Source organism: Coptis chinensis, chromosome 8 (genome assembly GCF_015680905.1).
Source record: "Coptis chinensis isolate HL-2020 chromosome 8, ASM1568090v1, whole genome shotgun sequence".
Lineage (NCBI taxonomy): Eukaryota > Viridiplantae > Streptophyta > Magnoliopsida > Ranunculales > Ranunculaceae > Coptis > Coptis chinensis.
In genome coordinates, this window is record NC_141463.1 from 75,839,184 (window position 1) to 75,911,272 (window position 72,089).

Genomic DNA, 72,089 nt, shown 5'->3' on the forward strand with positions numbered 1-72,089 from the left:
GTCAGTGCTATTTCTCCTTCAATATGATCGTGACCAATTTGGAATACAAGTCTCATTTGGTTTCCCCAACAGGTGGTTTTATTGTACGGGAAAATGAGGCTATCACGCCGAACCACGTAATCTCTTGTGTGTTTATTACAATTATTGTATATATTTGTATGTGAGTGCGTTATCGTTTCTTCCTTGCTGCTATTCATTGTGAATTTGTGATCCCGTTTAGATCAAAGACAATTTTTTTTTTTTCGCTAATCATCAAAGACAATATTTAGATCAACAAAGACGATAATAATAATAATACTAATAATAATAATAAACTTTATATAATAAATTGAAAGCTACACTAACATTGATGAAAAAACTCTTAAATAAATTTTATCATAATTTTTGAAGAAATGTAAATACAATTATAATTGACAATAATAGCTAATTCAAAATAAAATTGAGAAATTGGCAATGTAATTGAATGAAAGAGAAGAAAAATCTACAACACAAAATTAAAATTTATTTGCAAATTGTTAAATTTTAATTTTAGTTAATAATTTATTTATTTATTTATTTTATGGAAACACAAAAAAAATGAAAGATTTGTGAAAAAAAAATATAGAATGATTTGGAGTGAGAATCAAATAAATATTTGTTTAGATTTGAATTAACTAGAGTTAATCACTAGTTAAAAGAGATGGTGGATATGTATGGTGGATGGGTACTAGTTAAAAGAGATGGTGGGTATGTATGGTGGATGGGTCCTTAGGAGCGCCTAGGAGCGAATTTTTTCTAATGACCCACATTGATCAAAATTAACAATTATCTAAAACCTTCCTTAACAGATTTGGAAAGAAGAATTTGTTATTTTAGTCCTTACATCCATTGTTTGAGGTCGTTTTTCTATTCAAGTTTCATTCGGAGTCTCAAATTTCAATGTCATGCACCACGTGCATGACAATAACATCATCTCAAGTCTGTTTTAAAACATCAGTATCACGAAGCAAGAGAGTTTAATGCTGTGGTAGTGTTGTTTTGTCATATGTTTATATATAGAGACAGAAATTAAATCTGTTCTTGCAGGTATGAAGTATTTAAGATTTATCATGTTCTTGCATTGTCTTGACACTTTCTCTACAGTTTAAACTCTCAATTCAATTGAGTTTTCAAGTTTACACCATATTATGATGGAGATCTCTTTCATGGTTGTAGATATAGTAGGTTTCTCACTATTTCTGTTATGGGCATTGGTAGAAGTTATAAGAGAAAGGAGATATGCAGAAGATTATGAGTTCAAACAATCAAACAGTGATGAAGACAGAAAATCTGAAGTTTTTACAAAAATAACTGTTGTTTCTAACTTTCTAATATGTGTTTCGTACTTGGGGTTTTGCTGTTATGAGTTTTGGAAACTCAAAGCCATCTCTTTGGATTCTGGTTTTAATGCAGTAACGGGGATATTGGTTTTGGTGTTTGCATTGTACTTCAAGAGAAGAGTTAGTAAAGGACAGAGAAAGTGGCCTTTGGTTCTTATTTTCTGGTGGCTCTTCTCAAGCATTATCAGTACAGTGACTGTCTCTATTTATCTTCTTGCTGCTTTGAAGTCGAAACGGTTTGTGAATTATGTTCTACAGGCTAATTTCTCCGAGTTTGTTTCGGTTCCCCTGTATATACTTCTCTGTTATGGTGCTCTTTGTTTTAACTTTACCCAAGAAGTCCAAGATATTGAACAACCATTGCTTCATAAGGAGGATGAAGATGCCGAAGAAGTTGTTGATGAATATTCCAGTGCTGGAATTTCGAGCCAACTTATCTTCCGGTGGCTTAACCCACTGTTTGAACATTGTCGAGCTCGAAAACTTGAGTTATCTCATATTCCTCCAGTTCCTAAACCTGAAACAGCAGATAATTCGTTCTCCTTGTTGCAAGAATCACTTGCAAGGCAGAAACCAAAAGCCTGCTCTTTGCCAAAAGCTTTATTTGGTGCTCTATGGAGACCCCTCGCCGTGAATGCAGTTTTTGCAGGTGCAACTTCGTATTCAATCTGTTCTCTAGCACTTCCATTCACTAGTTTATCTGTGTTTGCGTCCTTATTTGTAAATGCTTAGTGCTTACATATTGTTATGAATTTTTCAGGTATAAACACATTTGCTTCCTATATGGGACCATTCTTAATCACAAGCTTTGTCGATTTCTTGTCAAGAAAACAGGATGGTTCAAGCCACAGATATGGATTTACTCTTGCATTCTACTTCTTTTTTGCTCAGTTAGTTGACTCTTTGTCACAGCGGCAATGGTACTTTGGGGCTCAACGAATTGGTTTTAGAGCTCGAGCAGCTGTTATGGTCTTAATTTACAGCAAGGCCCTTAAAATGAAGAATTATGGTTCAAGCACTGGTAAAATTGTGAATTTTATTAATGTGGATGTCGAGAGGATCAAAAACTTTAGCTCGCATGTTCATGGGATTTGGTTGCTTCCAGTCCAGGTCTCTCTAGCTCTGCTCATCTTGTACAGGAGCCTCAGCTGCGCTCCTTCTATAGCTGCACTGTTTGCCACTGTATTGGTGATGGTGAGCAACAGCCCACTTGCCAGGATACAAGAAAAGCTTGAGTCTAAGATCATGGAAGCTAAGGATTCCAGAATGAAAGCTACTTCAGAGACTCTGAAGAGCATGCGAGTCTTGAAGCTGCATTCTTGGGAGACAACTTTCTTGAAAAAGATATTAGAGCTTAGACAGACTGAGAGAAGTTGGCTGAAGAGGTATCTCTATTTGCGTGCAGCTGTTGTGGTTCTCTTTTGGATTTCACCAATATTAGTATCAGTCATAACTTTTGGTGTCTGCGTTTTAGTGAAAACACCATTAACATCTGGGACTGTTTTGTCAGCTCTAGCGACTTTTCGGATATTACAAGAGCCCATATATAATCTCCCAGAGTTAATTTCGGCCATTGCACAAATGAAAGTCTCAGTTGACAGGATCAACAATTTCATAAGAGAAGAAAATCAAGAGTACTTAACTCTAGATTATGCTCCCAACACATCCAGTGTATCCATAGAGATCGCAAGTGGGGAATTCTCGTGGGAAACAGGTAATGCTAAGGGAAATAAACCCACAATCAAAATTGCAAAGGACTTGAAAATCATGAAAGGCAGCAAGATTGCAGTATGCGGAATGGTTGGGTCAGGTAAATCAAGCTTTCTGTGTAGCATCCTGGGTGAGATTCCGTGGATTTCAGGGATGGGGGTTAAGGTGTATGGTTCTAAAGCTTATGTCCCACAAAGTGCATGGATTCAGACAGGTACTGTTAGAGAGAATGTTTTGTTTGGTAAGGAAATGAAGAAATGTTATTACAAGGATGTTCTGAAAGCATGTGCATTGAATAGGGATATTGATATGTGGGCTAATGGAGACTTGAGCGTGGTCGGAGAGAGGGGGACCAATCTAAGTGGGGGACAGCAGCAGAGGATTCAGCTTGCAAGGGCTATCTATAGTGATTCAGATGTGTATTTGCTAGACGATCCTTTCAGTGCTGTTGATGCACATACTAAAGCACATCTTTTTCAGGTAGAAAAGATATATTAGCTCAGCTCTCTTAGCATATATATACTTTTATTATACAAAAGAACTGGAGTAGTTAGTATGTTCAAGCATCTTGAGACCCCCCACCCCGGTAAAAAAAACTCTCTATTAACAGCTGAGTCTTTTTGCAGGAATGCGTAATGCAGTTTTTGGCGCAAAAGACCGTCATTTACGTCACTCATCAATTGGAGTTCTTGGATGCTTCAGACCTTGTTCTGGTATGTCATTAGCATTAATTAGATACCATATATTTCTATAACTTGCCTCAATTTTGAGTGGCACACAATGGTGCCAATACTAACAATATGTAATAGATGTTGTCGTACCAGCATGACTTTAAGAGAAATTGAAGCACCCTTTACACCGACATTAAGTCACACTTCTTTTTTTTGCCTATCCCCCGATCCCAGGTAATAAAAGATGGGAGCATTGTTCAGTCAGGAAAGTATAAAGATCTGATTGCAGACCCCTATGGTGAGCTGGTCAGACAAATGGCTGCCCACAGACAATCCCTAAGCCAAGTTACTCCACACGAAGATAACATATCGTTTACCTATGGAACCAATTCGATCAATCAAACTAATCACACAGAAGAAAAATGGGCGAATCTGATATTAGATAACAATAAAGAGGAAGTAACAGAAACTAGCAGAGTGAAGTGGCAAGTTTATTCAACCTTTATGTCTTCAGCATATAAAGGATCACTTATACCTGTTATTCTTCTCTGTCAAGTACTTTTCCAATTGCTACAGATAGAAAGCAATTATTGGGTTGCTTCGGCGACCAAGGAGGAAAGTGTAGTAAGCAAAAAAAAGCTCATAGGAGTGTTTGTCCTTTTATCTGGTGGGAGCTCTATATTTGTCTTGGGAAGGGCTGTTTTGCTTGCAACCATTTCCATTGAGACTGCTCAGAGGCTCTTCCTTGGCATGATCAACTCTGTTTTCCGAGCACCTGTTTTATTTTTCGATTCCACACCCTCGAGTCAAATACTTAACAGGGCAAGTTATTTATTTATTCCTTTTTTCTTCTGTGTAAAAATCCCATTTCTTAGAAACCTGTTTTATGAAAAATAATGTCCTATTTCCTTTTCCAATGTTTCTCCCAGTCTTCCACAGATCAGAGCACAGTGGATACAGATATTCCCTACAGACTGGCGGGATTGGTGTTTGCGCTTGTTCAACTATTTAGCATCATGCTTCTTATGTCTTACATTGCCTGGCAAATATTCCTCATATTCCTTGCCATTCTAGCGATATCCGTCTGGTATCAGGTAGGAAAACTGACTTCTACTTTTTCGTCTTTGAATAGACCAAACACTACTTTTATACCACATACAGGCAAAGAAAACACAGAAGGTACCACCTACATTTTTTATTTTTTTGATTGGTAAGCCTGTTTTAAATGAGATCAGTAACTTTTTGATGCTGGTGGGGTTCGAGCCCCAGACCTCTGGTATCATCACCGAAAGGTTTTACCGACTTTGCTAGTCGGTACTACCTACATTGATATAGGAAAACTCACGGTTGTCTTGTGTACTAGTCATGAATAGTATCTGATGTCCCTCTTAAGAGGTTTAAATCTATTGGAACTATCTGGTAGACTAAACTTTCAACATGTCGAAATATTTTGTAGGCTTACTACATAAACGCAGCCAGAGAACTAGCCAGGATGGCAGGAACTAGTAAATCTCCAATTGTTCACCACTTTTCAGAGTCGATTACTGGGGCTGCAACAATTCGCTGCTTTAATCAAGAAGCTCGATTCTTTGCAAAGATTCAAATGTTGATAGATGATTACTCTCGCCTGACATTTTACAGCTCTGCAACAATGGAGTGGCTTTCTGTTCGAATCAACTTCCTCTTCAACCTTGTTTTCCTATCTGCGCTTCTTATCTTGGTAACCCTACCAAGGGAAGCTGTTGACCCTAGTAAGCTCTTCTATACTCTCATTTAACATCCTTTACACTCGTTAATTAAGTTAATAGTAACTACTAAAGTCTTACTAATTTACACCCTGGACAGCCTGCAATGCTCAAAATGGTAATTACAAATTCAAGCAAAGAATACATCACCAGCCTATATATATATAGCCCGTTTTTTTATCACACAATAAGAAAAGTAAGAATTTTAAGCGAAGGGAGATAAATCTGTTGCCCTGGGGACCGATCTAAGGGTGGATATCACTATCTCAGTGCTGCGTAATGGGCCCTTAGGGCGTGGAGCATGTTTATGATCTTGTTGTGTGTGTGGAGTTAATTCTGCCACATATATATGGTATCTATCCTCTTAAAAAATTAGAGAATAACATGACAATGAGCTAACATGATTTTGGAATGTAACTCCAGGCATGGCAGGACTTATAGCCACCTATGGCCTGAGCCTAAATGTTCTACAAGGTTGGGTGATATGGAACATCTGCAATGTTGATAACAAGATGATCTCAGTAGAGAGGATTCTTCAATTTTCAAGCATTCAAAGTGAAGCTCCACTAACTATCGTTGGATGTACACCAGATCCAGATTGGCCAATGAGTGGAACAATTGATATTGACAATCTCCATGTCCAATACAGCCCTTCGCTCCCCATGATTCTCAAGGGAATCACTTGCACATTCCCAGGAACAAAAAAGGTAGGAGTTGTTGGAAGAACAGGAAGTGGTAAATCCACCCTCATCCAAACTCTTTTCAGGGTAGTGGAACCCTCAAGTGGAAAAATCCTGATCGACGGAGTAGATATTGGTAAACTGGGTTTGCAGGATTTGAGGGCTAGATTGAGTATAATTCCTCAGAACCCAACTTTATTTGAAGGAACCATGAGAACTAATCTTGATCCTCTAAAAGAACATAGAGATACAGAAATATGGGAGGTAACATCATACAATACTTTTTTTTTTTATACAATACTTATCTTGTCTTTGGTATAAAAAACTTTTCAACTAACGCCATGTAGTGTGAAACCTCAGGTACTTAATAAATGTAATCTTCGGGAGATTGTGAGACAAGATGAGAGACTTCTTGATGCACCAGGTACTTATAATATTAATTAAGAAATTATCATTGAACTATATAGTGCCGCAGCAATGGTTTATGTTATGCACATTTACTGTCCATGTTCTAACAAGTGGAAATTTCTGCAGTTGCTACTGATGGAGAAAATTGGAGTGTGGGACAAAGGCAGTTGATTTGCTTGGCAAGAGTGTTGCTGAGTGAGAGAAAAATTTTGGTGTTGGATGAGGCTACGGCTTCGGTTGATACTGCAACAGATAATCAAATACAGAAGGCTATAAGAGAAGCAACCCGTAGCTGCACTGTTATAACTGTGGCCCATCGAATACCAACAGTGATTGATAATGACCTTGTGTTGTTGCTTGAAGAAGGTATGGGAAAAAAATTTAAGCGAAAAAACAGAGGAACTTCCATGTTCCTTAAAAATAAAAAAAATAAAGTAAAAATAAAAATAAAAGGACTACCTAGAATCTTGATATTCAAAGTGCAGACAGAAAACACAACTCCACTAGAGAGGCACAATACAGTTGAACAGTACAGCGAACTCGTAGTCATGTTAATTAAAATATTACACTTCCAGTAGCTAATTGCACGCATGCAATCAACGGAGATGCTAGATATATACTTCCTAGAGGCCTCTACTTTCTGTTTTTTTTTTTTTTTTTTCTGACTCTTTCCTTTTGTGATTTGTATACTTTGCAGGAAAAATTGTGGAGTATGACTCTCCTGATGTATTACTCAGAGATCACTCGTCTGCTTTCTTGAAGCTAGTGAGGGAGTTCGTAAAGGCATAATCCACAAGTAATCACTGCATGTCATCAAACTTGTAGCAGGTGCCGACTAGCAAAGTCGGTAAAACCTTTGGGTGATGATACCAGAGGTCTGGGGCTCGAACCCCGCCAGCATCAAAGAGTTACTGATTTCATTTAAAACAGGCTTACCAATCAAAAAAAAAAAAAAAAAAAAAATCAAACTTGTACTGTAAGGCAAAGGAAAAATCATATCTCAACATTTTCAAGTTATTGGTAATTGGAATGTAATTACGAAAATCTCGAATGTTTTGTTCTCGGGAAAAATTTGTGCAGCAGAAGTAGCAAATGTAGGAATGACCATAGCAAGCACTGCAAATGAATTTATCAACAGAGATAACACTGACAACAGAATTGTCGCATTGATCACAGCTGCAGTAGAATGAAATTAGAGGTTGGATTTTGATCAACTTATAGGAAACCTTTAATGTAATCATTTCAACTTGCGGTTTCAAATGCTAGTCCTTGGCAGCTTTCACAACAATCAGATATTCATTTTTGTCCTTTCAGTTTTCTCTGTTTTGCTGAAGATGGAAATGTAATAACATATTCACATGTAGTAACATCAGAATTGAAAGAGCATTCCTCAACCACTAAAACAAAGGATCCATTTACGGCAGTAGTGATCACTATGAAGATTAATCTCAAATAAGAGATGCATCTCTAATTTCGAGTTTGAATGGAAGACATCTCACGACACTGGAAGATATCTAAGATAATATCTCGCAATATATCGAGGCATTTTGTAGTATGGAAGTTCTAATTGATTGTCCACATGTCCTCAACCCTTTCGTATTCTGCCTTTTTGAATATGGAAAGGAAAGGAATGCTTTGCAGCTGCAAGTTCGCTACATATATATATATATAGGCTTCTTTGACCCACGCCACACGAGCTCTCAAGTTTTTGAGTTTCGCCTGAACATCTCAGAATCTTTTACGCAACAAGTGAGTGACTTAATTCTTGAAACACCATTTTTATGTTCCATTTTCACTGCAAGAAGCTAGTAGTTCTGACAAAGAATTCGTTATTCCATGGAAATTCATTATTCATAATTAAGAAGTGTTTTGTTGAAACCCCATCCATTTCTAGTAACCCCACACATCGCAACTCATTCACAGTCTTTTACCTCGTCAATTCATGTGGTTTGTCTCATGAGAAAGCTGTTTCTGCATCCAAAAAAGTCCAATTTGAGACCTCCACCAAACCAGATTTAGTCCTCACCTTGTTTAGAGAGCATGATTTCCCCAAATCTCCAAAATCATCCAAAAGTACCCCTCACTGCTCCTAGCCAAGGTCGACAAAACCCTTCAACCCAAACTCCATTTTTTCAAGTCTATTGGTCTTTCTGGCCCTGACCTTGCCAATGTCATTTCAAAAAACCCAAATATATTGCATCTAAGTTTAGAGAAGAGGATCATACCATCCATTTCTTTCCTTAAAGGTATCATTCGTACAGACACTGATGTCATAACCGTGATTAAACGCACACGATGTTTTTTTAATGAAGATCCAAAAAAAAGGATTGCACCCTACATCGAGGTCTTGCGAGCTCATGGTGTACCCGATTCCAATATTGTGAAGCTATTACTATTAAGCACTGCCACAGTTTTGAAGACTAAACGACTCAGAGAGATTGTCAAGGAAGCTAAGAAAATGGAGTTGAATCCTTCACTTAGTATATTTGCTAGAGCGGTTTCTGTATTGTCATGCTTGAGCAAATCATCGTGGAATGCAAAATGTGAGATTTATAAAAGGTGGGGTTGGTCTAAGAAGGAGATACTCATGGCATTCAGACAGCATCCTGGCTGTCTGATGATTAATGAGCACTATGGAGTATTTTGTGAACAAGTTGGGTTTTGATCCATTACGAATTTCCAAGTACCCACGGTTTCTGAGCTTAAGTTTGGAGAAGAGGATTATTCCGAGGACCTCAGTTATCAAAGTTTTAGTCTCAAATGGTGATGTTAAGAAAACTCACAGCATACATAGAGTGTTAAGAGTGACTGATAAAGTCTTCTTGGATGGGTTTGTGATGAAATATGAAGAAAAAATTCCGGAACTGCGCAATGTTCTGTTCTGTAACTACCATTTTTATTATGAACAAAGGGCGTGATGAAGTTTTTTGTAAAACTCTGACTGCCAAGGAGGCAAGAAGCTATACTTGTTCGGTTGTTCCTATTTGTTGTTTTATATTTCTTTAGATTACCTACTATATTCATTTTCCTGGTTTTCTTGGAGAAGATTCTTCACTGATGGACAAGTGTATATCCACTCTTTTACATCTTAGAGCTGTGAAAACGAGCGAGGAAATGCAGTTTATTGGATTTTTTCATTCTAGCAGTTAGCCCACTGCCCAGACTTTATCTTTCTGGTAGGATTTGCGCTTGCTTGAGGATATGATTATTCACAGTCACAGTCATGCATGACTAGAAGAATCTATCTTTGGAAATCTTAAGCATATACTGTTAAGATAGCAGCAAAGAACTAAAGAAAACACACAAGTATTAGAACTATCTTCTTATTCTCTGTAATTGAAACCAACTAGCCTTTTATAGGCATTTTACAAACAAGATAAACATAAAGACTCCACGATGCAACCAACTCCTAATCCGTGGGTATTGAGGCCTATTACCAAGTAGAAATGTTCAAACTTTAACTACATTAGTTGCACTCCCTTTAAACCAGGAAGACCAAGTCAGCTACAAACAACTGCAACGCCAACAACTCCTCCCTTAAACTGCATTGCACTGATGCAATCAATTTACTTCTTCCTTGAACAGACCCCCATCTCATCCTTGAGTTTCAAAAATGCTTCCAGTTTAAGTGGCTTCATCATAATATCAGAAACTTGTTCTTGAGTAGGACAGTACACAAGTTCTACAGTTCCTTCATTTGAAAGCTCACGCAAGAAGTGATGTCTAACATGAATATGTTTGCTCCTCCCATGGAAAACTGGATTCTTTGATAACTTAATAGTAGAACAGTTATCACAGTAAATTATAGTGCATTTTTCTTGAACATGTCCAATTTTCTCAAGGACTCTCCTCAGCCACACACCTTGGCAAGCACAATAAGCTGCTGCAATGAATTCTGCCTTAGTTGTCGATAGAGTTACCATTGTGTTGCTTCTTGGATGCCCAAGACACGGCTTCTCCTCCCAAAGAAATAGATAAAGCCCGAAGTGCTTTTTCTATCATCCACATCACCGCGTAATCACCGCCCGCATATCCCACTAGCTCTTCATCTCCTCCCTTCTTATATGCAATTCCAAACTCCAAAGTTCCCTTCACATACCTTAAAATTCTTTTTGTTGCCAGAAGATGAGTGGCAGTTGGTTGTTCCATGTATCTACTGACCAAATTCACCGAGAACATCAAGTCTGGCCTTGTGGCTATCAAATATCGAAGGCTTCCCACCAACTGCTTGAAATTAGTAGCATCAACAGCACCACTTCCATCATTTTTCGATAGTCTGCAGCCTGGAACAATTGGATTTTTCACAACATTGCAATCATACATTTCAAACCTACCCAGTACCTCATTAGCATACTTGGTTTGATTAAAAATATATGCCCTTCTCTCCTTGCACAACTTCCACCCCAAGAAAGTACTTCATTTTTCCAAGATCAGTCATGGCAAACTCATTCATCATCGATTTCTTAAACTGATCAATCATAACTTCACTATTTCCAGTAAATATAAGATCATCAATGTAGAGACTTACAATAAGAAGGCAGCCTCCATTTCCTCTCTTCACGAACAAGGTGTGCTCACAGTAGCACTTTTCAAAGCCTTCCTTTGCAAAATACTTCTCAATCCTGCTATACCATGCCCGAGGGGCTTGTTTGAGCCCATATAGCGCTCTTCGAAGCCTGTATACCTTGTCCTCTGCTCTTTTCTGCTCAAAACCCCTTGGTTGATCTACATATACGTCTTCAAGCAGCTCACCGTGCAAAAATGCACTCTTGACGTCCAGCTGAAACACATTCCAACCCTTTTGAGTAGCTAGTGCCAATATGACACGAATAGTATCTCATCTAGCCACTGGTGCAAACACTTCATTGAAATCGACTCCTTGCTTCTGTGAATAACCTTTTGCCCACGATCGTGCCTTAAACTTGTCCACCTCTCCTTTTTTCATTGAGTTTTTTAAAAACCCACTTCACACCGATTTTCTTAGCTCCCGCAGAGGTAAGGTTGTAAGCTCCCAAGCGTCGTTTTCTTCTATGGCCTCTATTTCCTTCTTCATAGCTTCTCTCCGCTTGGAACTCTTCACTGCCTCCTCAAAGGACTCAGGATCTTCAGAGGCTGTGAACATTACAAAGCTCTGCTCCTCGTGCTCTTCTTCGGACAAACCAGCCCCTGACTCATAATCTTGCATCCATATCGGTTGAAGCCTGATCCTCCCTGGAAACGAGCTCTCGTTCTCTTCATGGTTTGCTCCATTTAAAAGTGGAGTGACCTCTGCTTGTTCTTCTTCGTCTACACCTGCTTCTTCATCATTTGCTTGAATTTGTTGGACTAAGTCTTCTCCCCATTCAAAAACATCTTGTTCCATCTTGCCCTTGTTCTGCTTCCAATCCCACCGCTTGCCTCCCTCCGCAAAACCGCACACATCCTTGCTAATCAAAATCTTTTTCTGTTTTTGGGTTAAAAAGTCGATACGCCTTTGATTCTCCGCTTACTCCCAACATAATGCATTTGATGCTCTTGTCATCCAACTTTGTTCTTTTTACGTCCGATACATGAACATAGCTATATGCTTAAAAAACTCGATGTGGTCTACCGAAGGTTTGTTTGCCACTCCATGCTTCTTTTTCGGAGTTACATCCTTCACGCGGCAGCTGATGGACTTCGTTAAGAATGTGAATGGCATAATTTGTCGCTTCCGCCGAACTCCTTGGGAATGGACTTCCCTATCAGCATACATCTCACCATCTCCATGACCATACGATTCTTCCTCTCGGCCACGCCGTTCTGCTGAGGTGTGTAGGCAGCAGTCAGCTGTCTTGCTATTCCATTCTCATTGCAATACTCTTGAAACTCCTTGGAAGTGTACTCACCACCCCTATCTGTGCGCAAACAAGTGATTGCTTCACCACTTTCTTTTTCTACTGATGCACGAAACCTTTTGAATATGTTAAGAGCTTCTGACTTTTCTTGTAAGAAATATGACCATGTCTTCCGGCTATAATCATCAATAAAATTGATTATGTACCTTTTTCCACCATGTGAGATTGGCGTGATAGGTCCACAAATGTCACTGTGAACCAGCTGCAGCCCCTTTGTTGCTCTCCACAAACTCTTTCTCGGAATAGCCTCTCTGTGTTGCCTCCCTTTCATACAAACTTCACATACTTTAGAAGGAGCATTGGGTCTCGGCATGCCATTCACCATTTTCTTGTAGCCCAAAGTCCTCATACCTTTTGAACTTAGATGATCGAGCCTTGAATGCCACAGCTGCACCTCTTTTTCTGTAACAGCTTGAAGGCAAGAATGTAGTGCACCTGAAACGTCATCTTTCACAGAGGCCAACACAACAAACATTTTATTTTCAGACATATCTAACTTCATAATAAGCCCTTTCATAGGATGGTAAATCTTACACGTATCATCCTTGATCATGATAGTTAACCCCCTTTGTTGTAATTGCCCCACACTAAGCAAATTATTATTCAATTCCGGCACAAAATAAACAGAGGTGAGTACCTGCACCACGCCATAAATTACGAGCTTTATGTTCCCCTTTCCTTTTACCATCATCCTCAAGTTGTCTCCCAACCTCACAGATTGCCGGAATTCACCATCAAACTTAGAAAACCATTCCTTAGTGCCACACATATGGTTGCTGCAACCTAAATCGAGAAACCAAACATACTCCATGCTTGCTTTGTTCAAGGCAACATAGGACATCATCAACATCTCCTCACTTTCATCCAACTCTGCATAGTTAGCACTTTTCTCCCAACTAGGACATTCATTCTTGAAGTGTCCTAGTTGATGACACTTATAAAACTCCACAAGAGTCTTATCGAATCCTCTACCACGACCTCTGCCTTGAAATCCTCCACGGCCCCGTCCTCTATCACTTCTACCTCTTCCAGCTCCAACAGCTGCTATTAATGCTTGCTCCTCCCCAATGCGTTTCTGGAGCTTTTGATCGTGTACTAGAAGAGAACTTTGCAGAGCATCGACCGAAAGAGTATTAATATCTTGCGACTCTTCAATGGAACACACAATATAGTTGTATTTTTCATGAAGAGTACGCAAAATCTTCTCAACTACCTTGGAATCAGCCATCTCGTCTCCAAGATTGCGCATTTCATTTGCCACTAGCATCACCTTCGAAAAATACTCCGTGACTGACTCTCCCTCCTTCATTTCCAGTACTTCAAAGTCTCTTCTCAACCTCTGCAAGTGAGCACGTTGTACACGCTCATTTCCTTGGTACTTACGTTTCATTGAATCCCACAGCTCCTTTGCAGTTTTCTTCTGAAGAATGGTCTTCAGAATTAGCTTCTCTATCGATGCAAACATGTAGTTCTTCACCTTGAGGTCCTTCAGCCTCAAATCAGCTAACTCTTCTTGTTGCACCCCATTCAACACCTCTTCTTGCGCTGGTTCTTTGAAGCCAACTTCCACCAGGCTCCACCACTCCTTGGAACGCAGCAAATTCTCCATGAGCATTGCCCAATGCTCATAATCTCTATCAAACTTGGGAATGCACAGCTTGCTATCCTTGTCACTCGACATCTTCCTATTCTAACAACTGTTCCACTTGTAGTTTACTTTTAAGCACTTAGGGTTGGCTCTGATACCACTTGTTAAGATAGCAGCAAAGAACTAAAGAAAACACACAAGTATTGGAACTATCTTCTTATTCTCTGTAATTGAAACCAACTAGCTTTTTATAGGCATTTTACAAACAAGATAAACATAAAGACTCCACGATGCAACCAACTCCTAATCGTGGGTATTGAGGCCTATTACCAAGTAGAAATGTTCAAACTCTAACTACATTAGCTGCACTCCCTTTAAACCAGGAAGACCAAGTCAGCTACAAACAACTGCAACGCCAACATATACAACGCAACGTATTGTCTAACTGGTAGCATAATTTTCTTTTATGTATTGGAATCAATCGGGTGCTGTGGGGGTATTTTTAGTTTGCTAAAGCAAACAATAAGACAATTAGTAACAAAGCATTGTTGCAATTGAGAGGAATAAAATGAAGAATGGCACTGCTTTTTTAACATGCCATCTTTGGTTCCATAATGAAAAATCATTAATGGTAATGTCCTTGCAGGAAATTTTGCCAGAAATTCAACCATTTGAAACTACCTTTGGGGGAAGGCAGCCCTTTTGACACCGTCATCAACAGCAGTGTTTACCTCTCTCCAATAACTAGAAAAGTTTGTCGGTCAGCAAGGATTTAAAGCTGTCTATTGGAACTAGTTAGTTTAAAAGCTCTTCCTGCATTCTTAGCGTCGGCGACTAGTAGCATTAGCAATCTTTGGTTTGTAAAGGTTGTTACATACCTTTTGTTATATGAGGTTTTTTTGACCAATCATAGCATAGTCACTCTTTAGATGTTTAGTTGTATTGTCATGCTTGAGCAAATCATTGTCAGATGCAAAATGTGAGATATATAAAAGGTGGGGTTGGTCTAAGGAGATACTCGTGGCATTTAGACATCATCCTGGTTGTCTGATGATATGAGATGAATCAAAGACCATCAAAGACCATTAATCCTGAGTAGTGGAAAAGGCTCCCAGGCACCCACGTCAGCCCCTCTTTAGCCCCCTTTTTTCTCTTAGTATGACACTTCAGTTTTTCCAATAATTCGGCATAAAAAAAATAAATACACGCCCTTTTTTGCAGATTTTAATTGTTCGTACCTTAAAAAAGATAAAAACCAAAACCTCTCTTTCCATACTCTCAAAACACCCCCAACTCTGCCAAAAAAAAATTCTTTTCAAACCGTCTCTCTTATTCTTCTTCCAAGTATCTCTCTCTCTCGCTCCCACTAACCCCATTTCATTCTCTAATCGAGTAAGAAGACGAACTCTGAAGATCTGGAGAAAAAGAACGAACTTTGAAGAAATTCTGTTCCTAAATCAGGTACTCTCTCTCTACAAATAAAATTATCTCCCTCAAATTCTCTGTTATCAGTTCTAGGTGTTCAAATTTTTAATCATCTCTCTCTCTCTCTCTCTAATTCCGTTTTCTTCAGTAGCTAGAGGTTGTTATTGGCCGGAACAAGCTTCAATTTCACAAGTTTGTATCTTCCGTAAAAAAAAAGATGCTTCTTTCATTTAATTAGTACATTGGTTAATGCATTTTTCGTATGAAATTTATTGGCGATGCTAAGTGTTTGTTTTCTTCTTTTTTATATAATTTTATTAAGTTTCTTTATTCTCAACTGCACGTTTGCTTATTTTCCTGATATATTCTTTTTGAAGGCTGGCGTGTTTCATAATGCGGGAGTTGTAGCATCGTCTAGAGTGAATGCAGAGGAAGGAGAAGAGGAGATTACTGGAGGAGGAGGTGGGTGTGGGGGTCGAGAAGGGACGGTGGAGATTAGTAGCGAGAACACGGGTACTGGAAGATCGGACGAGGACGTGGATGAGGAGGGAGTTCAAGAAGATGATAATGATGAGGATAAGCATAAGAAAAAGAAGAGAAAGAAGTATCATAGACACACAGCTGAGCAAATTAAAGAGATGGAAGCGTGAGTCATGTTTAGCATCTTTATTGCAATTTTTCTTTGTTTTTGTTAATCTTAGCTCTTTATATTGTTTGTGTCGGTCATCATTATGCTAATTGTTGTTGTTCATTGTAATTACAATGGTATATACTGCATTAGTCTCACTCATGTTTCATTATTCTATGTTGATTCTTTATTAAACCAAAAGTGAGTGAGGTGGAAAATTGGATATAGCCATATAGGAAGTTTGAAAGTTATTCAACTCATCTAATTATCTAAACCTGAATATTTCATTAACAGACCACCAAATTAAAAATATTCTCAACTCTGTGTAAAGTAAGGGACTTCCCATCATTCACCTTCACACAATGTTGCTTGATTGTGCCTAATGAGACTGCTAGGTTTGCCAAAGAAACAAATAGAAGGGTATATTATTAGCAGGACAAAAATATTAAGACCTGAAGAACATGTTCAAAAGTTTGAATTGGTTGGCGACGAAGAATCAAGTAAAAATATTTAGGAACTGATGGGAGTCAAAAACCAAAATGGTGATATTGCTGCTTATCACTTTCAGTAAACTGAACCTTATCATCAACATATAGAGCTCGAACACTTTGTTTATGATTGTCTGGTAATAACCTGAGTCACAAGACAGTTCCTTTCTTCCAAGTAATCGTGGACATGGAACTATGGAAGTAGTAAAAAAGATGCATGCAGGTCTCAGATGCATAAGATAGCGTCATAGTGGAACTGTGGAAGTAGTATAAAAATGTAGTACAAGTGGGAAATGACAAAGAAGAGAAGAAACACAGCCATTGTTGTAGGCAGGGATTGTTTTATTCAACTTCGCCAACTGCAGATCTATAATTAACAAACTAAAACTATATATAGTTTAATTTTCGTGAGCCTTTGAGTCCCTTATATCCTGATTATGAGGACTTTACAGTTTTGAAATTTGTCGTCAAGTTCTTTCGGTTAAAGGTTACACATGGGTGGACATACAAGAGTTTTACGGGACTTCTCGAATTACTTTGTGTGGCTTTTCCACGTGACAACAAGACTCCGGAGAATAATTATGAGGAGTTTTAGTTTGTTCAGTTGATTGGATTTATAAGGGATGAATGATTCATTTTTTTTTATCAATATGTGTTACTATGATTGTTAAAGGGCCCATTGAAACATCTCATAAACGAGTGGAAGGGAAGAATTTAGATGTAGTGGTGATGGGGACTGAAGAATTTGATGTCAAACCAAGGATTTCTACTTCTCCACAACTCAAAATTGTGAGTATACACATACTTTATATTTCTATATGTATGAATTTGCTATTTGTTTTACTGCTTAATTCTCAACTTGGATTGGATAGAATTGCATGACTTTGTGATTTTAAGCCCTGTAACAAGGGCTTACAATCACATTTCATGTAATGGTGATGAGGTCCCCATTTGGTGTTGCTATAATTTTGTAGTTTTTTTTCCTTTCAATGGTGGCTCACTCCAAAAAAATAAAACCTGTGATCCGTATAACAGGTTAAGTTATGGGCACTCATAACTTACTTTTCTTTTAATATTAACTACTTAAAAAAAATGGTTTAGTTATAGGTGTTGTGGTTTACTCAACTTACCCATATAACAGTATATGTGGTAGTTAGGGTGTGATCTCTATTAATTCATAAAAAAGAGTTAAAAAATTAATTGAAACTATGAACACATCTCTAATCATCAATGTTGGCATGAAAAATGTAGCCTTTTAAGTGTTTTTTTGAGTGAAGTTGTCGGCTTGGTTGCAGAAGCCCCCGAGATTTGTCTTTACGGGGAGGATAGTAGGACGGACCTAGGATGAGATCACTCACTTTCTTTGATCGCTACCCATTGGAAGGAGATTGGATAGGTGCATTTACTAATAGATTTATTAATTTCTTAATACCACCGTCATTTTTTCTCTAGGTTTGTTTTTACATATTTGATTCACAGCTGATGCAATGGTGTCTACTAGCCCGCTCTCAGTCTTTGGTTATGACTACATAAACCTAGGTATCATTTTTTGCTTATCAAAAGTTGTTAGGTACTAATATGTCCTTGGTCTTATTATTCTTGACAACTCATTGGGGTTTAACTAGATGATTGCTGGGTAGAACTGGATATAGACTCCAAGGTACAAGTAGACAACAGGTTTTTCCAAACTCATTTTCTCAATTTGACTTTAGAACCTCCACTACTAATTGTTTGTGTCAATAAGGTAATATTGGTAATTATATAACAACAGGTGTTAGTTTATGCATAACCTACATGATATTTCCATTTCATTTGGACATGGACATGTAAATTTCATGAATGAAGCAAAGACACCATATTATCCACTAATAGCTATAGCCCCCTCCAGTGATTTTTCTTAGAATAACTTTAACTTTTTTACCATGGAAGGGAGTTTAAACATCAAATCTGCTAATATGCACGATGGACAACTTAACTTTCTATCATTGATCCGTGGATGTTAGTGTTAAGGTTAGCAATGTGCCATTATTAGGATAAACCAAAGGTACTTTTGTGGATTATTTTTACAAGCATGTGTTGATTATTAATAGGGTGATTATTAACAAATGTATAAGGTCTAAATAGTAAGGCAATCAAGTGTTACTTTGTGTTTAACTTAGGTAAATTTCATGAATGAAGCAAAGACACCATATTATCCACTAATAGCTATAGCCCCCTCCAGTGATTTTTCGTAGAATAACTTTAACTTTTTTTACCATGGAAGGGAGTTTAAACATCAAATCCGCTAATATGCACGATGGACAACTTAACTTTCTATCATTGATCCGTGGATGTTAGTGTTAAGGTTAGCAATGTACCATTATTAGGATAAACCAAAGGTACTTTTGTAGATTATTTTTACAAGCATGTGTTGATTATTAATAGGGTGATTATTAACAAATGTATAAGGTCTAAATAGTAAGGCAATCAAGTGTTACTTTGTGTTTAACTTAGCTAGGTAAGATATATAACGTCTTATTAGCTAGATAAGTTATACTAATAAGGGATGAGTAGAGCAAAAAGAGTCATGAAACTTATATATTGAATATGAAAAAGATTTCTTGGGTGTGTGCTACGAACAGAAACCCCACTGCTTATTATTTGGAGTAGAATAACGCTTAGAAAAGTTTCCTGGAATGCTTATTATTTATGGCTAGAACGACATTGAAATATTTTGGTTGTGCATGTGGGCTACCTCAAATGTTTTAACCAACATAAATTCTGCTTGGGTTTTGGTGTTCAAATGTTTAGATGTTTTTTCGATACACACTCTTGAACTGAGATTGTATGTGTGTGAGTGGGAATTGAAGCCTTATGTAATTTGATTACCTTTTCTTGGCTTTTTATATCCAGTAAATTTCCATGCTTCACGTTGGAGTCTGCATACTCATGACCAAGGGTGGGGAGGCATCATACAACTAAATAATTTCTCAGAACTCAACACCAGTGGGAAACATGAACTAGATTCTAAGAGCTATTATTTAGGTCAGCACTCAAACATTGGTAAGTTTTTGTTTTCACTGAACTTCTATTTTCGTATAAGCTATCTGAACGTGAAACCTTAGGAAGGAGTAGGGATCTGTAATAGCACTGCCAAGTCTTTTTCCATCTTAAATAGACCACACACTTGAATACAAAATTCAGTAGTTGGGTTGGAGGTGATAATCTGTGTAATCATCGTACGCTCGATGACACTGTTCCCCTTTTTTTCATTCATTTTTTCTGCTGCCTTCCAGAACTTCAATATTTAGCTATGTTGTTTCGCAAGTATCTCATTTGCAAATCGCCATAAGAAACTTTTCTTTTCACACAGTTTTTAGTATTTTCCAGGAGGTTTATAAACTCACCTAAAAGCCATTGCTTGGTCTGACAATGCCACAATCTAGCAATAATTATTCATCCCACAATATTATTTAGAAACTTTGTTCAGTTCTTTGGTTTGCTTTATAAGTAGAGTAAGCATATGCTTTTAGTTGATATTTGACGAGTAAGCATATTGTTTTGCGTACTGGATTTGATCTATATACAGCGATAACAACAGTATGTATTCGTTTATTTATGTTGTTCCTCTCGAGTTTTAAAATTTAATTGTCTCATATATGTATATTGCAGGCAACTTATCGGTGTGTGAAGTGGTCAAGGGCTGAACTCTGTGAAGTGGGTGAAATACTGAAATGTATTAATTATGAACCTCAGATCAGGTTGCAGGCAAGCTTCCTATGAATCCCAACCATGTTTTTCAAGAAATTTCAATGTACATAGATTTTTATATATCTTAAGTTAAGTTTTCAGACTTTTAGTCTTGCATTATAATCTTGGATGTCCTAAAGCTAAGTGCTGCCTAAGATAGAGTAAACAGAAAGGTGCGTTACTAGCCCTTTGCACTCCTGCCTCCCAAAGCAGAGACCTAACATAGGTTTCTTACATATTTTCTTTACAAGCTTTTTAGGCTTTCTTGATTTCAATTGTGTGCTACATCTATGTATTTATGCATTCACTGTACCATCTCACTTGATGAATGGGTAGCCTCTTTGCTAACCAGGTTAGTATATATAGCTTTTCAAACAATGATTTATGATTTCAATATCTAAAATGTAAACACCAGTAAAAGAAAAGGGTTTTTTTTCCTCAACAAATAAAGGTCCTTAAGTAATTTTTCTGTTTCTCTTAACGTTACCCCACACGTTCACATTAAATGTGTAAAACAATTTGTGTAGTGTGTTTTCCACATTACTGAGTTTGTGTATTTCATTAATTCACTTTCGCTCTGCTAGGTATCTTGTTAAGATTTTGCTCTTTGTCTATAAATTGTAACAACACTTCTATATACAACAACCCATTCCATTTGCTAGCTAGCATGACCATGAGAAGCCTTTTTGTACTTGGGCAAACTTGCTTACAAGTGACAACCATGTTCATTCATGCCTCTTATGTTCTTTTTCAATTTTTCATAAATTATATTGTTTGAAACAGTAATTGAACAATTGTTTGGCACGTTCTTTATGGAGAAAGTTCGTATAGCATACCATACATTACCATAGATAGAGTTCTTTATGCTAATGATTATTTCCAGCTTCAGTTTGACTCCCATGAGCGTTACCACACATGCTCACATTAAACGTGTTTCCACAATATTTCTTTGTATTGTGTTTTGCACATTATTGGAATTACGAGAAAACCATTGACAAAATCAAATGGTTTCCTATATGTCTTAGCAAAGAAGACATATTCCTAAAACCCTTCATTGTCTCCATTAAAACCTTAATCACTCTCCAAGTTCACAATAGCAATGTTCTCTAAAATTAAGTCAATTTGATCTCCAAGTTCACAATAGCAATGTTCACTTTGATCTCTAAGTTCAGGATCGTTCTCACTGTCCTCCAACAATTAATTAGAGTTTGTCTGCTCAGGTTAATAGTCAGTATGCACTGTTTTGGAAATTGTCTATGGGGAGTTTTGATTTAGTACGCATAGGTCAGTTTACATATTCTCTTAATAATTGATAATTACTGCAATGAGTTTGATGTTATGTTTCAATAATAATCATTTTTCTCTTTAATATCTATGCAGGTTTTCCTGTTTGAAATGCTGTTTTAATAGATAGGATTACAGATTATTCTCTCTATTTTGCAATCTTACCAAACAATTTGTTGTTCATGTTTTAGGCTATGCACTTCTAAGAGGAATAATGTTCACCAGAACCAGTCATCCATGCATGCTGAATTGTCCATGGAATGTGCCCACTAAATGCGTTTCAAGAAAGTTCTCAAAGATTATTGGGGGCAGCCCACTACATTACTATTCTAATCTTGCTAATAGTAGAGGTACCTTATCTGTTCATTGAACACATTCACTTCTTTTGCTATGACATCTGTTTTTCCGTTTTTGTCTTTTTCATTTTTTTCATTATTAATTATCATGTTTGTTACTAAACATAAACGGGGGAATCTTTATGTTCATGTTGCCTAACATTAATTCTTTTGTGTCAATCATGTACTAGGTACTTACAAAGTGAGTTAGATGTTAACATTGAGACCGTGAGTGGCGACTCTATAAATATGGAATATGTCATCAAGTAAATCAAACTAACCCCTGTTAGTGAGGTTAGTAATTTCCTTTACTCCTGTCTTCGATCTTTGTCAGTCCATGAGTTATATTTTGTGAATTATATTGGTTTGTTTGGTCGTAAGAGATCAAAGTTGTTTAATTGAAAAGTTCTTCATATGGATTACTAATCCATTACTTTTTGGGGTGAACTATATGTTGAACACAACACTATTGTTCGGTTTATCCTCATTGGTCAAGGTTAGTGGGAATTCCTTGGATATATAGTATTCCAAATACACGATATTGACTTCCAATAGGTTTGTTTGAGTGTTCTATTGGGTATATATAGTGATCATTTTGAGTTTTTGGACATTTCAAGTTTATATTCGTCATTAGTCTAAGATTTTGTCAAGGGTATTTATAAGTGTACTCTTTCCCAACTTATTTGGACGGTATTACTGGGTTGTAAAAGTAGTGGTTGTGAGTTGAGAAATCATTTGAAGGGCTAGGAGCACCATAGAAGCACCACAGAGACCAAAACACAATTTCCCACCAAGCCAAAATTTATTTTGTGCTTTCATGGTTCGAGTGATATTCTGATCAGATTGATTTGAAGTAATACTTCCAACAAATCTGCGAAGAAATAAGTCCATTTTTATTTTATTATTAATGAAGTTCAATATTAAAAACGCAACATGGATTTGCACATTGTCCGTCATCACCATCCTCATTATCACGAATTACATGATCATCAGATCACCACTAAATGCAATTTTAATTCTAACCACCTGTCTCCTTTCCAAGACAAACTCCATACCTTATAGTGTAGAGGTGAATAAAGTGTTAATGGGCTATGACATCCTTTGTGCACTTACTAGAGAGTGTGTCAATGGTCCATAGTTCACACAAATACTGGACATAGTGGTTGTTGATAGTTTTGTCTTATTTATCATTTGCCTATATTTATAGGATTGATTTTGATTATTCATTGAGTAGATAACAATAGTTGGTTGTCATCACGTTAGATACAAAGGCATATATGTGACTGATTTTCTATGTTTATTGAGTAGATAACAGCAGTTGGTTGCCATTGGCAAAGCAACGGAAGACACGTTAAAACCAATAGACATACATCTACTCTAAGGTCAGCTTATAGGTATGGACAACATTATAAATGCGTATGTGTTAGGTTTTGTCAAACATTTTATTTTTTCCATGTTTATTATTGCTATATGTTTTTTTTCTTCTTTAGTTGGGTTGTTAGGTCACTTAACTATACCTTTAACAATACATTTCGATCTTTAAATGTAAAAGTTACATTTATAGATAAACAACCACCCTGTCTTGGTGTTTTATATTAGTAGGAGGTTGTAAAGATGTCTTAATTTTAGATTCACGTGAGTTAACTCTATATTTGATTTTTAGTCATGATCTCTTTATCTCTCACATATTGAGTTACGGTCGGTCCCATAAAATATAAAATGTGGGTTGACGTGCCACTGAAGGTTCCTTCTTAGAGACGCTTTCCCTTTTCGCAAATACTTTCCCCGCTCACTCTTAACTGTTTATCAAACCCCTCACATTATTCCAAAAGAAACATATTATTATTTTAAAAAGGAGGTTCTGATTCATTCTTCGCTTCCTTTTGTTTTGGTTTTCAAGTTTATTCCTCAAAGTTTGAAAATGGCGGAGAAAAGAAAAAGACCGGCCAAGTGCAGAATACTTGGGTGAGAATGAAGACAGTTTGCAAGGTGAAAGTGGAGATGCCTAATGGAAGTGTGGTTATTATAACTTCACCTGTTTCTGGACAAGGAGTGCACTTTGAGGTATTCTTCTTCTTCTTCTTCTTTTTACTAATTATAAAGTTCATGAACGGGCATAAAAAAGGAGTAAGCTTCTCCTTTTCTTTTCGTTTTTCAATTGTTTCTAGGTTGTTATAGTTTGAGCTTTGGTTTAGTTTACTTTATAGTTAGGAGCATGCTTGGTTATTGAAAATTGGATAGTAATTGGTAAGTTTAGATATAAGAAATATTAAAAATATTGTTTAACAATGGAAAGCTCTCTATGTTGGGGTTTTTTTCCCGTTAGCTAAGATTTTACATCAGGGGAAAAACAACGATTTAATAATGTGTTTATGGTACTGACCTTGGACAAGGGGGAATTAAGTATTCATCTGTGGAAGGGCAAAAAAAATAAAAATAAAAATAAAAGGCTCAGACCATAAAATTGTCACCCAAATATATCTTTACTGATTAATCCTTGATGAAGTGGTTTAGATTTTTAAATTTGCACGCAAAAAGGGGGTCTACATCCCTTAGTCATGTGACATTTTCCATTTGTATGCCAATCTATTCTACAACCACTTATTACTTTTTTTTTGTTGAAAGATGTGGATTTCTTGAAGTTAATGAAGTTAATTTGTGGTGGTTTTGACTTGGTCATCTGTCAAAATCCATTTACCAATATTCCTGAAAGTTCCAAAGTAGCTCTTGATGGTGGAAACCCAACAGGTTTTGACTTCACTTCTTTCTTTGAATGTGTCCGTGTTCTGCAAAATGTAAGGAGCACAATGGGATGCAGGTGACACAACTTCCATATCTTAACCACCATCCTTGCGATGGTTTATATAAAATGTCAATGTTTAAACATGGGGTATCCTTTGCGGCGACTTTCTAATTTATCAAATGGATGTATGTTGATCTCATTATAGTAGTTACACTAACACTTAGAATCTGTTTTCAGAGTATTTCCAAGGATCGGTATCTAATAGATTCAATGGCTACTCCGCGTTGTAGTCTTAAATGTTTGAAGTTTGATATCCCACGAAGCAAAAACGAACTTGCAATCTCTGCACATTCGTATACAGGTACCACTATAGCATAACAACTTATTCGTGAGTCGAACACATGTGTGCCTATAGATAATTATCTAACTCATGAACTGTTGATAGGGACGATATCTGACACACAAAGTGCATAACATTGAAGGACATGGGCAACCGGAAGAACTTTATGATGAAGATATATTGGAGCACCTCACGGAAGTCGAAATGGATATATACAAACGAAGTGAGATTGAACTAGACGTTGTTACATACTTGCTAGAGAATGCAGGCTTTTTGTCGAAAATGAATATCGATTGCAAATGCTGCCGTGGAAGAGATTATGATATAAAAGACCATATGCAATTTAGAAAGAAGTTGATGAGATTGTCCAAAGGTTTTGCCTGTTTAGTCACTGTTCCCAGATTAATATGACTCGATCCTGTTTTTTAACACCCAGTTGCTTGGGTTGTTCTTTAATTTTCACTGAAGTCAGTTTAGTCAGCCAAATAAGGATATGAAGGTCCACGAGATAGGAATGTTATTTGGGCATAAAACAATATGGATAACTCACAGTTATGTTTTATTAATGAAATTCTATAGTTTTGGAGCACCTCAAAGACTCAAAAACAGTTCAATCAAATGTCTTCTAGAAAGTGAGCTAACTAAGCCTATTGTGATATTGTTCGACTTCTTTAAGCAATAGAATTCTTGGTTCATGAAGTTCACAGTTTGGGGAGGTGTACAGTTTGGGCGTTCTGCTTCTCAGCTTCTGCAGGTGGCAAAGATTAAGATTCTTTTTCTTGCTTAATGCGTTCTGCAGGAACAACTTCTCTGTTTCAGTTGGTGGATGTAACATATCCTAATGTATGCCGATGGTGTTTGTAATTCAGTGTAGACACTTCTATTCTGTCAATGTCATCCTAGCTTATGTTGTTGGTGCTAATGAGAAGTTTTAGTATGAACTTAACTTCAGCAATTAATTAAATGTAGGGGAATCAACGTTTTGCATCTAGATTGTTGGTTATTTCTTCTAAATGTCATTGTAAGCTGTGATTGCAGCATTGCAATATGCTTCAATTTTTTTTTTTTTGATTGGTAAGCCTCTTTTATTGCTTAAATTGTTATAACCACTGCTGCAGAGAAATAAAATCTAACAGAAAACCCACCACACCTCTTTCCAAAACCCAAACAACACTTAATCTTCCTCTCCCTTCCAATCCCATCTCATCCCGTGAAGATTAATTCGCTGGATGACAATAAAAAACAGTTCAAAGTAAGCGCCCACTTCCATTGTGGTGCAGGGCAACCATTATTATACCCTAATTTAATTTTCCAGTACTCCAATATGTTTATTTTTGTTGATCAGCAAAGCAATACATTGACAGAAAAACAGAAGCTTGATGCAAAAGAATTGAATCAATCTCAAAACACCCACCAAATGGGAGTTTCAATAGTACTTACAATGTCTAAAGTTCAAGCTTATTCTATCCAACCAACCAAGAAGGCCCAATGCAACAAAATATCAAGTCTTTTTCATACACATTGTTCGTATGAAGTTTTGGAGCAAACTAAACCACTAATACATTTGTTTTCTCATGATTTTACTATGTTTCTTGAAGAACATTATTGTTTGAATTGTACACCCATAAGGTGCTAATTATAGCTAGCACAAATTCCAATTGTATCATGACTTTCTTCTAATGGCAGATGTCTCTAAAAAAAAAATATAAAGATAGAATTTCAAACGGGATTCATTACCAAAAGTCCGACATAGATAGTCTTATTTACTAAAGAGAACAAATAATCCAAACTCACTCTCTCTCTCCCTCTCTCTTTAAAAAGTCTGAAAGTTGTACTGATAGATAGACGATTATGACAATAAGCAGGATTAATGCGCCATAAGTATGCAAAAACTGTAAATGCGCGCTGTCGTGTGTAGCAGTTCAAATTAATCTTGAAAGATGAAAGACTTCTAATTTATATTTTAAAATAATATTATTGGTGGCAACATCTCTCAAATCCCTCTATACCGAATTTCATTTTTGTTTTATGATATTAGAACTCAGACTTCAAATTTATCTTCTTCTTATTCGGTGGCGTCATCATCTTCTTGGATTCATTTGAGATCGGTGTTATTTGTTGTTACTTCTGTTTCAACATAGAATATGGATATGGATATGGAGCAGAGCAATCAAACTGGATGTTGTGCATGTTTTCGACCATGAGGCATGTTCTTTTAAATTGAGAATTGCATGTAGTGATAATATCTACACATTGAGAATTGCACGTGGATAGAGTCTAAACATCTCTAAGGCATTCTGGATTTCATCAGGTTTGGAAATGATTGTTTGTGTGAGAATGGGACCAGAGAAGTGGCTGGATCAATTGTTGTTTGAGCAAATACAATCAAATAACATAGAACACATCAGTGAGTCGCCGATCATTGCTACTTAGTTTTGTCAAATTAACCTCAAGGATTGTACACGGTAGTCACTACTCACAATTGGGACCTGAACATCTCGACTTCCTCCAACATCTAGAGAGGGAATGAAGTACCTTGATTCAACTAGCTCCTACACTTTTACCAGCGCACCAGGGACATCTGAATATATCGAGTGGTGCAATTAGGCTAAGCAGCATTAGAAGGTGAATTTGGCATGCTATCAATTCGCCAGAAGATGTTGCTAGGTCCCATACTCTTTCATCGGCAACCTGACAACTTATTGCAACATGAACAATAATAACAAACCTTTCAAAAAAAAATTAGAAAAGTATAAACCCTTCAAACAAAGTATACATATATTATTATAAGCTATCAAATGAATTATTCAAGTAGACTTTAGGTTTTATCAATATACATATATTATTTATTCAAGTTAGACTTTAGGTTTTTGAGTCATTAGCTATCGGCATAAAAAAAAATGTAGCGATTTCAATTGTTAAAATTCGAAAATAGATAAAAAACAAAACCCCTTTTCCGGTGTTTGAAAACCGGACCGGAACCGGTAACCGGTAAATTTTCGATTTTGTAATAATTTCATAAAAAAAAGTAAGTTTACCGGATCCGCCAAATAACCCAAAAATAGATAAAAAACAAAAACCTTTTTCCCAGTGTTTAGAAAACCGGAGTTGAACCGGGGTCCGAGAATTTTTAAATTTTCGGTTCGGTTCAGTTAAAACTTGAGTTTATGGACCCGGTCTAAACTTAAACCGTGGTTTTGAACGGCGAACCGGTTCAGTTCTAAACCGGTTTTTTATATAATTTTTTTTTTTTTTTTTTTTTTTTTGAAAAAATTTAATAATGGGGAGTTGAACCTAACACCTAAACAAGATCATGTATTTTTTGTATAAGAAATTTATTTTAATATATAATACTAATTAATAAAAAAAAAATGTATTTATTCATTTTATTATTATAATTATTAAAAAACTAAATTCGAACCATGATTGAACCTGGTTGAACCATTTTAACAAAAAATCGGTTCAATTACCGGTTCGGTTTTCAAAACCCCTTTTTCCATACTCTATTTTCAATTGTTAACAATTCTAAAAAAAAAAAATTCATCTTTTCAAACCCTCTCTCTTGTTCTTCTTCCAAAATTAAACTAAGTCATCCCTTCAAGCCCTCCATTCATCATCATCAAGTAAATCAAACTATTGCAATAATTTATCTTATACCCAAAAAAAATACACTTTCTTCAAACCAAAACGGAAACCTCAAAACTCTCCATTCTTCTCTTCCTTGGGTGGGGGTCAAGATGAGTGTGGCAATATGAATCTATTAGTCTACAGCACGTAGTGATGTCGGATTATCGATTTCCTTTTTACGGAAGTAGGGGCTTTTCCTTCATTGAGCTCCTTGGTATCTAGCAACGATAGAAGCTGAACCTATGGTCAGATCGTAAGATAGTCTTCTTGCCTTTTGGTTGTGGTAAGACCAGTAAGCAAGTTTCTAAAGAAAATACCGAAAGCAATAGAGGTAAACCAGCTTGCGATAAGAATTAGTTCAACTTTCAAGGATTTTCGTCCATCTTTCGCTCATCTATCTCTGGATACAAGGATTGATCATGAATGGTGCAGTTATCGCGCGCATCTCGCCTTCGAAGAGAGGGAACTTGCGGCAACCTTTTCTGCTTGATCTGCAACTGCTTCTTTATGATTGATTACTAGCAGTAATAGAAGAGAAAGGAATAGGAAGAGGAGATCCCATTGAATCAGCTCCCTTCTGACTCCCCGTCTTCATTTCCATTTCTTTCGTCCAATCGAAGGCAGGCTTTTTCTTCCAGTGACCAGATTAGATCCAGTATCACCAGAGGGATGGCATGCAAGGAGGAGAGCAACAAAATTTCAATCCTCCTATGGGACAAATGAGGAATGACCAAGTATGATTTTGCTTTTTAATTCTTGCTATGTACATCGTGTTACACATGTTTTACCTATTTTCTGTTGATTGATAATAGCATTGTTGACCTTTTCTCTGTGACGTAGTTCTTCTTGATACTTCCAAGGTCAGTATTTTTATTTTTATTTTTTTATTGAGTCGCCAAGTAGGTCATATAAGGATTTTATGTAGCTCTAATATTGATTATGTGGCCTAAGGATTATGGTTTTCACACAATTAGATGTAATACCTGTTAGAAGGCGTCATTAGTTTCCATCTTTTTTCAGAAGAAAATACAAACCGATGGTCATATTCCAATTGTACATATTTTACTTATGATCAATAGATTTTGTCATCAGAAGCTTAGAGTCAGGAAAAGGATTAATCATTTAGGCTGTCTCCGTTTTAAGAGCATTAATTGTCTTAGAGTATACTCAGAGCTTTACCCTGAGCCTTCCAGTTGTGTCCTTCCTTTTCGGTGTATTTCTGTGCAGAATGGAGAGGACCTTGAGGGAGACAATGTTATCAACTGTGGTTAGGCTTTTGCAGCATAGATTGAACTGTTACCTATAGTATTATATAGTTGCTGCTAGGAGATCGTTCAAGTGTATTTAATTAAGATGGTGGAGGATTTTAGTAGGAATGGTTTTCTTGCTTATACCCTAAATAATACGAAATAAATTGATGCTTAGTATCATGAAATTTGCACGTTTTATCACTTTGGCATGAACTTTTATTTCTATCAATTCTGGCCATCAACATTCTTGGACGTTTTGCCTTCGGCCCGGTGTGTTTCTGTTACAAGATATGTTTGTGGACATATATAGGTTTCCTAACATAAGCTTATGTGGTGCTGAAGTGTAAAATGTAGTCATATAGCATATCAACCCTTAGCGTATAATCGTTGCCTTCATTCAAACTACATATAGGTGTATAACACATTTTTACACAATACATGAAGTTGACCGAGTAATATTACTGTTAACTTCATCAATGTTTTAAGTGTGGAAGTTTTAAAGAATTTTTTTACATGTTCTGAATAATAATGTAATCCCCATTGTTGAGGAACTTAGAAGGCAATCTCCATCTGTTAATTCCTTCCAATCGTGGGTGATAACACTAATTATTTATTCTAATTAATTATGATTTCCCGCACAATATAAGCAGTCACCCACGGTTGAAATGCACCAAATATTGATAGTTTGGTATAGGAGAAAAGTGTACTTTAGCTATTCGTCCTAATTTTTTTTGTCTTCATTTTGGACATGTTCCTACCTTGGAGTTGATGTACAACGACGAAAGGGGTATGCATTTAATTTGAGTGGTTGCTTTGGATCACGCCATTCAGGTATGTGTTTTATAAAACTTATTTAGCCGTACATGAGCCTATAATTAATTTGTCTATAGGATGCCCACGAATGGAAAGTAGCTTAGACTGTTATTATTTACCAAAATAAAATATTCCATACTTCCATTGTTTTCTTATTTTTCTTCGTATAGTATGTACGCCATGTATCTTATAATATTAGTTGGAAGTGGAAAGTAGGAATCAAATGGGTTATAGTGTTTTTTGATTCACTATTTAGTTGTACTATCTCTCTTTTTCGTTCTTCCCTTACCTTTCTCTGTTCTTATTTTGATTCTTGTAGGGGTTACAATGTTACATCTGAAACAAGCAGTCTTTTAAGCTTTAATTTAGTGATGGGTATTTGCAAATGTTACTTTTAGTATTACACACAATTATTATCTAGATTAAGTATGAAGTTGGTTTTCCTACCCCAATTCCACTTCCTTGCAACTTGGTGATTATGCTAGGAAACGAGGCAAATCCACTAAAGGCTTTCTGGAATGAAAAAAAAAAAAGGAATTTTGTAAATCACCAAATAAAATAATAATAAATTTTCGTTTATAACTTGAGCTAAAACAAAGTAGTTTTGAACTGAAAAAAAGAGTGTTACAATGAGTTAGTTCCTGTTCCAAGTACTAAGTTATAAATTTTTTTAAAAGAAAGCACAACTAAAACGAAATATTATTATTATAGTTAAAATAAAATTTCTACTATTAAATGCATATAACTTATTTTTAGTGCAAATGCCACAAAGTAGGGACCTGTCCATTATGCATCTACAGTAAATGATTATGTGGACTTGAAATGGCATTATGGCATTCATGTCAGAATGAGATGGATCCATTTAAAAGAAAAACAAAATTAGATTGGGCCAAGTCATCGTATGAGCCCTTAATTAACAAGAATCCAGGAGTACACCTTAAAAAACGAGTAGTGATCTAATCAAAGACCATTAATACTGAACAGTGGAGAATGCTCCCAGTGAAATACGTCAACCCCCTTTTTTCTTTTATATGAACACCTCAGCTTTTACAAAGATTCGGCAAAAAAAAAACAAACTCACGCCCAATTTTGGGAACTGTTCGCGTAACAATCCGAAATAAAAGAAAAAGAGAAATAAACCTTGCTTCAAAACTCAAAACCCCACCCAAAAAACCTTTAAAAAAAAAAAAAAAAACTAGCTTGATAAACAATAAAAAGGTGGAAATTTTAACAAAACAACCTTTTGTCAATTCACTAACAAAACAGAAATGGTTACTAGCCACTGCTAGCTAAGAGAAAAACGAGAAACAAAAAACCCTTTCACCACAATTCTTCTTTCCCTCTCATGTCTCCTTCTGAATCCTTTCTATCCAAATCGAATCGGCTACATTACCTGTATCTTGCGATCTCGAATAGCACATGTGTTGTAAGGAAATTGTTATATAGCTAGCGGTGTTATCGTTATATTTTGGAATAAGGTTTAAAAGGAAGGTTCTTTGCTGATCTAAGAAACAAAAAACATTGGTTCATAGGTAAAATCCTCTCCCTCTCTAATCTCTTTATTTTAAATAAAGTTATAATATCCGTTTTCTCTTTTGGTTTAAACATCACAAAAATTGTTGGTATAATAATTCTTAAATATCCTATTTTTTTTTTGCTCTGTTTTGGTCTAAATATTTGTAAATTGCAATATTTGTTGGTGTTAACAAGTCATTACTTTGCACAAAATGAAACATATATAAGACCAGATTGATTGGTTTAATCGATATACGCATAAGAAAAGTCATGTGCTACATTAAACCAATATATGATTCATGAAGCATAATTTCTGTTTTGACCTTTGGTTCAATTGATTAACTAGCTCATATATAACTAAATTATATAGATGCATACATTGAAAGAATTCTAAGTGTGACCATTTGTCAAACTCAAGAGTCACTTTAATTAGAGTTTTCTATATTGCCTTGATATAGCATTGGTACGTAGTTAATAAGGTAACCATTGGCGATCAAGTTCATGTAATTCTTACCAAGAGAACCTTTAAAGTTTATTTATTTAGCGCACTCGATTTAGTATTAAATACTTTGTTTTGGGTACTCATTGAGTTCATGCATGCCTCTTTTCATCCATTCCGTTAAACCAGGTGTGGGTTTGGTTGTAGTAAGTATGTCTAGCGCCAAATATAATGGAGTGCTTACACTTACAGTTTAAGAAGTTTAGCACTAATCCTATGGTTATTCCAAATGGTAGGGTATGCAGACTTTTGTAATTCTTATATTATTATTTTTTTTCTTTTTCTTAAGCCACTTAGGGTGGTGTTATCATGAGAAACCTTAATTAACCCCAATAGAAACTTTTGCAGTAAAGGACAACACACTAGAAAACTATGACTCTTAGTACATGGAAGTCAAGGGTTTATTGTCAACTGTTGTCTACTATTACTATTATAATCCTTTAGAAGAATAAAGTTAGCTTTTCAGGATCGGTCATTGGAGTACGTGATAATGAGACCTCCTGAAACCACCTAAACTAGATATTGATGGTGAGCAGAGTCAATTTTGAGGAAGCGCAAAGAAGTTTGAGTTCCAAGCTGAAGTTTCTCAAATGGAACGCATTGAAGGTGCGAATCTCCAATGCTTCTGATGTGAGTGAACAATAATTCATGTAATGCATAGCTAGCTAGAACTATAGATAATGCTCTTAATTGAATACGAAGACATTTTTTAGACTTAGGACAAGATTAGCTTCCCTGTTACATATTTGGACGACAATAATGAAATTTTTGTATCTAGGTTAGGGTGCCTTTTGAACTATGCAGTTTTTAGTGGAGAATATATATTTTGGTTCTTTTATAATTTTTAAATTTCGTATGTTAAAATAATACCGAGCCTAAGCTATTACTTGAATGCATGAAGTTGTTTCATTCCTTTTATTCACTACTTGATTAAATCTTTCAGCAGATGGTCAATTACATTTATATGCACGTTGATGGCGAGGGAAGCTATGACTTGAAACCTCTTCACTCATGATCAATGTAAAAAAATTGAAAGGTAATTTTCTGATTTCTAAAAATAGTGTTGTGTATGTGTACCTATGGTATTCCATGATGTAAATCCATAAACTTAAGGGAATAACAGAAAATTGTTCTATTTGGTAATTTGATAATTGTTGATAATTAGATAGGTTGTTCTATTTAATTATGGTAGGTTGAGCTTGAAAAGCTAGCTTGAACATTGCACGTTCAAAGGAGTACTCAAACCTTTGATATAGATACATCAATTTTTTATATAGTCATTCTAAAAGAGTTAATCTGTATGTGTTTAGCGTTCTTTAGACGTGTGAATGAGTGATTACAGCATAGCTTAGCCTCAATATATGTAATGTAATGTTAATAACCTTATAATTAAATAGAATTGGTTGTTAAAAGAGCGCTAAAAGTGAGAAACTAATGTCACATTATAGGTTTCTATATCCATCGTGGTTGAATACCATCATAAGATCATCCTGCCATAAAGCCCAAGAGTACGTCTTTTATATAGTAGATCTTTTTGGTATGTCTATTATACTTGAAATTTGACAAGTGGGTCTTCTGCAATTCATTTCAAGTGAAATCATTTGCTCCAAGAGTATCTTGAAGAGAGCAGGCAAGAGTTTGAAATAGATAGTTAACCTATAACATGCCTTTGGTGGTATATATATACTAGAATACCGCGAGATATACTGACTATAAATTCGAGGAATAGGACCAGAACCACACAAAATCTAGAAGAAGGGAATAGAGAATATGGAAATTTGAGGATGGAAGATGAAGGTTTCAGTTGGTAAGATGCGGAATTGAGTGTGGAAGATGGAGATTTGGGGAAAGACACGGACGTAGACCAAGACATATGTTTTGGTCTCTCCCATCCCAAGAGACCTCCCTATAGTTGTTTTGTTTAAACATCACTGTGCTATAATCATTGTTGTTGTATTTCTATCTTCACTATCTGATTAAGGTCTCCTTTAGACTTGGAGGGTTGGGCACAAAAATCTTGGGTTCAATTCGCACATTCAAGGAGGTAGGGGAAGGGGGTTGGGCTTAAGGGTTTAGGGGCTAGATAATCAAAATCAGTTGTACCAATAAATGAAATATCACGCGTGCATAACTATTCTTTCCCGTTTATATTCATGTATTCATGATAAATCATGTAGAATAAAAAACCAACCTTGCTTCCCCTCCAAAATGGTTCAGTTATGCTTTCATTATATCTAGACAAATTAGGACAAGAAGATAAGATAGGTACATTAAGAAAGCCATGACCCTATTGGTTTCTAATCATTTATGATCAGGTATATAACAGCATGCCTGTATTAGACAAGTGATCCCATTAGACAATTATGCTTGGGATGTGACCTGTTTCTCTATAGCTGCAATGTTGCATAAGTTGATGCTTCATCTTATTCGTGATTCCAGTAGTTAGGCAAGTGAATTTATTGTTATGGAACGGTCCGAGTGTCAGTATCCAGACCGGTATCTGGTGTGGGACACAGATTTGAAACACCCAAAACCCGAACATGGCTGTGCTATTATGTTTGTAAAGTTAAATTAACATAGAAAGAGAGTAAAGGATCAGAATCCAACTGCTACTGGAGCGACCACAGTGAATGTAAATACGTGGAAACCACCACATTACCAGGCAACACAAGAGGTGAAAGAATTTAAGAATCTAGAGGGTGTTCAATATTGTTCTAAATGTTCTTATTGATGCTGGATTTGTTCCCTTTTAATTAAGTTTTTGAAGTTGTTTGATAATCAAGTTATAATAGGAGAGGGTACTAGCTTAGCATAGTTGTGGAAGACTCTCTTTGGCAAAATTTTGATCATAGCCCTTTGCATTATCATTTTTAATTTTACTTTTTATGTACATTAGCTACTGTCATACTTCTACAAAAGTTATAATCTCCTTATTTTAAACATAAATTTATAATATCCGTTTTCTCTTTTGGTCTAAACATCACAAAAATTGTTGGTATAATAATTCTTAAATATCCTTTTGGCTCTGTTTTGATCTAAATATTTGTATATTGCAATATTTGTTCGTGTTAACAAGTCATTACTTTGCACAAAATGAAACATATATAAGACCAGATTGATTGGTTTAATCGATATGCGCATAAGAAAAGTTATGTGCTATATTAAACCAATATCTGATTCATGAAGCATAATTTCTATTTTGACCTTTGATTTCAATTGATTAACTAGCTCATATATAACTAAATTATATAGATACATACATTAAAAGAATTCTAAGTGTGACCATTCGTCAAACTCAAGAGTCACTTTAATTAGAGCTTTCTATATTACCTTGATATTGCATTGGTACGTAGTTAATAAGGTAACCATTGGCGATCAAGTTCATGTAATTCTTACCAAGAGAACCTTTAAAGTTTATTTATTTAGTGCACTCGATTTAGTGTTAAATACTTTGTTTTGGGTACTCATCGAGTTCATGCATGCCTCTTTTCATCCATTCTGTTAAACCAGGTGTGGGTTTGGTTGTAGTAAGTATGTCTAGCGCCAAATATAATGGAGTGCTTACACTTACAGTTTAAGAAGTTTAGCACTAATCCTATGGTTACTCCAAATGGTAGGGTATGCAGACTTTTGTAATTCTTATATTATTATTTTTTTTCTTTTTCTTAAGAGGTACTACTACATTGGCCGGGACTATCAATGTAGCATCTCATTGATTGGAATGTGATCTGCAACGCATGTAACTTGAAGGTATGAAGCCCAACAAACTTTTCTTTTCTTTTTTCTGTGAATCATCTTTATGCGTATGGGGCATTCCTTGTTTTTACTGATACTACATTGTTTGATTCCCAACTACCTACTAAGGGATAAGTTATCAATTATGACCTTTTGGAATGTATATATTTTCTCTTTATTCATCTTATTGGTTCCTTATCATGTCGTGGATTTACACTAAGGTGTCATTTTTGGCCAATATCTCAGTAAAAACATGATAAAAACTATCCTCATTGCATTCCATGTCCAGAACAGTTATTTCAACACTCTGTGTCCGATTTCATTCTCAATATTGTGGTTGCGAAGAATACTCTCAATGATTAAGTTTGCTAAACCTCAAACCAACATGGAGAAACATTTACTGAATTCTTTCATGTAAGGTAGACCTTTTAATTGATGAAAATGCTAATTGCAGAATCGTCTGTTTAGGTAGGGGGAGGGTGACCAATAGAAAGTGCATGCTGGAATTTCACTCATATACAAAGGATAAACGTTGAGATATAGTTGTAAGTATTGACGACTAGCACTAATGTAACGCCCGTATTTGTAATATGTATTTATTTATTTAAAATTTGTTGGATTGGATTTGGGATATGTCAGCCTGATTTCTGGGCCCGAGTCTGTGTTGGGCTTAGGTTTTCCAGGTATATATTCATATTTTTCCAGAGAATAGGGTTTTTAGATAAAAAAATAAAATAAAATGGAGGCGGCTCGCTTGCTAGAGATTTGGAGCGCAACAATTCGGACGATGAGGGATTCGTAGAGTTTTTAATACAGGTGAGTAGATATTTTATGAATTTTTATTTTATAAAATTCTTGTTACCGTCGATTTCTTTTCTGTTCACATACTGTATTAGGATTCTGTTTTGGTGTGTTATGGTTCTGTTTTAGTACGACACTAGATTTTGGACGGGCATACCGATCTATTAAATATTTTTGTGTCTTTGAAAAGGTTTTCACAAAATGCTTTACACAAATTTTGAATAAGAATATATTTTTATTGAAAATAAACCTGAAATAAGTTAATGAAAGCAGATTGATTATGGTGCATAAATACTTGGAAACTAAGGGATCAAATTGAGATAGCCTCTTGGTTTGTGGTTTATGATATTAATCCATAATTTTCAAATATAATTATCTTAAACTCGATCTAGCTTGTATAATTTTTTTTTTTTTAGATTTATGGTGATTTAGCGGCAAATTTTTGAATCGAATATATTTTTATTGAAAATAAACCGAAATACATTAATGAAAATTGATAATGGTGCATAAGTACTTGGAAACTAAGAGATCAAATTGAGATAACCTTTTCACTTTGTGGTTTAGGATATTAATCAAGAATTTTCAAATAGAATTATCTTAAACTCGATCTAAATTTGTATAATAGTTTTTTTAGATTTATGGTGATTTAGCGACAAATTTTTGAATCACAATATATTTTTATTAAAAATAAACCTAAATACGTTAATGGGATTGATTATGGTGCATAAGTATTTGGAAACTAAGGGATCAAATTGAAATAGCCTCTTCACTTTGTGGTTTAAGATATTAATCCGTAATTTTCAAATAGAATTATCTTAAACTTCGATCTAGCTTGTATAATAGTTTTATTATATTTATTGTGATTTAGCAAGAAATCATCACCGCCAATTTTTACGTACTAATGTGTACAAATCACTAAAACAGATTGATTGTTTCCATATCCTCAAATAATACACTACTCTCACTTGAACAGATTTGTCATATGAACGTGTTTTACTTAATCGGTGCCGTTATATTAAATTATTAAAAAAATATTAAGAACTATGCATTATGAGATATAAAAATTATATTAATTACTCATTTAAATTTCTTTGCACCACTATGCATAGCTTTATAAAAAGGAAGCATCAAACCTCGATAAAACTTACCGAACTTCTTTTTATTATTAGGTATAACAATAGAAGTTTGATTGAAGTTTTCATGAGAATTATGGTGGCGAAGATAATATGAGTTTTACTTGAATAAAGAAAACATTCCCAATCACAATAAAAGAATTATGATAAACACTACTTAAAATGTAAAACTATATTTGTCGAGACATTTATTCCCCTACATATAATACAAATATGTTTTAGGGTTATTAGTTCAATGTATTTGCATTAAGTTTCCGATTTTTCATTAATTATTTTTCGAGGTTAGTTTAATGTGAAGACGTTGCATCTAGTTTCCAAATTCTCATTAATTATTCTTTGAGGTTAGTTCAACGCAACAGATCAAGTTCCATTTTCGTTAATTATTATTCGAGGTTAGTTGCCAAAATTACATCCACTTTATGATTTCCGTTAGTTATTCATTAAGGTTAATTCAAGAAAGTTGCATCCAATTTTGATGTTTCGTTAATTAGTATTTGAGATTAGTTCATTGCATTTGCATCCGTGTTCCAATCTCCCATTAATTACTCTTTTGAGATTAGTTCAATACATTTGCATCCAGGTTCGATTTCCCATTAATTGTTTTTCTAGGTTAGTTCGATAGTTTACAATTTCTATACGGTTTGCATACATATAAGAAAGTCTGTTTTTATAAACTCACTTTCGCTTTTTGGTTCCTAATTACTCATGTGAAGGCTAAAAACGGAGACATTTAAAATGATGTTACATCCGAAAGTTAACTATTTTTTTAGGCTATTTCAATGCATTTGCATCCAATTTCGATTTTCGTTAATTAATCTCGATTTTAGTTTAATGGATTGCATCCAGCTTTTTTAGTTTTCCGTTAATTATTCTTTGAGGTTAGTTCAATGCGGTTGCATCCAATTTTCGATTTTGTGTTAATTTTTCTTTAAAGTTAGTTCAATGCATTTGCATCAAGTTTCGATTTTCGTTAATTATTTCTTAAGGTTAGTTCAACGCAGATTACATCAAATTTATAATATAATTTCCCATTAATTATTCATTTAGATTAGTTCAACGCAGGTTTTATCCATTTTTCAATGTTTAATTAATTAGTCTTTGATATTAGTTCGTTGCATTTGGATTCGCCGATTTCGTGTTAATAACTCTTTAAAGTTAGTTCAACGATTTGATTTAGTTTTCGATTATTTATGCTTTGAGGTTAGTTCGACGCAATTATATCCAGGTTTCGATTTCAGATTAATTATTCTTTCGAGATTATTTCAATGTATTTGCATTTAGTTTCGATTTTCCACCAATTATTCTATGAGGTTAGTTCAATGTATTTGATCCAGGTTTTCGATTTTCCATTAATTATTATATGAGGTTTGTTTGATGTATTTGCATACCGCTTTAGATTTTCGTTAATTATTTTTCGCGGATTTTCATCCAATTTCTAATTTCCCATTAGTTATTATCCGACGTTAGTTTAATGCAATTGCAGGAAGCCCGATTTTTAGTTAATTACTTTTTAAGTTTAGTTTATTGATTTGCATAAAATTTTCGATTTTTTGTTAATTACTCTTTTGAGCTCTATTATGTATTTAAATCCAGTTTCGATTTTTCTTTTAATTATCCAATGTGGTGTAATACCAACTTCTATCGATTCATCCAGAGTGTCCTCGCAAACATGACATATAAAGTAAATTATGCTTGATTTCTTATGTGGGATCATCGAAGATTATCCGGCCCTCGATTTTCCATTAATTATTATTTAAATTATGCATGACTCACTATGTGGAATATTCAAAGATTATCTATGAGCGGGTGTTGTTATATTAATTATTCAAAAATATTTGTAAATATGCATAACTATTATATATTAATATTATATTAATCACTCAACCAAATTTCTTATAACATGAAAACCTCACTCTCCATTAAAAAAAAAATAACTCAGATTTGATAAAATCCTTCAACTTCATTTTGTTGTTTAATAATGAAGTTTGATTGAAGTTTTTTGTGAGATTGCATAATAAGGTGAAGTTCATATAAATTGAAGCTTTACTTGAATAGCAAGGAGTTCCCAATCATCTGAAAGAGATAAGATAAACACCATTTTAAATGCAAAACTATACTTATCGAAATATTACCACAATATAACCCAACTATGTTTTGAGGGTTAGTTCAATGTATTTGCGTAGTAGTTTTATGATTTTTCATTATTTATATTTTGAGGTTAGTTCAATGTAGTTGCATCCAATTCCAATTCCCAGTTATTTATTTTTTGAGATCGCCAATGTAGTTGCATCCAGGTTCGATTTCTCGTTAATTATTCTTTTTCGATTAGTTCAATACATTTGCATCTAATTTTCAATTTCATTAATTGTTTTTGAGGTCGGTTCAATGCATTTACATCGGTTTTTAATTTCCATTAATTAATTATTTTGTGAGATTAGTTTAATGTATTTTCATCTAGTTTTCGATTTCGTTTATTATTTGATAAAATTGAATTTGCATCTAGTTTCCGATTTTCGATTTCCGGTTAATTAATTTTAAGATTAGTTCCACACATTTGCATCATGTTTTAATTTATAATTAATTTTTCTTTTGAGTTAGTTCAAATGGAGATCATCCGGTTTCGATTTTCCATTAATTTAATCTTTGAGGGTTAGCTCAACGATTTGCATCCAGTTTCGATTTTCCGACAATTATTTTTTTATGTTAGTTTGATGTATTTGTATCAAAGTTTTGATTTTTCATTAATTATTCTTTAAGGTTAGATTAATTTAATACTTGCATTTGCATCCAGGTCGGATTTTACGTTAAATATTATTTGAGGTTATAGTTTGATGCATTTGCATCCGTTTTTCGGTTCCCATTAATTGTTTTTTACGTTAGTTTCATTCAAGATATTATATATTTTTTAAAATATTTGTCATTATTGTTTTGTCGTTATTTTTTTTAAAAAAAAATTCCATTATATATTTTGTGATGTTATTTTTTGTATAATTGTTTTTAACTATGTAAAAAGTGTTAAGGATATATTGAAATAAGTCGGTGCTTATTAAAATTGTATGATTTGTAATAGGAAATTAGTTTTACAAATCACATATTTTTAGCAATTTTTTTATTTGATCAAATATATAAGAATTGGAACACTAAAAATATTTGATTCGTAATAGGAAATTACCTTTTATAAATCACCTATTTTTTAGCAATTTTGTTTATCTGATCAAATATGTAAGAAATTGTAATACACTCTAAGTCTCCAAATATAAGAATTAGAAATACACTCAAACTCTTCAAAGAGATTCTATGTACGTGGGATTGTAGGCTATTAGAAAAAATTATCTTTTATATTAGAGTTTCACATAAGAAAAAAAAAAAACTAACTCTCATATTAGAGTGCCACATAGGAGAGAGAAAATCCTCTATTAGAGGTCTCTGCTTTAGTATATAGATAGTAGATGTTATTTCGGGTTAACTATGTTTACCATATTGATTATTGTTTGAAGAACCAACTCTGTCTCCGGAAAACTTGTCCAGAGCTATTGATAAAATGTGAGACAGAGAAGTCGTCCCTATATACTGTTTGAACTTTTATTATGTTTTGTATGTGGTGTGTTGGTTGGACGTTGGGATTGAAATTGGGTGGGCTGTTGGAGCTTGAAAGGCCGGTAATGGCGTCGCAAGAAATTGTCCGGATTATGATTTGAACTCCTTTTTTTGTTGTGATGTTGGTTATTGGTTGGTTATTGGTTGTTGAGGGCATAGTTCGAAATTTCGGAATTCGACAAATCCAAAAACCGAAATTCATTAAATTTTGACCACTATTACACTCGGAATTTCGGATATTTCAACCCTATATTCGGAATTATGGTTTTTTTTAAAAAAACCAAAATTTCGGGCGGAATTCCGAAGTTTCGTTCGGAATCACGAACTATGGTTGAGGGTTGATTGGGGGCTGGATAGTAGGCGCAAGGCCGAAAATATCGATATCGATGAATATATCGGTGTACCCAAAAACCGATATATATCGGATATATCGGATATTTCGGATATATCTATTTTTTTGGTAACCAGTCCAAACTATTTAAAATATCGAAAATATCGGATATATCGGAAATATAATATCGGAAATATATTGGAAATATCAGATTTATATTTTAAAATGGTCAAAATGTCAACCGATATATATCGATTATATCGGAAATATCGATTATATCGGCGATATAAAGTTTCATATCGGAAATTCCGATATATATCGGAAAAAAAAGAGTTATGTATTCGGTGGATATATATCGGAAATATCGATATCGGTGTACTAAAATACCGATATATATCGGCGATATATCGTCGATATTTTGGTCCATGGTAGGGCGGATTGAAGCTTTGAGTCCGGCGTTAATGGCGGCACGAAACCAGATCTAGATTTGATGAAGGGGGATCGAAGTAATGAATCGATTTTTTGTGTGTATTAAGTGGTAGGGTTTTTCATGAGGGATAAAACCGGTGGAATAAGGAAGTGAGTAGAGGAGGAGAAGAATCGATAGTTTGGATCGATTGGTGCACCTTGGTTTGGGTGACCAGAGATCGCGAATGCAATCTCACTTCCAATTTTCGGTGTCTTTTGGTTGGGTTTTTCCTCCTGAGTGGTTTCGGTTAGTTGGAGTGTCGGTGGGTGGTCAGTGGTGGGTGGTGGAGGAGGAGAGTGGCGGTGAGGAGAGACGCATCGTTTGGCTAGTTGGGCCTTGGGCCAGAATCTATTTGGTTTGGGCCGGTTTCAGTTTTTGGCTTTAGTTTTAGTTGTTGGGCCGAACCAGTTTAGTTAAGTTTTGGACCAGTTTTAGTTTAAGTCTTGGGCCGGTCCACATTAGTTTAAGTTGTTTTGGGCCAAGTTTCTTTTGAGTTTGGACCAGTTTGGTTTAGTTTTTTGGGACCGATTCTATTTGGTTTGGTTGGGCCAGTTCTATTTTGTTTGGTTGTGCCGAAATAAGTTTGTTGTTTGGGCCTTTTCAGTTTAGTCTTTGGGACAAAATTTCATGTATTCTTTGGGCCAATTTCTAAGTTTGTTTTGGGGCCGGTTCATATAACTTAATATAGATCCAAATGAGGTCTTTAAATATTTAGATTTTTGGGCTTTGATTGTGGACGGTGGACTGTTTAATTGTGCTACGTTTTATGTTGTAAATTGTATGGACAAAGCAAATGCTAAAATATTATGGAAGCATGTATAAATTAGTTTGTCATTATCTAATTGAGATTTGACGTGAGTAGTGTGTAAAGCATATAAAATATTGCGTAATAAATAAGAGGGAATTCTTATAAGACTTAGATATATACGTTTCTATGAGAATTACACTATATCTGGACTTCAATTCATTGACTTTAGTAAATGCATTGACGGTTGATCAGTTTGACTTGACTTATGATTTGGACTCGAATAATTATGCGTGATATTTTGACTTGAGTTATTCTTTCTTTTTAAAGTCGTTTCATTTTGACATTGGTAAAATGAACATATATTTTGGTTATTTATATACTATTTATATTGTGCACAAATGGAAATAATGTGTGCCTTTGATGGTGTCACATAAATATATTGAACGGATACATTATATGATTGATTACTATTATGAGTTGCTACTTAAATGAATTGTATTATTTATGAAGGCTTGATATATTTCATATGAGGTAGTGCAATATATGATTGGCACGTGAAATATTAAGTTTTGAGATTTGATATAGAGATGCTTGGATATCGTACAATAAATAGTATTGACATGTGATAATGTGGATTGTATTATAACGAGAAACGTTGAGCTTCAGTACAATTAAGTATACTGACATGAGATAGAATAAGAATTATTATGAGATATAAATGTATGACACTTGAATAAATTACGTAACGAAAATCCTAGAACCTAGCTACCACAACTCATGTGATTTGGCCCTTGTGATGGGCGTATGTGATATGATTAACCCTTCTGGCGTTTTAGTGAATCTGAATGGCCCTTCTAGCGTAGCCGAATAGTGGCTTGATTATTCCGTTCGCAAAATTAGAACGAGACGCGCGATATTTTATGCCGAATAGTGGTAGTACTTACATAATGGCTTTCCTGTGAGGGTTACCTGGTGTGCGACATCCTGCTCATGGTAGCTATGTACGGAGTGGTTCATTATGTGAGGGGAGGCATGTGGATGTACATGTTCGGCGTTGGGTAGCAATTGTGGTAGTCAGAGAAACTAGGTAAGACATAAATACGACGTGGTTTTAAGGACACGCAAAGAAAGCCTTAAATAATATAATTATGGTAATACGTTGGTTAATGATATATCTTTAAATATATGATTGTATATGGTTTTGTAGAAGGGTGGGTAAACCTAATTACTTGTGCAGAGACGACCCACTCTGTAATTGAGCATGAAATGCGGTAAGTATAGAATATGTTTGGCTGGTTAATAGTTTAGTTAGAACCTAAGGCGCCTCGATGGAGGAACTAAATGCCTTTGTATTATTGTTGGGAAGCTAAAGCGTCTCAGTGGATGAACTACCTGTCTTAATTATTGTACTTAAGGGTGTTGTGTTATTCGTTGGAGGTTAAGGCGCCTCGGTGGAGGAACTAACTGCCTTATTTAGTGTGTAAATATATGTAAAAGTATATATTATATTTTAGGGCTACTCACACTAGCATTGTTTATAATGCTGACCCGATTTGCATGTTTGCTTATTGGGTATGTTCATTAAATGAACATAGTTGATAAGTCTTGATAGGTTTAGTGTTGAAGAAGGTTGGTTGCTGCTTGTGGTTTGCATTAGCGTCACTTTCAGGATATGTTTTGTTTTCCCTTAAGGTGTAATAGATTTAGTTGAGACAAATGTTGTTTTGTATTTTCAGTTGTAATTATAATTAAAGAAGGTGGAAAGGAGATTTGTAATTTAATCATATTTGCGAGTTTTGGTAATGAAGAGGACTTTTGTTTATTTGAAATTTTTTATTAGTTTTTAATTATCCGCGTATTTAAACTGATTATGAGTTTTTGGGAGTTGAGAGTGCATCACACCTCGAAAATCGAAGAGTCGGGAACAAATATTGTTTTTCCAAATTCTGTCGAAATTCGGGGTGTGACAACTAATACTAACTGAATTAACTGAAGTGGGTGTGACAACTAATACTAAGAATTGGTTGGTTTCTTGCTTAGATGCTTTATTTTAAAAGCATTGTATTCGCATAGCCCAAGCCGATGAGTCACAATGATAATTGATTTTTATCAAAGCCACGGTCGGTTTAGCCATGGGCTTAAATACACATGCTAACACTTCCTTCACCCTAGCACTTGATCGAGACTTGAAATAGTGTCCTCTCAAGATCTATTGCTCGTCGGTTAACAAGAACTTTACAGCGATGTAGAGGCACAAAAATCATATCAACAGCACGCAGGTTTAATGATGATCGACAAGGGGTAAATATACACAAAAACGTTTGTATTTTATTTAAGCTCATATTCATCGCTTATATGAGTATGCAATTGCACTCACATTGTTCAGTTCTCCGTCTTTTATTTAATCTCATAATAGAAACTAATATACCTCACTAGAGCTTGCAGTTGTAGAACTACGTAGGTATCAAACTCATTACTTCGTTGTATACGTGGTATTTATATGCAGGATGTGAGTTTGTTAGCCTTCAAAGGTCAAACAAATACTCCAGCCGTTAGTGGTGAGCAAGATATGGGTGCTAATAAGCGAGACGAGAGTGGGAATGATGCAGGAATAGCTAGCAGAGAGCTAATAACAGTTGTTAGAGACAAGGCAGGGCATAAAATGCGTTTGATGGAGGTAGGTGATAATATTGGATTGCCAACTGAAGTTGTTGATGCTGGGGGGATTGAGGAGAAAGAAAGACTTTTCAGAGCACTTCTGCCTTTGTCAACGAGAAGGTTGAGATTGATGGTTTTTTATTGGCCAAGGAGTATCTGCCACTATATAACCAGGTTCGGGAGAAACATGGTTTGATGGCTTCTGATTCAGCTTTAGTAGATCCAGTTCTGCAGTAACTTTCAAAAAATCGAGTTTGGGTTGAAGGGTTTTGTCGACCTTGGCTAGGAGCAGTGAGGGGTACTTTTGGATGATTTTGGAGATGTGGTGGGTATTGGGGAAATCATGTTCTCTAAACAAGGTGAGGACTAAATCTGGTTTGGTGGAGGTCTCAAATTGGACTTTTTTTTATGCAAAAACAGCTTTCTCATGAGACAGTCCACATGAATCAACGAGGTAAGAGACTGCGAAGGGATGTTCATGTGTGGGTTTGCTAGAAATGGGTCTAATGAAAAATGGAGTTTCAACAAAACGCACTACTGTTGTTGAATATTGAGTAAACGAAAACCCCTTTGATCTACTGCTACTACTACTAAACGAAACATTCCTAAAAGTAAAGAGCATTCACTTGTTTAAAAAAGAGGGCAAGGGTAGAGAAAGCTCACCAAGCAATTTTAAACTGCAGTCGTTGTAGCTGCCGCTTACTCAAAACAATGAAGGAAAAAATTGCAATGAGGTTGCAGGTGAAATATGAAATATCAACTCTCTACTGATCCATTGGTCAATATTTCGAGATAAGTTTGCCCGTCATATTGTTACTTTGGGATTGTGGTCAACATAATTAAAGAGGGTTTTGACTTGGGTTCAGTACGCATAATAAAAAATATCGGGATGTGGGTATTTATCGATACTCAATTTCTTAATATGTATGGTAGATATATCTCTCTTTGGAGACATTTTATATTGTTTCATATGTAAATATCGTAGATATATCTAAAATATCGTGAATATTATAGATATTTCTTGATATATTACGATATATCATTTATATTTATTTAAAATATAATGATAAATATTAAATAAAATTGTTACCTACACAAAATATCACCAAATATCGTAAATATTATTGAAATATTATTGATATTTGCAGTCTTATATATCTCTAAACATATTGTGATATTTATGTATTCTTTACTGAAATCTCAATATTTATCGCAATATATTGCAACATTTTGTATTATGTATTACAGTACCACACAGCTACTTGCCTAGCACGCATGTATTGCGCTATTGGACCATGCCATGGCATGGAAGAGTTTGAGCGAGAAGATCCAGAACTGAGAGTTTGAGACTGCATATAATGGAATGATGTCGGGCATAGGACATGGACCAAGTTTTTGATAGTTAAAGAAAATAGGGTTAACTAGTACCCCAAGATGAGTAAATTAGGATTTACCCCCTCCCCACTAGATGGGAAATTAGGGTCTCCCTCCCCCTCCCTCTAATATACACAAAACAAAAGTCAAATTGGATTGACCATGTATTGGGGGGGAGAGAACCTACTCATTTAATGGAGGGTAATACTAGTTAACCCAGGAAAATATTTGAGAGGGATGAAATTGTTGTGAAATGCCTACTGTGCTTTCTAAGAGCCTAGGATATGTATATATGTTGAATGTTTTTTCTTTGCTCTCCTCAAGTTATAGGGCCAAATTCTTTTGTGATGATTGAGCATGTGAAATCATATAAAATCTGCAAGGGATGGGACTTGGGAGAATGCCACATGCCTCTCCAAGGATCCAGTATACAAGAGTACAAGACAGGCACACACACACATCCAGAATAATTATTCCATGAAGCACCATATAGAGGTCGATGTTTGATCTAGGCATCAGACATTGACCAACGATAATCACATCTAGGTAAGTATCGTCGATTGGTTCCATAGAATTCGACTTAATTCTGTGGTGGAATATGGATTAAGGATTTTATTGAACTTAAGGGGCTACAAAAATAACAAAAGATGATATTTCGGAAAAGAGTATTGTTTTCCCCAAGCATAGTGACCATTTTTACTAAAAAACAGCTGCTATTAACCTTGAAAATACACAAACATTACCCCCGCTAAGTTTAGAGTCCAATCAATAAGTAAACATGTGTATTGAATACCACCATCACAGATTCACAGATGGAGTAGAATTTGGGAGAGAAAAAAAAAAGGTATGTAGCTGCTGTCCAACACACGCTTCTTATCCTTCTCAATGGTAGCACGATATCATTTTTCTTGAAAATTAATAAATTTTTAGAAAAGTTTTCAAATTAACATACTAAAAAATAGCACGATAGCAACATCTTTCACACAATTATGATTTATGAGCAATCTTTCATACATTAGAAGCAAGTGTTGGATGCAAGAATTTATTCCACACCAAGAACACATAATGAATCTCCAAGATGTTAGGATATTCTTTGAACTGACAATGTTAGAATTTGAAGAGAGTGGGTTTTTTTTATACACTTTTTTTTCTTACGAATTCAATGAATTTGTTGCCGACGAATATTTGATGAGGAAGCTAGAATGAGGAGGTTTTGCTCATGAAGTTGAGTTGAGATGGCGAACAATTGAAAAGAGGGAATGATTATTTTTTTGGGCATGGATTTAGTTTTTTTTTTGTTAATGATTGTTTTTGCCCCAAAAAACTGACATGTCAACATTTGAGAAAAAAAAGGTGATGATGTGTTTCACTAGGTGCATTTTCCACTGTTCAATATTAATGTATGGTCTTTGATTTCTTCTGGGCTTTATACTCTTCCTTCGGTCTTTTCCTAGCCCTTGATTTTTCTTTCTCATCTCATGGTTCCAAAGTTACCACTACTTGTCTCTATTTACCCCTTTTGGGTTAAGCTCCTATGTTATACTACTAGGTATTACCCGTGCCTTTGGCATGGATTGTTTTAATGCTTTCTTGATTAATATTATGTAGAATTAATTAGAATAAAATGATGGAGATAAATATTGGTACACTATCTTATTCTTTATGTTGTCTCTTTTTTTCTTGTTCACTACTAATTACCTGTTAAGATAAAATAATGTTTTTATTTCTGCTATGTCTCTAGTAGCCTGCAATTCAACTTTTAATTGAATACCTAATGCAAAAGAAAAGGTACTAGTGTTGCCATAAAATAACTTAACAGCGAGCAACTTGTATTTTGCGCTTCCATATGAGATAGTTGACTCAAGTATTGCACATGCATACATGACTCTAAAATCCTGTTACCAAAAGAAAATAATCCAAAGAATATAAATTGATGAGAACTCTCTAAAATCCTGTTATTACCAAGGAAAGCCAAGGAATATAGATTGAAAAGATTGACCATTGACGCTTACATATCTTGTTTTGAACACGCGAAGACCGTCTAAAAATTGATGTTTCCATATTATTATAAGTTTAATTCCCGCCACCACACCCATGAAATACCATTTTCTAACAACAACTTCATATTGCGTCCATTTTCTAACAGCAACTTGGATATTGATAACACACTCAAGAGGGAATGTGATGCCTAAGCTTTTGGCCGGCCTGTGCCACTTTCACCAAGCCAGATCAACTTGTACTGGAAAGGTCTCTTGTAGTGTGTGGTGTGCCAGGTGAATAAAGGTGTTTACTATGAATAAATGTTCTTTAGCGCTGTATTTGAACTTGAATCACCGGCTTTCACTGTAACTGCAAAATCGTCGTGTCAATTGAATCAAGTACCTCCCTGAATTCCTTATTCCACTTTTAACAACCTGCAATCCTCAACATTTACCAAAAAAGAAGAAAAAAAAAGTTAAAATTTGGTTACAACATGATCTAGCAAGCAATTTTAGACAAACCCATAATGAGGTGTGCCAAGTGATCAAAACAACTAAAATTCAAATATTTTAGAAGGAATGTGTCTGTCGAAGCTTTTGCCCCATACAACTTTCATCCAAACATGTCTAATGCAGCATTGCAGCCTATGCTCAATAAAAACTCCAAGCTAGATCAGTTAAATTCCACTGTAGTCCAACCTATGCCTCCCTGCAATGCTTACCATTAAAAAAAAAACATTGATAATGTAACAACAAAATCGAACTACAAAGCAAATTAGGAGAACCCCCAACGAAAAGAAGTATGGGTGACTAATTTTTGATGTCGGGATATGCTACGTACAAATCAATATAATACGTGGATCCAAAACAAACCATCAGCTTATTATTTGAAAATTTTCATGACGTGGAAGAAAATGAATTATGATACATATGGCACTAAAACAAATAAAAAAAAATTGTATAAGCAACTTTTACGTTGGGTCGATTTGGCCACTGAATGGAGAATATCAAGATGGACAGTGTATAAGTTTGAGAACACGTACTCATGCATCCAGGAAGATCTTTTCGAAATCCCTACACACTTTTATGAAACCCAACTCCTCATTGAACAACTTAGTAAGCACCCCATTCTAGGCTCAAGGTTGTATAACACCTTGACCAAATTTACATTTATCGACGGTGGACTGAAATGTCCGAGTCTTTGGTTGGATTGGCCGTGACCTTACATTTTCATATATTAATTTCACTATCGCTAAGCATTCCGAACCAATCACAGGTCTCCCATAAGCATGGCTCAACAAAAAGATAAGCAAATAATCAATGACTGACCATCAAAACTCCACAAAATAAAAATGGGAAAATAATGAAGGAGAGTACCGTAAAGAGGCACAATCAATAAAGTGGATCAAAGAAATAGTTCAGGTATGAAAGTTACCAATTGCGCTTAAAAATAAATATGTTCCGAATAACTTACCTTGTATGATGGTCTTAGTTAAATTAACTTGCTTTCATCAATCTTAGCCTCCAAAACACTATTGATTTTGTTATTTGGTTATCTAAGCCACTTGATGTAGAGACTAATAACATACAAAATGTTTTTGAAATAAACAACTACTCTAATAATAGCACGGGGAATATATTTTTCAAGATAGAGTTCAACATTATGGTGTATGTACTTACGCTTATGACAAAAATGAATGTGTAATTGTTTCTCTGAACCAAGACCTGAAAAGGCAAAAGATGAGATGTAAGGTGACTTGCAAGGAGAATTGCTACCATGAGCAGATGAATAGATAAATTCTTTTTGCATTAGAGATAGGAAAACAATATACTAAATCAAGAGTACCACTTGGCGTAAAACTATATTCAGCGATTAGTAAGGCTTTTGCATTAAAGAAAAAGAAGAAACAACTCACCTATTTTTATGGAAATGGAAGTGAACTACTCCCCTTGATTCCCCTTTTTCATGGTGATATCGGCGACACTCAAACTGAAAGCTGCGGGAGGGGTTTGGAGAAAGAGCGGAGAGTGGGGATTGCATAGGGTCATGGGTTTCATTAAGCAAATTAAGAATATGAAGCATTTTGGGAAGAATACGTGGTTTTAATTCTCAATCATTATGAAAACCTACCCGTTCTCTCTCACTAATATAGTCTAATACTAACCTCAAATGTAGCATACACATTGTCATTGGCCACTTCTTGGCCCCAAATAAATGTGTGAAGACTCTATCTCAACCACTGATTTTGTTTGTCTTGTCCTCACTCTAGTGCAATCCCAACAGTAGAGTATCTGACCGCTAAAATGCCTTAACCGTAATATATTTTTGACTTTAATTATTCTAAGACAAACAACAACTTAAGAAAACATAACAACTAATAAATCATATCAAGTGTACCAAGCATATCATCAAATTTTAGAAAAGTAGGTTAAAAAAAATCGCACCACATACTCGAGTAATTCAAAACACGTCTACAAATGCTAATACCAATGCCCATTCTATCTGGACTGCAACTGCTCAAGTTTGATCATTCAAGAATTAAGATAAAAGGAGTTATTGCCCATGTTGTTTGAAGGTCTAAGTAATCCACAACAATGTAAAGAGTTGTATCCACTAATAAATACTATCTCCAAATATATAATCACAAATAAATTGAGGTTGAGATCACGCACACAAATCTCTCCGATTTGCAGCTTGAATAACTTTTGATCACAAATAATTAGGAACATGACAAATGGGTAGAATGTCTAAGTATAGTCGCAATTAAAGAGATGCTTACGATGAATAAATTAAGGGTGGAAGCGTTCCTAAGAATAGCAACCCACTACCTGCAATGCCCTTAAGGTTAAACAACCAATTCAAGAAGGTTTTTCAAACTTTTTCTGATATTAGATCTTTCGGACATTGTGTTATAAAGCAAAGAAGGCGATATATGTAATGATATTAGCTTATGTTAGTAAGTATAACGATGATGAACTTCAAGCTTCAAATGTGTAGTTCAACAAAAGAGATTACTTATTGGAATATCCCATGTTAAACAACATAAGAAAAATTGTTTGGGCATGGTATCGTGGCATCAAACTTTTGATTGAATTCCCTAAGTAGATCCAACGTAACAATCTAAAGTGCTATTATAAGAAACTATTCACATACATACAACGTACAACTCACTCAGTGTATACCATACTACTTCAAGAACCATAAATAATTTTGTGTGCTTGTACATATTCAGCGTCAAAGACCACTTAGCCTTTCCAATCTTTGCTATTGCTTCAACCTCACTTAATCATAAATTGAATAAATTTAATCTCTGAAAGTTTAAATAAGAATCCTTGTGCATTGATACTCCTTTAAAAGCCTACATTTATTCGAGTGGAAGAGAAGCATCACATTTTTCAAAAAGTTGAGGAAAAGAAAAAAAAATCTAAAGCTAGTGCATAAAAAGTTATCAAATTGAGACCAATAAACTACCAACATCTCAATAGCTAGAAACAACAAAATATTTTATTTTTCCTGATTGATTAGGATCAAAGTGTGTATTGATTTCAATTCAAATAGCCCAACTAAACTATAAATCAATCTAGTGCTTTTTAATGGCGATTCTTTCACACCAATCCGATTTCAATTCAAATAGCCCAACTAAACTATAAATCAATCTAGTGCTTTTTAATGGCGATTCTTTCACACCAATCCAAATATCCATGGAATAGAAATTAAGTGTGCCCATAAATCAAATCAGAAATTTAAAGCACACTAAAATGCATATAAGCTACAATACGAACAGTACAAAACGTTTCCTTAAATTCCGCAACTAAGGAAAGATAAGCAAAAAATTAAACAATAGTAAGCAAAAACTTTTAACCCAACTGTGCACTCGATCAAAACATTGTGATCATAATAAGTGAATCTTACCAGGACTGGTTAAAACTGATTAGGAATGTGCGAAAAATGCTACCATTTCTGATGACATAGAATGATAGAACCATGAAAAAACAAAGAATCACACTCACATCATCAAAAAAATAAAATAAAAAATGATCAAAATAAAATGTGTACGGCCGTACGGAGTACCTGAGAAGATAATCAAACTACTGTAGAGAGGGATAGCGGGTTTTAGAAGGTGAAAAAGGGATGGAGAGAATGAGACTTTATCAGAGAAAGAGTTGAATGTTAGAAATTAAATGATGGAGTAATTAATCTGAAGAATCCCATGCTAATGAAGATAAAATTGATCCGAGGTATAGATGTTAAAGCATGCGTGAATCTTGGGCGTTTTACGTTGTTTTAATTTCCTTACTCCTGGTTTTACTGGCACTTAATTTGAATATTTGGAGTTATTTTTGCCCAAGAATCATAGTTTCTACCGTTTATTACAACCTTAATTAAATGACAATTAATCTTAATATTTGAGGTTATTTATGACCAAGAGGCCAAGAGTCATGGTTTCTACACTTTATTACAACCTTAATTAAATGACACATTAAAAACTACTCAAAGGTGTTTCGAAACGATATGGAGCGTACACCTATGCCCCATCAAACGCAGATCCCCACGCGATCCCGACCACCCTTTGTCCTGCCATTGTGTTTTATTATAATAGATACTTTGGGCATCTTATACATGTGTTGTCACTAGTCATAAATATGGCTACTACACGCCTTTCAGGGAATTGACTCCAGAGATGGGGAATGACTATGAGAAAGCAAGAAAAAAACAAGAAGGAAAAAGAACTAAAGTTTGTTTTGTCTAGAGTTATTTGTTATTTTGTATCATAAACCATAAATGGATGGAATAACAGTGCTGATATAGTCATACCTCCAGGAACACATTTTATGAACAAAATAAAAAAGTTTCAATTACACATGGAGAATCCAAATGTGGTCCTCTCTTCACTTGTTTAATAATTGCTCACAAGAATATATAAATAAGGCACAAAACACTCATAGAAAAAGACACTCAATTTTCAATCAATCCGAAAACTGGCTTTCTCTTTACATCACAACCCTTTAAATAGTTTGTAGAAATCACAAACTCTAATGGTCAAGACACAATAAAATAGAATTGTAATTACTCCTAATAAATACTCAAATACATGAACCTTATAGCAGCAAAACAAACTTGTTTTTTTCTCAGTAAACAAAATTTTGTTTTGATGGGGGTGCAAACATACATGAGTTACTTACAGTCTACACACACAATATCACTCTATAAGAGCTTAACAAAACCTGTAATAGACATGGTCTTGAACCTCCCATTTGGTTATCCATGAGGGTTTTACAATAAAAATAACGTAATTAAATATTTATTTTATTCTCTCTCCAAATCATTTTATTTTTATATAATAATAATAATAATAATAATAATAATAATAATAATAATAATAATGATAATAATAATAATAAACCTTATATAATAAATTGAAACCTACACTAACATTTATGAAAAAACTCTTAAATAAATTTTATCATAATTTTTAAAGAAACGTAAATGTAATTACAAATTGCTACTTTATTACAACCCAAAATATTGATAATAATTGCTAATACAAAATAAAATTGAGAAATTTGCAATGTAATTGAATGAAAGAGAACCCCTTGCAAAATCTACAACACAAAATTAAAAATTTATTTGCAAATTGTTAAATTTTAATTTTAGTTAATAATTTATTTTCTTTTTATTTTATGGAAACACAAAGAAATGAAAGATTTGTGAAAAAAAATATAGAATGATTGGAGAGAGAATCAAATATTTTTTTTTTTAGATTTTAATTAACTAGAGTTATAAAAGAGATGGTGGATATGTGTGGTGGATGGGTGCTTAGGAGACTTTTCACTCCTAAACCCGCCTAGGAGTGAATTTTTTCTCTAAACTAATGAACCCACGTTAATCAAAGAATAGTTCTAATTAGACTCCCTCTATAACTCTTTTGGGACTGCATTTCCTACGTGACATCAAATCCTATTCTCCCTTCCAAAATACAAAAAGCAAACATAGAAACAAATTAATTATAAATAACTTACCTAATTAAATAACTAATACAAAAAATTAGTAACAAATAAATCAAAAAACTTATCTATATTTCCACATACAAATCAAGCAAATAAATTAAAGAAAAAAAAAAAAAGAAAGAATAAACCTTAACACCAATTTTTTTTTTGAATTGGGCGCCCAAGTGCGAAACAAATCATCATATTTTTTACATTTATATATACAACTATACATATGAACCATTTGTTAAAGTCAATAGATAGAAAACATTCTAAATTAACTAAAGCAAATGGATAAAAAGTGAAATTTTGTGAAAAGAAAAAATAGAGGATTGAGAATGAGGAAGGTGAATTTTTTGGGGCACCCTAACTTTGTTTTGGGCTTTGAGGGTTTTTTTGTTTGATTTGTTTGTGGAAATATAATTAAGTTTTTTGTTATTTATTTGTTACTATTTTGGGTTTTAGTTATTTACTAGATTTTGGACCCGGGCATACGCCCGAGATCTATTAAATATTTTGTGTGTTGAAAAGGCTTTACAAAATGTCTCACATAAATTTTCGAATCATAATATATTTTTATTGAAAATAAACCGAAATACGTTAATGAGTAGCGATTATGATGCATAAGTACTTAGAAACTAAGGGATCAAATTGAGATAGCCTATTCATTTTGTGGTTTAGGATATTAATCCATAATTTTTAAATTGAATTATCTTAAACTCGATCTAACTTGTATAATAGTTTTCTTAGATTTATGGTGATTTAGCGGCAAATTTTCAAATCAGAATATATTTTTATTGAAAATAAACCTAAATACGTTAATGAACAACGATTATGGTGCATAAGTACTTGGAAACTAAGGGATCAAATTCAGATAGCCTCTTCATTTTGTGGTTTATGATGTTAATCCGTAATTTTCAAATGAAATTATCTTAAACTCGATCTAGCTTGTATAATAGTTTTATTAGATTTATGGTGATTTAGCAGTAAATCATCACCGCTCAGATTATGTACTAATGTGTACAAATCACTAAAACAGATTGATTGTTTCCATATCCTCAAAGAATACACTACTCCCACTTGAAAAAATTTATCACATGAACGTGTCCTATGAACGGGTGCCATTATATTAAATTATTCTAAAAAATATTAGCAACTATACATAGCTATGAGATATGAAAATTATATTAATTACTCATTTAAATTCTTGCATCATTTTATAAAAAGGAAGCATCAAACCTTGATAAAACTCATCGACTTCTTTTCATTGTTAGGTTTAACAATAGAAGTTTGATTGAAGTTTTGTGAAAATGCCCAATGTGGCGAAGATAATATTGAAGCTACTTGAATAGCAAGGCATTCCTAATCACAATAAAAGAATTATGATAAACACTACTTAAAATGCAAAACTATATTTGTCGAGATATTTATTCCCCCTACATATAATACAAATATGTTTTAGGATTATTAGTTCAATGCATTTGCATCAAGTTTCTGATTTTCTATTAATTATTCTTTGAGGTTAGTCTAATGTAGTATGTTGCATCCAGTTTCCAAATTCTCATAATTATTCTTTGAGGTTAGTTCAATGCAGTTGCATCAAGTTTTCGATTTTCCGTTAATTATTATTTGAGGTTAGTTTAGTGCAATTGCATCCAATTTATGATTTCCTGTTAGTTATTCATTAAAGTTAATTCAGTACAGTTGCATCCAGTTTTCGTTGTTTCGTTAATTAATATTTGAGATTAGTTCATTGCATTTGCATCCAAGTTCCAATCTCCCATTAATTACTCTTTGAGGTTAGTTCAATACATCTACATCCAGTTTCTGATTTCCCGTTAATTATTTTTCTAGGTTAGTTTGATAGTTTACAATCTCTATACAGTTTACATACATGTAAGAGTCTGTTTTTATAAACTCACTTTCATTTTGGGTTCCTAATTACTCGTAATTAGTCATGTGAGAAGGCTAAAAAAGTGGACATTTATGCTTTGAGGTCAGTGCGATGTAGTTACATCCAACTTTCGATTTCCAGTTAACTATTTTTTGAGGTTATTTCAATGCAGTTGCATCCAATTTCTGATTTTCCGTTAGTTAATCTCTGATTTTAGTTTAATGCAGTTGCATCCAGTTTTTGGTTTTCCGTTAATTATTCTTTGAGGTTAGTTCAATGCAGTTACATCCAATTTCCGATTTTATATTAATTGTTCTTTGAGGTTAGTTCAATGCATTTGCATCAAGTTTTCGATTTTCCGTTAATTATTTTTTGAGGTTAGTTCAATGCAGTTACATCAAATTTATAATTTCCCATTAATTATTCATTTAGATTAGTTCATTGCAGTTTCATCCATTTTTCAATGTTTTGTTAATTAGTCTTTAAGATTAGTTCATTGCATTTGGATCCAATTTCTGATTTCCCGTTAATAACTCTTTAAGGTTAGTTCAATACATCTGCATCTAGTTTTTGATTATTTATGCTTTGAGGTTAGTTCGATGCAATTATATCCGATTTCTAATTTCCCGTTAATTATTCTTTGAGATTATTTTAATGCATTTGCATTTAGTTTCCGATTTCCCACTAATTATTCTATGAGGTTAGTTCCGGTTTTTTATTTTCTGTTAATTATTTTTTGAGTTTAGTTCAATGCATTTGCATCCTGTTTCCGGTTTCTCATTAATTATTATCTGAGGTTTGTTTGATGTATTTGCATACCGTTTCCGATTTCCCGTTAAATATTTTTTAAGGATTTGCATCCAATTTTAATTTCCCGTTAGTTATTATCTGACGTTAGTTTAATACAATTGCATCCAGTTTCCGATTTCTAGTTAATTATTTTTTGAGTTTAATTTATTGTATTTGCATAAAGTTTCCAATTTTCCGTTAATTACTCTTTGAGCTCAGTTATGTATTTGAATCTAGTTTCTGATTTCCTTTTAATTATCCAATGTGGTGTGTAATACCAACTTCTACTGATCCATCTGTAGTGTCCTTGCAAACATTAGATAAAAAGTAAATTATGCTTGATTTACTATGTGGGATCATCGAAGATTATCCAGTTCCCGATTTCCTATTAATTATTCTTTAAATTATGCATGACTCACTATGTGGAATCTTCAAAGATTATCTACAAACGGGTGTTGTTATATTAATTATTCTGAAAAATATTTGCAAATATGCAGAACTATTATATATTAATGTTATGTTGATCACTCAACCAAAATTCTTATAACGTGAAAACCTCACTCTCTATTGAAAAAAAGAACTCACCTTTGATAAAACCCTTCAACTTCATTTTGTTGTTTAATAATAGAAGTTTGATTAAAGTTTTGTGAGATTGCCTAATAAGGTGAAGTTTATATATATTGAAGCTACTCAAATAGTAAGGAGTTCTTAATCATACGGAAAGAGATAAGATAAACACCATTTTAAATGCAAAACTATACTTATCGAGACATTCCCACAACATATAACCCAATTATGTTTTGAGGTTAGTTCAATGTATTTGCATATAGTTTCTGATTTTTCGTTATTTATATTTTGATGTTAATTTAATGCAGTTGTATCCAATTTCCAATTCCCGTTATTTATTTTTTGAGATCAGTTCAATGCAGTTGCATCAAGTTTCTAATTTCTCGTTAATTATTCTTTTCGATTAGTTCAATACATTTGCATCCAATTTTCAATTTCCTGTTAATTGTTCTTTGAGGTCAGTTCAATGCATTTGCATCCAGTTTCTGATTTCTCGTTAATTATTATGTGAGATTAGTTTAATGCATCTGCATCCAGTTTTCGATTTCTTGTCTATTATTTGATAAAGTTGCATTTGCATCTAGTTTTTGATTTTTCGTTAATTATTGTTTGAGGTTAGTTCAATGAATTTACATCTAGTTTCCGATTTCTCGTTAATTATTTCTTGAGATTAGCTCAATGCATTTGCATCCAGTTTATTTTTTGAGATTGATTGTAGGCTATTAGAAAAGACTATCTTTCATATTAGAGTGTCACATAGGGGAGAAAAAGAACTAACTCTCATATTAGAGTGCCACATAGGAGAGTGATTTTTTTTTTTTTTTTTTTTTTTTTCATTTTCTATTATATATTTTGTGATATTATTTTTTGTATAATTGTTTTTAACTATGTTTTGAGGCCGTATTAAAGATATATTCGAAATAAGTCGGTGCTTTATCATAGGCACTTAAATTGTCTGATTTGTAATAGGGAATTAGTTTATACAGATCACCTATTTTTTAGCTATTTTTTTATTTAATCAAATATATAAGAATTGAAACACTAAAAGTGTTTGATTCGTAATAGGAAATTACCTTTTACAAATCATCTATTTTTTAGCAATTTTTTTTTATTTGATCAAATATATAAAAATTGGAAATACACTCAAACTCTCCAAGTATAAGAATTAGAAATACACTCAAACTCTCCAAAGAGGTTCCATGTACGTGGGATTATAGGATATTAGAAAAGACTATCTTTCATATTATAGTGCCACATAGAAGAGAGAAAAAACTAACTCTCATATTAGAGTGCCACATAGTAGAGAAAATCCTCCATTAGAGGTCTCTGCTTTAGTATATATACTAGATTTTGGACCCGGGCATACGCCCAGGATCTATTAAATATTTTGTGTGCTGAAAAGGCTTTACAAAATGTCTCACACAAATTTTCGAATTAGAACATATTTTTATTGAAAATAAACCGAAATACGTTAATGAACATCGATTATGGTGCATAAGTACTTGGAAACTAAGGAATCAAATTGAGATAGCCTATTCACTTTGTGGTTTAGAATATTAATCCATAATTTTCAAATAAAATTATCTTAAACTCGATCTAGCTTATATAATATTTTTCTTATATTTATAGTGATTTAGCAGCAAATTTTCAAATCAGAATATATTTTTATTTAAAATAAACTGAAATACGTTAATGAGCAGCGATTATGGTGCATAAGTACTTGGAAACTAAGGGATCAAATTGAGATAGCCTCTTTACTTTGTGGTTTAGGATATTAATCCGTAATTTTGAAATAGAATTATCTTAAACTCAATCTAGCTTGTATAATAGTTTTCTTAGATTTATGGTGATTTAGCGGCAAATTTTCAAATCATAATATATTTTTATTGAAAATAAACCGAAATACGTTAATGAGTAGCGATTATGGTGCATAAGTACTTGGAAACTAATGGATCAAATTGAGATAGCCTCTTCACTTTGTGGTTTAGGATATTAATCTGTAATTTTCAAATGGAATTATCTTAAACTCGATCTAGCTTAGTTTGTATAATAATTTTATTAGATTTACAGTGATTTAGCGGTAAATCATCACCGCTCGGCTTACGTACTAATGGGTACAAATCACTAAAATAGATTGATTGTTTTTATATCCTCAAAGAATATACTACTCCCACTTGAAAAGATTTATCACATGAACGTGTCCTACGAACGTGTGTCATTATATTAAATTATTCTAAAAAATATTAGCAACTATACATAGCTATGAGATATGAAAATTATATTAATTACTCATTTAAATTTCTTGCACCACTCTCTATCAAAAGAAAACATCAAACCTTGATAAAACTCATCGACTTCTTTTTATTGTTAGGTTTAACAATAGAAGTTTGATTGAAGTTTTGTGAGAATGCCCAATGTGGTGAAGATAATATTGAAGCTACTTAAATAGCAAGACATTCTCAATCACAATAAAAGAATTGTGATAAACACTACTTAAAATGCAAAACTATATTTGTCGAGACATTTATTCCCCCTACATATAATACAAAAATATTTTAGGGTTATTAGTTCAATGCATTTGCATCAAATTTCTGATTTTCCATTAATTATTCTTTGAGTTTAGTTTAATATAATACGTTGCATCCAGTTTCCAATTTCTCATTAATTATTCTTTGAGGTTAGTTTAATGCAGTTGCATCAAGTTTCCGATTTCCCGTTAGTTATTGTTTGAGGTTAGTTCAGTGCAATTGCATCCACTTTATGATTTCCCGTTAGTTATTCATTAAGGTTAATTCAGTACAGTTGCATCCAGTTTTTGATGTTTCGTTAATTAGTATTTGAGATTAGTTCATTGTATTTGCATCCAGGTTCCAATCTCCCTTTAATTACTCTTTGAGGTTAGTTCAATACATCTGCATCCAGTTTCTGATTTCACGTTAATTGTTTTTCTAGGTTAGCTCGATAGTTTACAATTTCTATACAGTTTGCATACATGTAAGAGTCTGTTTTTATAAACTTACTTTCGTTTTGAGTTCTTAATTACTCATAATTACTCATAATTACTCATGTGAGAAGGCTAAAAAAGCGGATATTTATGCTTTGAGGTCAGTGCGATGTAGTTACATCCGACTTCCGATTTCTAGTTAACTATTTTTTTAGGTTATTTCAATGCATTTGTATCCAATTTCTGATTTCCCGTTAGTTAATCCCTAATTTTAGTTTAATGCAGTTGCATCTACTTTTTAGTTTTTCATTAATTATTCTTGGAGGTTAGTTCAATGCAGTTGCATCTAATTTCCGATTTTATGTTAATTGTTCTTTGAGGTTAGTTCAATGCATTTGCATCAAGTTTTCAATTTCCCGTTAATTATTTTTTGAGGTTAGTTCAATACAGTTACATCAAATTTATAATTTTCAGTTAATTATTCATTTAGGTTAGTTCAGTGCAGTTTCATCCATTTTTTAATGTTTCGTTAATTAGTCTTTGAGATTAGTTCGTTACATTTGGATCAAGTTTCTGATTTTCCGTTAATAACTCTCTAAGGTTAGTTCAATACATTTGCATCTAGTTTCTGATTATTTATGCTTTGAGGTTAGCTCAATGCAATTATATATGGTTTTTTATTTCCCGTTAATTATCTTTTGAGATTATTTCAATACATTTGCATTTAGTTTCTGATTTCCCACCAATTATTCTATGAGGTTAGTTCAATGCAGTTGCATTCGGTTTTTGATTTTCTGTTAATTATTTTTTGAGTTTAGTTTAATGCATTTGCATCCAGTTTTTGGTTTCCCATTAATTAATTATCTGAGGTTTGTTTGATGTATTTGCATACCGTTTCTAATTTCCCGTTAAATATTTTTCAAGGATTTGCATCCAATTTATAATTTCCTGTTAGTTATTATCTGACGTTAGTTTAATGCAATTGCATCTAGTTTCTGATTTCTAGTTAATTACTTTTTGAGTTTAGTTTATTGCATTTGCATAAAATTTCCGATTTCCCGTTAATTACTTTTTGAGCTCAGTTATGTATTTGAATCCAGTTTTCGATTTCCTTTTAATTATCGAATGTGGTGTGTAATACCAACTTCTACTGATCCATCTGTAGTGTCCTTGCAAACATGACATAAAAAATAAATTATGTTTGATTTACTATGTGGGATCATCGAAGATTATCCAGTTCCTGATTTCCCATTAATTATTCTTGAAATTATGCATGACTCACTATGTGGAATCTTCATAGATTCTCTACCAACGGGTGTTGTTATATTAATTATTCTTAAAAATATTTGCAAATATATAGAACTATTATATATTAATATTATATTGATCACTCAACCAAATTTCTTATAACGTGAAAACCTCATTCTCCATTAAAAAAAAATAACTCACCTTTGATAAAACCCTTCAACTTTATTTTGTTGTTTAATAATAGAAGTTTGATTGAAGTTTTGTAAGATTGCTTAATAAGGTGAAGTTCATATATATTGAAGCTACTTGAATAACAAGGAGTTCCCAATCATACAGAAAGAGATAAGATAAACATCATTTTAAATACAAAATTATACTTATCGAGACATTCCCACAACATATAACCCAACTATGTTTTGAAGCCGGTTAGTTCAATGCATTTGCTTCTAGTTTCTGATTTTTCGTTATTTATATTTTGAGGTTAGTTCAATGCAGTTGTATCCAATTTCCAATTCCCACTATTTATTTTTTGAGATCAGTTCTATGCAGTTGCATCCAGTTAGTTTATGATTTCTCGTTGATTATTCTTTTCTGTTAGTTTAATACATTTGCATCTAATTTCCAATTTCATGTTAATTGTTCTTTGAGGTAAGTTCAATGCATTTGCATATAGTTTCTGATTTCCTGTTAATTATTCTGTGAGATTAGTTTAATGCATTTGCATCCAGTTTTCGATTTCTCATTTATTATTTGATAAAGTTGCATTTGCATCTAGTCTCCGATTTCTCGTTAATTATTGTTTGAGGTTAGTTCAATGAATTTGCATCCAGTTTTCGATTTACCGTTAATAATTTCTTGAGGTTAGTTTAATGTATTTGCATCCAGTTTATTTTTTGAGATTAGTTCAGTGCAATTGCATCGGGTTTCCGGTTTCCCGTTAATTATTTTTTAAGATTAGTTCCACGCATTTGCATAATATTTCCAATTTATAATTAATTTTTCTTTGAAGTTAGTTCAATGCAGTTGCATCTAGTTTTCGATTTTCCGTTAATTTAATATTTGAAGGTTAGCTCAATGCATTTCCATCTAGTTTCTGATTTTCCGACAATTATTTTTTTATGTTAGTTTGATGTATTTGCATCCAAATTTTGATTTTCTGTTAATTATTCTTTGATATTAGTTTAATGCAGTTGTATCCATATTCCAATTTTCTATTAATTAATTTTTAAGATTAGTTTAATGCTTGCATTTGCATTTAGTTTTCGATTTTCCGTTAAATATTATTTGAGGTTAGTTCGATGAATTTGCATCCAATTTTCGGTTCCCCATTAATTGTTTTTTGACGTTAGTTTCATTCAGTATTATATATTTTTTAAAATATTTGTCATTATTGCTTTGCCGTTATGTAACGCCCGTATTTTTAAATACGTATTTTTCTATTTATAAATTAATTTAATTTATTTATTTTCAAAATTCGTCGGATTGGACTCGGAATACGTGGGCCTAGTTCTTGGGCCCGAGTCGGTGTTGGGCTTGGGTTTTGGACCCAAGTATATAAACACATTTTTCTAGAAAATAGGGTTCAGAGAATAATAAAATAATGAAAAATGGAGGCAGAGATGAAAGCTGGATTTCTGGAGGGTGGAGCGCGACGGTTCGGACTACGGAGGATTCGTCGGGTTTTAGTTCAGGTGAGTAGCTATTTTTGCTAGTTCACCGAAGTTATAGTTTTCCTATATCGGTATATAGAGTTCTGTTTTTACACTGCTCATTCTTTGGTTTTATTCTACGTCATTATTTGTCGTGTTAGTTAAAAACTTTAAACTCTAAAATTTGTTTTGAACTGGCCAAAGCTCTCAACAAGTTTTATTAATGGCAAGCCCCACAAGAGAGACGTCGGCTTGTGTTTCGTGTACACTCTGTTTGGTCGTGGTTTTGGAACTCTGAACATAGTACTGTCGCAGCTTTGTAGCCGGCAGTAATGGCATCGCCAAACCGAAACAGAGAAAACGTCCCCATGGTTTGGTTGGAACTTGTTGTTGGGGATGGTTAGTGTGTTGGGAGAGTTGGGTGTTGGGCTGTTGTTGTATGCGGGTTGGGGTGAGTTCGAAGCTTGAAGGTCCATCAATGGCGGGCCTTGGGCGCCCTCCGAAGAAATCGCTTTTTATGTGTTTGATTGTTTTGTTGATTATTTGATATTGTTGTGGGTGGTTTGATGATGTTTGGGGGTAGTAGGGATGGATGAAACATTTGGAAGCTCCCAAAACTCATTAATGCATGGTGGGATTGATTTCGTGATCTAGTTTGGTGAAGTTTGGATTTTAGGATTTGAGGTTTTAGCTTTTGTTAATGTTATAGGGGTTTTTGCAAGGGTTAAAACCGATTGGTTTGTTTGGGTGGTCGATTGGAATGGTGGTGGTCGGTTTTGGTGGCTGGTGGAGGAGAATTGGAGAAGAGAAGATGATGAACAGTAACTGAATTTCGGTTTGGGCCTTGGGCCAAAACCTTAAGTTTTGTTTTGGGCCGGTTTTGTTTTAGTTGGGCCGACTTTGTTTTGTTTTAGTGGCTAGGCCGAAATTTCAGTGGTAGTTGGGCCGAAATTTCAGTTAAATTTTCGGACCACATTAGTTATGTTGGGCCAGTTCTCTTTGATATTAGTTTTCGGGCCGAACTCATTTGTATTTGTGGACCAGTTCAATTTAAAGATTTTTGGACCGAACCACTTAACTGTTTTTGGGCCCGTTTCTAATATTGCTTGGGACCAGTCCATAGGACTTAAAATAGATTCAATTGGGTCAGGTAGAATAAATAAGTGGACTTTTAGACTTTCGGGTTCTAAGGTTTGGGCTCCGCCTGTTGGGTCCGAACCATTACCTTTGGTCATGAGCCCATGAGCCATGCACCTTTGACCTTAGCCATGAACCATGGCTATGACCCTGAACCTGTCGAACATGGAAACGACAGTTTGACTTTGACGATGACAGTTTGACTTTGACCATCGACCGTTGACTTTGACGGTTGACTTTGACCTTTGACTATGGCATGTTGACTTTGACTTTGACCATGACATGTTGAGTTTGACCTTGACCATGATGTGTTGACCTTTGACCTTTGACCGTTGACTTTGACCGTTGACTTTTGACCATTGACTTTGACTGTGGAATGTTGATTTTTCTAGTTTTTCACATATTTGATTATATAAAATATTGTCGATATTATATAACTTGGTTGGTCATTATCTAATTTAGATTTGACGTGAGTAGTGTGTAAAGCATATATATATTGGGCTTTGATTGTGGATTGTGGATTTGTTTATTTGTGCTCACGTTTTATGTGTATATTATATGGACACATATAGTAATAAAATCTTTGTGGAAGCTTGTATAATTTGGTGGTCATTATCTAAGAAAGATTTGACCTTGATGTTGTGTATTTTGACGCGTGACGATATTGAGATATTAGGAGATAGTATATTCCTAATACGTTATAATAAAAATGTATGTGATACGTTGAAGCATTGTGACATGAGATAATATCTTTGGGATATTTATATTAATGCAATATCTTGGAGAAATGTATATACACTCCATTATTTTATATGTGAGATGCTAATATAGTATTGGTGAATATTTGCCCGGGAGTGTGGTGTAGTGCAATAATATATTGGCACGTGAAAGAATGAAAGTGACTATGAGATATAATTGAGATGTTTATAGATATTATGGCTTAGTGCAATAAGGTAAATTGACCGCACGTGATATAGTAGAAATGTTTATGAGTCATTAATGTATGACACCTGAATAAATTACGAACTAAAAATCCTAGAACGACTACCACAACTCATGTGATTGGCCCTCCGGCGTTTGATTAACGAATGGCCGGCGGCCCCTTCTACGGCGCTTCAATAATTTGAATGGCCCTCCGGGCGAGCCGAACCCGAATGGTTTGATTATTCCGTTCACAATATAGAGCGATGATGCGCAATATTTTATGCCGAATAGTGGCGGTGCTTACATAGATTTGGCTTCCGTGTGAGGATTTACGGTGTCGCGCATCCCGCCGGTGGTGGTTACGCACGGAGTGGCTCATTATGTAAGGGAGGCATGTGGATGTACATGTTCGGCGTTGGGTTGCGATTGTGGTAGCCTGTGGAAACTAGGTAAGACATAGATACGACGCGTGATTTTAGGGACACGCAAAGAAAGCCTGAAATAATCTAATTATGGTAATATGTTTGGTTGGTTATTTGTTTAGTTAGAACCTAAGGCGCCTCGATGGAGGAACTACATGCCTTATTTATTATGTGTATAGTTTGTTGTGTGGTTAGTGGGAAGTTAAAAAGGCCTCAAATTGGAGGAACTACCTGCCTTAAATTATTATTCTTAAGGATGTTGTTTTAGTCATTGAAAGTTAAGGCGCCTCAGTGGAGGAACTAACTGCCGTATGGATTATGTATATATTTGTATAACTATATGTTGTTTTTAGAGCTACTCACACCATCATTTTTATAATGCTGACCCGATTTGCATGTTTGCTTATCGGGTGTGTTCATTAAATGAACATAGTTGATAAGTCTTGACAGGTTTAGTGATGAAGAAGATTGGTTCTTTGCTTGTGGTTTTGCGTTAGCATTGCATCTCGTGTTACGCTTTTGTTTTCCTTGAGGTGATATAGATTTTCAGTTGAGATAATATTATTTGCATTTTCATTTGTAAATTGTTTTATAATGAAGAGGACTTTGTTTAAGTTAAAATTTTTATTGGTTTTAATTATCCGCATATTTTAAACTGTTTATGGGCTTTTGGGAGTGAGAGTGCGTCACACCTTGGAGATCGAAGAGTCGGGGACAAATAATGTTTTTCCGAATTCTGTCGAAATTCGGGGTGTGACACGTTATTTTTATTTTTTATTTTTTTTTTCCATTTTCTATTATATATTTTGTGAGGCCGTGTTAAGGATATATTCGAAATAAGTCGGTGTTTTATCATAAACACTAAAATTGTATGATTTGTAATAGAGAATTAGTTTCTACAAATCACGTATTTTTTAGGAATTTTTTTTTATTTGATCAAATATATAAGAATTGGAACACTAAAAATGTTTGATTCGTAAGAGGAAATTGCCTTTTACAAATTACTTATTTTTTAGCCATTTTTTTTTATTTGATAAAATATATAAGAATTGGAAATACACTCAAGCTCTCCAAATATAAGAATTATAAATACACTCAAACTCTCTAAAGACTATTTTTCATATTAGAGTGCCACATAAGAAATAGAAAAAACTAACTCTCATATTAGAGTGCCACATAGGAGAGAGAAAATCTTTCATTAGAAGTCTCTGCTTTAGTCTTTAGATATATATTATAGCTATACCCTCTTGGCTCTATTTTTCAAGGCTTCACAGAGTCTCAAACTTTTTCTAAACTCTAATACTAATAATGAAAAAAAAAAAAAAAGAATTCTAAATCCTTAGATATATATTATAGTTATACCCTCACCAATCTATTTTTTGGAGCACTCTAGAGACTCCAGTTTTTTCTAAACTCTATTACTAATTATGAAAAAGTATGATATAAATAAATAAACAATTTCATCTAAAGTTTCACAGAGTGTCCAACTTTTCCTAAACAATATAGCTAATTACGGGGAAAAAACTAAATTGCAAAAAACAATATTTTCAACCAAAAACGATTTTCCTAAAACCCTTACGCCACAAAGAATAGTTTCCACACTAATTTCAGGCGAAGTTTAACATAATAAAGTTTTTTTTCTAGAAAATGATAATGAAACTATAAAAGAACAAAAGAAAAAATGAATTGAATTGCTTGAACATTTACTTTATGCATTTGTTAACCACACATGTGACTGGGAAAAAGGGGAAAAAAAACAAACTAATCATAAAATAAGTAATAGTGTACGCCAAAAACAAATAAAATTGTATTGTATGCACTATATATATGGGCCTAACAAATAAAGTTGAATCAATTTGAAGTGTAAAATTTAGTCATAGTTAAGGATTTCAAAAACCACAGGCCATAATAATTAATTACGACATATTCTAATTAAATTTATGAATTTTATAATTTCCAATTTTAGCAGAATAACAAGATTCAGTTAAAACAGACGTTGGCTTAAATAAATTATATAACTATTGATTTAGTTAAAATAGACGTTGAGCTTAAATAAATTATATACCAAACCAAACCAAAACAAATTACATGTGGAAAATTAAATTATACAAAAAATAACATCACAAAATATATAATAGCAATTGGAAAAAAAAAACAATAATAACAAATATTTTCAAATATATATAATACTGCATGAAACTAACATCAAAGAACAATTAACGAGAAACATAAAACTAGATGCAAATGCATCAAACTAACCTCAAATAATATTTAACGGAAAATCAGAAATTGGATGCACATGCAAGCATTAAACTAATAAACTAATCTTAAAAATTAATTAATGGACAATCAGAATATTGATACAACTGCATTAAACTAACATCAAAGAATAATTAACGGAAAATCAAAACTTGGATGCAAATACATCAAACTAACACCAACAAATAATTGTCGAGAAATCGGAAACTGGATGCAAATGCATTAAACTAACCCTCAGAGATTAAATTACCGGAAAATCGGAAACTGGATGCAACTGTATTGAACTAACCTAAAAAAAAATAATTAAATTGCAAAAAACAATATTTTCAACCAAAAATTATTTTCCTAAAACCCTTACGCCACAAAGAATAGTTTCCACACTAATCTCAAGTCAAGTTTAACATAACAAAGTTTCTTTCTAGAAAATGATAATGAAACTATGAAAGAACAAAGGAAAAAATGAATTGAGTTGCTTCAATATTTACTTTATGCATTTGGTAACCACATATGTGACTGGGAAAAAAAGAAAAAAAAAAGTAAATTAATCATAAAATAAGTAATAGTGTACACCAAAAACAAATAAAATTGTATTGTATGCACTATATATATGGGCCTAACAAATAAAGTTGAATCAATTTGAGGTGTAAAATTTAGTCATAGTTAAAGATTTCAAAAACCACGGGCCACAATAATTACGACATATTCTAATTAAATTTATGAATTTTATAATTTTCAATTTTAACGGAATAACAAGATTTAGTTAAAACGGACGTTGGCTTAAATAAATTATATAAGTATTGATTTAGTTAAAGTAGACGTTAGGATTAAATAAATTATATACCAAACCAAACCAAAACAAATTACATGTGGAAAATTAAATTATACAAAAACTAACATCACAAAATATATATTACCAACTGGAAACCCCCCCCCCCCAATAATAACAAATACTTTCAAATATATATAATACTGCATGAAACTAACATCAAAGAACAATTAACGAGAAACAGAAAACTAGATGCAAATGCATCGAACTAACCTCAAATAATATTTAACGGGAAATCGGAAGTTGGATGCACATGCAAGCATTAAACTAATCTTAAAAATTAATTAATGGACAATCAGAATATTGATACAACTGCATTAAACTAACCTCAAAGAATAATTAACGGAAAATCAAAACTTGAATGCAAATATATCAAACTAACACCAACAAATAATTGTCGGGAAATCAGAAACTGGATGCAAATGCATTGAACTAACCCTCAGAGATTAAATTATCGGGAAATCAGAAACTGGATGTAACTGTATTGAACTAATCTAAAAAAAATAACTACAAATTGGAAACATGATGCAAATGCGTGAAACTAATCTTTACAAATAATTAACGGGAAATCGGAAACCGGATGCAACTACACTAAACTAATTTCAAAAAATAAATTTAATGCAAATGCATTAAACTAACCTCAAGAAATAATTAATGGAAAATCAGAAATTGGATGCAAATTCATTGAACTAACCTCAAACAATAATTAACGTGAAATCAGAAACTATATGCAAATACAACCTCATCGAATAATAAACGAGAAATTGAAAATTGGCCGGATGCAAATGTATTAAACTAATCTCAAAAAATGATTCATGGGAAATCGGAAACTGGATGCAAATGCATTGAACTGAGCTCGAAGAATAATTAGCAGAAAATTGAAAATTAGATGCAAATGCATTAAACTACAGCAAAGAATAATTAACAAGAAATCAGAAACTGGATGCAAATGGATTGAACTAACCTCAAAATATAATTGTGTTATATGTTGTGGAAATGTCTCGATAAGTATAGTTTTGCATTTAAAACGGTGTTTATCTTATCTTTTTTCATATAATTAGGAACACCTTGCTATTCAAGTAGCTTCAATATGAACTTCATCTTATTAGACAATTTCACAAAACTCCAATCAAACTTCTATTATTAAACAACAAATGAAGTTAAAAAGTTTTATCAATGGTGAGTTATTTTTTTTAATAGAGAGTGCGTGAGGTTTTCATGTTATAAGAAATTTGGATGAGTGAGCAATATAATATATGTATATAATAGTTATGCATATATAGTTGCATATATTTTTCAGAATAATTAATATGACAGGACCCGTTCGTAGATAATCTTTGAAGATCCCACATAGTGAGTCAGGTATATAATTTAAAGAATAATTAACGGGATATCGGGAACTGGATAATCTTTGATGATCCAATATAGTAAATCAAGCATAATTTATTTTTATGGCATGCTTGCAAGGACAGTACAAGTGGATATATAAGTAGAAAATTGGTATTACACACCACATTGGATAATTAAAAGGAAATTAAAAACTGGATTCAAATACATTGAACTGAGCTCAAAGAGTAATTAACGGGAAATTGGAAACTTTATACAAATGCAATAAACTAAACTCAAAAAGTAATTAACTATAAATCGAAAACTGGATGCAACTGTATTAAACTAACGTCAGAGAATAACTAATGGAAAATTAGAAATTGGATGCAAATCCTTGAAAAATATTTAACGGTAAATCGGAAACGGTATGCAAAAATGCATCAAACAAACCTCAAATAATAATTAACGATGAATAAAAAACTGGATGCAAATGCATTGAACTAACCTCAAAATATAATTAACACGAAATCAAAAACCAAATGCAACTGCATTGAACTAGCCTCATAGAATAATTGAGGG

The 72,089-nt window shown here is 33.9% G+C and overlaps 1 protein-coding gene, 2 long non-coding RNA genes and 1 pseudogene across 55 annotated transcripts; all 4 read left to right on the plus strand.

The window, feature by feature from the left end:
• The first annotated feature begins 1,166 nt into the window (after positions 1-1,166).
• On the plus strand, positions 1,167-9,658 carry LOC147483085 (putative ABC transporter C family member 15). The gene is made up of 10 exons (XM_086576371.1): positions 1,167-2,007; positions 2,119-3,548; positions 3,695-3,781; positions 3,974-4,561; positions 4,669-4,833; positions 5,196-5,490; positions 5,908-6,428; positions 6,525-6,588; positions 6,699-6,938; positions 7,270-9,658. The coding sequence occupies exons 1-10, from the start codon at positions 1,167-1,169 to the stop codon at positions 7,359-7,361; spliced, it is 4,323 nt and encodes a 1,440-aa protein (XP_086432497.1). The 3' UTR covers positions 7,362-9,658.
• LOC147483086 (uncharacterized) lies at positions 8,354-9,709 on the plus strand (annotated as a pseudogene).
• Positions 9,710-15,237: 5,528 nt separating this feature from the next.
• LOC147483087 (uncharacterized) lies at positions 15,238-25,597 on the plus strand. 36 transcript variants are annotated; one of them, XR_015204361.1, is made up of 15 exons: positions 15,243-15,497; positions 15,839-17,366; positions 17,873-17,973; positions 18,057-18,116; positions 18,203-18,254; positions 19,470-19,619; positions 20,229-20,324; positions 21,527-21,590; positions 21,782-21,940; positions 22,117-22,219; positions 23,234-23,319; positions 23,826-23,989; positions 24,674-24,743; positions 24,906-25,029; positions 25,114-25,597. It is a non-coding gene; the product is annotated as an uncharacterized LOC147483087 (long non-coding RNA). The 36 variants fall into 36 exon arrangements; XR_015204355.1 differs by having other exon boundaries at positions 15,245-15,497; positions 24,551-24,743; XR_015204339.1 differs by adding an exon at positions 15,610-15,653 and having other exon boundaries at positions 15,242-15,497; positions 23,826-25,029.
• A 2,932-nt stretch (positions 25,598-28,529) lies between these two features.
• Positions 28,530-50,073, plus strand: LOC147483088 (uncharacterized). 18 transcript variants are annotated; one of them, XR_015203858.1, is made up of 7 exons: positions 28,530-29,369; positions 30,651-30,716; positions 33,179-33,342; positions 33,656-33,748; positions 36,383-36,462; positions 36,916-37,263; positions 46,033-47,161. It is a non-coding gene; the product is annotated as an uncharacterized LOC147483088 (long non-coding RNA). The 18 variants fall into 18 exon arrangements; XR_015203867.1 differs by lacking the exon at positions 46,033-47,161 and adding an exon at positions 49,705-50,073 and having other exon boundaries at positions 28,531-29,369; positions 36,902-37,263; XR_015203866.1 differs by lacking the exon at positions 46,033-47,161 and adding an exon at positions 47,433-48,221 and having other exon boundaries at positions 28,531-29,369; positions 36,902-37,263.
• The last annotated feature ends 22,016 nt before the right edge of the window (positions 50,074-72,089 follow it).

Excerpts from the sequence above, each read along its gene's own strand:
- LOC147483085 (XM_086576371.1), top strand. The coding sequence starts at position 1,167 with ATGATGGAGATCTCTTTCATGGTTGTAGATATAGTAGGTTTCTCACTA. Across the intron at positions 2,008-2,118 it reads CGTGAATGCAGTTTTTGCAG|GTATAAACACATTTGCTTCC; the intron begins GTGCAACTTCGT and ends TGAATTTTTCAG. Across the intron at positions 3,782-3,973 it reads ATGCTTCAGACCTTGTTCTG|GTAATAAAAGATGGGAGCAT; the intron begins GTATGTCATTAG and ends CCCCGATCCCAG.